Source organism: Cyprinus carpio, unplaced genomic scaffold (assembly GCF_018340385.1).
Source record: "Cyprinus carpio isolate SPL01 unplaced genomic scaffold, ASM1834038v1 S000006590, whole genome shotgun sequence".
Taxonomy (NCBI): domain Eukaryota; kingdom Metazoa; phylum Chordata; class Actinopteri; order Cypriniformes; family Cyprinidae; genus Cyprinus; species Cyprinus carpio.
This window is the reverse complement of record NW_024879241.1, coordinates 1179378-1251466: the sequence shown is the minus strand read 5'-3', so window position 1 is coordinate 1251466 and position 72089 is coordinate 1179378. Positions and strand designations below refer to the sequence as shown.

The window sequence follows — 72089 nt, the reverse complement described above, 5'->3', positions numbered from 1 at the left end:
CAGTTAGGGCCATGAGGTTGAGACTTGAATGAGTAGAAATAGATTACAGCAGACTGGCAGTTCCAGACACCAACTGGAATAGAGAGTCTTCTTAAACAATCTAGGGATTGCGAAGCGGAACATTTAAACAGCGCTTACGCCCCCCGCCGCCACTGTCAACCCCACCTACTTCACTGCAATTTATGAGGGGAAAAACAAAGGAGACAAAGTAGTCACATAAAGTGAATTTATTAAATTAACTATACCTAACCACTTTTACATCACGAAAAAACAATATTTACACAACAAAGATCATTTTTAGGAAACTGAGGAGGACTAAAGGGAAATCTGGATTGTGCCAAATAAAAATAATTTTCAAAAAGGAAACACTAACTAAGAACCATTTCCCATTCTACTCCTAAACGTAAAAACAAAAAGATCAACGGAAAACAAGTCTTCAACGTCCGCGACGTCGTCAACTAAACTACTCTAACTAATTCAAACAAAAACTGACAGAGAGTGCGCACAAATCCATAAGACCTAGTGTCCATAGACAAAATTCCATTACTAAATGTGTTTGTAAAATGTAGGTCACGTGACATGCTTACCTCTAACCCTTCCTCCTTCCAGCTTAACCCAGCTTTGAAGAAGCTGTTTAAAACTTTCAAAGCCTCACAACATAAGGAGTTCTTAGGGCCAATCCCAACAGGCAACATTCACATGACAAACTCACTTAACCAAAAACTAAGTCACAACAAAGCAAAACCAGGACACATTACAAACCAAAATCAAAGCAAAAAAAGTCTCTCTCCCGCACTGGCAGTAGCATCTCCCTTAAAATAGCAGCTTCCCCAGGTGTCAAGCCTCGGGATGATGAGTATCACGCCCTCAACAGGGCACACACCCAATCAACTCGTCACAGATGATGTGACAGGGCAAAAACAGCAAAATCCGCCAACGGGCCTGTTAGAGTGACAGTAAAAGAGAGGCAAAGACCACACCGAAAAGAGAAACAAAATACACATGAAACACTAACCGTCCCTAAGGACAGTAACACCCCCACATTTAAGATTTCGAAAGCTCATAGTTGATAAAGAAAAACAAAACACTAAACATAAGCGAAGCACTATTCTACCCACATACTAAAAATCAACCTCTAGAAAGAGCATCAGCAAAGGATGTTCTCAGAACCTTTTCTTGTGATGAATTTCCAAGTGATAATTCTGCACAAAACAGAGCCCAACGCCATCAATTCGTTGGCTCTGGCATTGTACATGCGAGACAGAGAAACAACAAGGGGGATGATGATCAGTAAAACACACATTGTAGGCAGCCAAAACTAGAAAAAACCCAAATAGACTTCACAAAGAACTGTAAGGCCAGTAGCCCAACGCCTAGGGTTCCTTTTCAATGGCATAGGAATAATTGCTTTTTTTTGAGTTATTGAATTTACGAGGGGAAAGAGAAAAAGAAAAAAAACAAAACTGGATGGTCCACAACCATCATACCCTCCTGAATCAGGACTGCCTCAGCGCCTACTGCGCTCGCGTCGCCCTCCAGCTTGAATGCACGATTTAAAATGCAGGAGCCGCCAGAACTGGACTCGGTACACATCAAAAAAGCATTAGCATTTTCAATAGGCCACCTGACACTCTTCAGACCCACATCAAAAGTCTGCTTATGGGCTGAGGAGGTTAGTAAGAGGAAGTCGACTACCGTGGCCAAAAATTCTTACACAAAAACACATGGGTAGTAACCAATCATACCCAAAAATCGTTCTTGAACTCTCGCCGTTGATTGTTGTTTTGTAACAGGGACAGGAAAACGTAGTAATAGCCACCCACTTTTTCTTCTACCGGCGTTACTTTGGACCATTTCCTACCTGCTTTCCTAAATAGCGTCACAGTGGGCTGACCGAACACACACTTAGCGAGCGTTTAAGTGTTAAAGATGCATGTTTTAAAAGGTTCAAACCCACCGTACGCAAACCCAATGACAGAATGCTCTTCCCAGTCATTAGAACAGATTCGCCAGGGTATCCAAATAGCCTGGCAGTTGGTACCCCAGCGGGACAATTGAAATCAATACGCTGACGTAGCAGGGGCGGTTTTCGTAACCCGAATGCAATAACCTGATATTGTTATAAATAAGCCAATCCGGAGTTAACGAATGCAGAATATGTCGGATGCCTGTGGGGGTTAATGCGAACCTGCCAATTAGCCTTTAAGCAAGTCAAGTGTGCTAACAAACATTGGCAGACCCAATAACTGTCGACACAATTCTCCGCGATTCTAGGGAGCGGATAACAATCAGGCACGGTGACCGCATTGACTTTTCGGTAATCGCTACAACAACGGAAAAAGAACCATAGGTTTCTTAACGGAGAAGAATGGGGAGCTCCACGGCTATAACTATGGCGAGCTACATCTATTCTGCTAAAGAAAGAGCACAGTTCTGTTCTTCATAGCAGAATCTCTTAATATCGTTAAACTCTATAGGATGTGTTTTATCGGTTTCGGCACCTCGAAAATCAAGACATGCTTGTAACAACCCTAGTCTGGGACACGGGGATCATCATAACAAATCGAAACGGGGAAAATGAATGTGATTAAGAGCTACGCGAAATCAATGTTCTTTGCCATATCAGTTTGGGAGAAGATGAACTGAGAAGTCAGAATTTGGATACGCACTAGCGGAGTTATCCACCTTGACTGCAGCTGTGTGAGGAGTATTTCTTAGCTACGCCGAAAAGTAGCCTAACCTCGAGCAGGCATTCATTTCAGGGCCTTCTACAGACAAGACAAAGCTTTGTAGGACGTTTATGCATCACAGCTTGCGATTGTGCATATGATCCTGCTCCTAACAGGTTCCGCTAACATCAAAGATCAGGGTATTGCTTTAAGCATTATTAAGTGTGGCAAACACTGCGTCTTTGCGACGTCCTTCGCGGAGTGCATCATAACTAATTCAGTATCATCACTCAGGTTCCATAACTAATGGTTATGACGGGATCACGGTAATGCTAGGCAGCACAATGCAGACGCCTGGTATTGGTAATAATATCCCGACCGACTCTTGTACATCAGGCTTGTTAAAAGGACCGAGTGCAACTACTGTGTCTGTCGAAATCGTCCATTCATCTCCGACTATTCCATTTTTCAGGAAGCGTACCGTGGGTAAGATCATCATCACTATGGGCAGTTTCTCCTCTCGAAATCGACTAATAACCGTAATCCGGAGGACGTTCGTCGTCGTTCTCTGTCCTTACATCTCTAATCATCTGTTCTTTCAAACGTGCGTTTAAGACGGTCCCCCCGAAGTAGTATTGTCCAACAAGACAGCATCTCGGCCCGCGACTAAAACACGAAGTGATTCATGCATCACTCTGCAACCCGTACAGGCAAGACGGAATAAATGAAGGGAATGTCCTTCATCGCTGCAATCTCTACGTTGTGTGCTTATACAGAATTTTCGAAGCATGGGCGGATTTCAAGGTCTGATGAAAAACCTTGCGATTGCACGCCTGGCTCTCTGGGATGTGACGCACTGAGAAACCCGATGATTCAATAGACAAAGACTTTCGTGGTTGGGTACAACTCGCGACCAAACATTTGTACCGCTTGTGGTGCTGTTGGAGTAACAACTTTGGTAAGTCCAAAGGTAAAAAGAAACTTAGTCAAAACTTTCAGAATAAACAGGGAGCCGGCACTCTTCCGCAATGGAACAGCTTCAGGGAAATATCTAGGGTCGCGCGGTCTACACATTAATCGCTACATATAGATTGATTAGTAACCTGCTTTCGTTTCGGTCAATGGTTCTCGACACAGTCAACCAGTAGCTCGTTTAACGTCGCTTCTCCTATAACCGGGATAGGAGACTAGTGGAGCGGAGTGCCGATAACCTGATTTCGGCTTTCCTGCATTTGAACACGATCTAACACGGAAGCGACTAAAATTATTTGCAAAACGTCACGCGACGTTCAACCCAAGCAAAATAAAAAAGAAATGCTGAAGGAGTACGCTGGTTAATTTTGTCGTTAAGCCCCCACTATGCACCAGAGAGACATATGAGTTCATTGGGCGGGGCCACTACACAATACATGAGGACACAGCTTATTTATTTGGAACTACCAAGACTTGGTGATAGCCACTTTCGTTCAGTTGCCAAATTCCTTCCTCATGCCTTAGTAGCAAAACCACTAGGGTGCGGGCGCATAAGTAAAAACATTGTCTATGAAGTATGGCAATTATTTTTCTTTCTTTTGTTCTTCTTTGCTGTTGCAGAGCCGATCGGGGTCGGGTAGCTAATCACAAAAAAGTGCTGATAGACCATTTAATACAAAGAGAGGATCATCATTCGTGTGCCATAATGTGAGCGTAGAGAACTAGTAGACCAGGCACGATTTAACGAACTAAAACTTCAAGTAAAATTGGTGCTGAATTTTATCACTCTTAAGGAAACGAAGTTTTCAATTTTCAACAAACCATCGTGATTCCTTTAAGGGTGGTCACAACAGGGTATCCCATCATCCGCTACCGACTATGTCCCAGTCACTTGAGCTCAGCCAAATCAACTTCGTCCAGCGTTTTACCTGACTGATTCACAAGGGGTCAGTGACGACTTACTGGCAAACCTGCTACAAGCCCGAAAACCCTTCAGGATGCAAATCAGCCCCATCAAACAAGTCCCATTGGACCAACACGCGGAAACAGTCCAGGATCACCGTATGGATGAGCTGGTCAAAAAACTGCTTACCTCCAGCTAAGCCAAATCGTTTCCTAAGATGAGTGGAATTCCTTTTACAGGAATGAATATATTCGCATTCCAAACTCGGCAGCGACAGCCTGAAACTGAGTGTTAACATTGTAAATTGAGCACTGACATGCTAAAGGTACAACCTACCTGCATTTCCTTTCTATCCCATCGAATCAGGAAATGTTTGATGCCACAATATGATGCATACGCAGATACTTGTAATACATCATTACAGGCATAAATTGACTGCATCGTCCCCTGTAAGTCTCGGGAGAATAGAATGCAGATTCAATTTCTGAGTCTCTCTTCGCATGGTTCCAGATAAAACGAATACAAATCCTTCCTGGACATATAACGAACTAAGGTGGGTATGTAGAAGAATTTGTATGTCACAACAACCGTCAGTACAACATGATGAATTGCAGACGGTAGTGAAAGTCTTCACTAATGCAAGCCCTCTTCGGGGGTTGCTAACTGTACTTACGTATAACAACCGGCAAAAATCAGACATCAAATGTCGCGGTTTTATATGGCGTAATAAAACAATCCCTTAGCGCTTCGCTTTCCGACTTCGGCATAAGGGGAGCCAGGGGAGCTTCTTCGTCTTTCCCCTTTCTCCTTCTCCGTTCTTTCCTATTCTTATTCTCCCTTATGTAACCCAGACTTCTCCCGAACACATACCTGTAGTTGATATCGGACTACCAGGTGCACGCTCTTTTCTGTGCGCCACACACGAAAAGACAACCCTTATGAGTGAGCATGAACTCATCTGCTAAAACAGGCAGCTTGCTATACAATGAAACAAACCTTCTGGTTCCTAAAGTCAAATAGCTGAACACAGCGCTCGGATTAAATATCCCTTAAATTCTCAGAGCAGTGGAACTCCATACTCTTAAGGGAATTTTAAAATCTATCTGCTTTTACAGGTTTGAATTACAACTAAACGCCCTACAGCTGAGCCACCATTTATCAAAGAGAGGGGCTTCTCTCGGGAGATTTCAAATAAAGGGTCGTGAGTAGTAATTCTTCTTAATGCCTTCTAAACTTCTACTATCTGCCGATGAGCTCTCTGGTCTTTCTTGAAGGCTGGAACTCAGAGAGGTCAAAGTAGAATTGCTAATTTTAGCGAGTGTCATATTTCAAACTGTCCTCCAAATGAAGGGTGAGGGAGAAAACCGTGAAACAGATGGCTCCAATGCTTTAACCACTAGGTAGGTTTAGGCGATGTAGCAATAACAAAGCCGCACATTCTTGTGGCTACACGAAAAGACATAGCAAATGCGCTCCCAAAGGTCACCAAGCATGACCCTTACCTTCTGTCTCCAAAAACGAAAATGTGGCACTTAGGGTGATATTCTTAGACCAATCATCGAAGGCTCTGTGTAAAACGGATTGAAGCAGATGGTTTTGGCACACAGTTAGTAGTAAGCACTACAATGGTATAAACGGTCGGGTGTGTCAGCGTATGATCGTGACTAACTCGAGAGGGAGATCTGGTATCACAGGAGGCGAGCCGCTCCCACAAGGGTTCTGGATTATGCGTCAGAGCTCCAGTTGTCGCATTTTTGACCTGCGTCTTCGTCTCGCCCGCCGGGTGACTACCTCGATTAGTTCAAATTTACTTACTTGTAACCGCAGAATTCATCTCTGCCTGCCTCTGCCTTCTCCTCCGCGTCAAGTTGCAAACTGCGCAAACGGACGCTTAAGTCCTCGCTTTCCTTCCTTCCTCTGTTAAGGCATTGAGAAATGGAGAATGGTTCAAATGGAGGCAACCCCTCTACTAGCCTCAGGCAGCTCCACCATAGGCTGCTAGGTCGCTCCTCACTCAAGAATTTCACTCCGGTACCAAAAATACAACACCTCCGAGCACGGACACTGTCCCTCCTCGTCAAGAGCGTAGCCTGATTCTCAGCGGGCAACACAAGCACATTCAACTCCAACTAATCGATTCACTATAAGCCACAGACTTAATCTCTTTGGGGGGGTTTTAGAGAGCATTTTTTATTGCCGAAATTGAAACAGACTTGCTATCATCACCAAATCATCCTTCCTGGCCAACAACCATTCTAATTCCTTCTTCAGCTGGTGGACTTTCAAGAACCTTTCCAAAACTAAACATAACCATTCTTGCTAGATGCTGTACAACCGCGAAATACAACTATCAATACACCCAGTGGATAAGAGACGGTGATGAAACCGTTCCTTTATTAATTCAGTTGATCCTTGACGAGCTCCCATTGTCGTTACGCCGACCTTCTAGTTTTGTTAACGAGGGGATTGAGAAGGAACATTAAACCAGTTCGGCACCCGCTCAACCATATCAATAAATTTACTGAAACCAAGAGACACAAGTATTCATTACAAGTTAATTTTACAATTAACTATACTAACCCTTGTACATCAAGAAAAACAAGTATTTAAACAAAGATAATTTGTAGGAACTGAGGTGGACAAAGGGGGAAATCGGGATTGTGCCAAAAGTAAACCCATGTAATCAAAAAGGAAAACTAAGACGTAAGACCATTTCCATCTACTCCTAAACTAAAAACAAAAGATCAAAGAAAAAAAGTCTTCAACGTACCGCGACGTCGAACCTAAATGCACTTAGTGTTTGTCAGGTCATGTGATCTCAACATCTGTCCACATGAGGCTCCATGTCAAATAAAAACACTTTAATTAGGACACTTCAGAAACATCATTAATTTCTGTAGAGCTGCACATTTAATAACCGGATCAAATGAGTGAGTTGAGCTTTGAGAAGGAAACCAACCTGTTTGTTCCTCAGTCTCTTCTTGTTTCAGACTGAACACTTCTTCAATCCTGAAGTCTTCACTCTCCTGTTTAATAAACGCCATCTTTATATCAGTGTGTCACGAGGATCTCTTCAGCAGGACTTTCTCTGTTTAAGATGAAGAGAACAATGATCAGAGAGCAAAATAAACCCATACGAAATGTCTCCATCCGCTCCCTAGTTCAGTAGTCAGCACACTAGTTCAGTATCAGTGTGTCACGAGGATCTCAGTCACTTCAGCAGGACTTTCTCTGTTTAAGATGAAGAGAACAATGAACAGAGAGCAAAATAAACCCAAAACTAAATCTCCATCACTCCCCGCGTTCAGTAGTCTCCGTCAGCTCCCTAGTACAGTACTCAGCACACTAGTTCAGTAGTCAGCACACTAGTTCAGTAGTCAGCACACTATTTCAGTATCAGTGTGTCATGAGGATCTCAGTCGCTTCAGCAGGACTTTCTCTGTTTAAGATGAAGAGAACAATGAACAGAGAGGAAAATAAACCCAAACTAAATCTCTCCATCAGCTCCCTAGTTCAGTAGTCAGCACACTAGTTCAGTAGTCAGGACACTAGTTCAGTAGTCAGGACACTAGTTCAGTAGTCAGCACACTAGTTGAGTAGTCAGCACACTAGTTGAGTAGTCAGCACACTAGTTGAGTAGTCAGGACACTAGTTCAGTAGTCAGGACACTAGTTCAGTAGTCAGCACACTAGTTGAGTAGTCAGCATACTAGTTCAGTAGTCAGCACACTAGTTCAGTAGTCAGCACACTAGTTCAGTATCAGTGTGTCACGAGGATCTCAGTCTCTTCAGCAGGACTTTCTCTGTTTAAGATGAAGAGAACGATGAACAGAGAGCAAAATAAACCCAAACTAAATCTCTCCGTCAGCTCCTCAGTAGTTAGGTAGTCTGGTTAAGTAGTTAGTTTGTCAGTGTGTCACAAGGTTATAAGTTTCTTAGTTGATTGAGTAAGGGAGTAATAGTTCAGTAGTTAGGTAGTCTGGTTCTATTGTTGTAGTAAGCACAGCACACTAGTTCTAGTTCAGTAGTCAGCACACTAGTTCAGTAGTCAGCACACTAGTTCTAGTTCAGTAGTCAGCACACTAGTTCAGTAGTCAGCACACTAATTCTAGTTCAGTAGTCAGCACACTAGTTCAGTAGTCAGCACACTAGTTCTAGTTCAGTAGTCAGCACACTAGTTCAGTAGTCAGTAGTAATGGGCGATATAAACGATATGCGATATAAACGATACAAAATTGGCCTACGATAGGGTTTTTGATATAGATAATACAAAATTGGCCTACAATAGAGATAGCGATAATGCATGTTGATGACGCAATCTACCACGAAATTTAGAGCCATGAGTTGAAGTGGCTGAAAGTGTCAGTGAAACAGAGGAGCTCATGAAAAAGACCGGTGCAACATCTATTATGTGGACTTGGTTTGGATTTAAGCTGTCCGACGAGCAGCAGAAAAATATACTCTGTAGAGTGTGTGGGCCAAAATTTCCAGCTAAGAGAGGTAACATGACTAATCTGTTCTACCACCTCAAAACTAAACATGTCGTTGAATACCAGCATTGCCAGGCAATGCAGCCAACCGCAAGATCCAGTACGAAGAACGCAGGACAGAAAAAACAGGAACTGATCCAAACCTCAATCCAACAGTCATTTTCAAAAGGTACTCCTTATATTAGGAAGAGCCCGCGATGGATTGAAATTACCAGGGCCATAACTGTTTACTTGTGTAAGGACATGGTCCCTTTTCAAACGGTAGAGAGACGTGGCTTTAAAGCCATGATCAGAGCTATTGATCCACGATATGAGGTGCCAAGCCGCAAATACTTCACAGAAACAGAGATGCCCCGAATTGACTGTGCTGTAGGCATATGCAAGAAGATTGTGAGTGCCTTTTCATACTCTTGGAAAAGAAGAAAAGAGTTGAAGAAAGCCCAGGCAGAGTACCATCTTCCCTTTCATCGGCTCATCACAGAAACACCAACAAGGTGGGGGTCACGCCAGATGATGATCCAGAGGGTGCTTGAACCAGAGAAGGTCCGATCACAGGTACTGAAAGCAGACAGGAAAACCAAACAACTGGTTCCCACTTGGCAAGATACAGATGTCTTGGAATCTATAAGCCGGACCCTCGGCCCACTGCTGGAATTCACAGACGCGCTGTCTGGAGAAGATTATGTCAGTGTGTCGTACATCAAACCTGTTCTCCATCTTTTTAACAACACTGTTCTGGCTGCAACTGATGATGACACAGAGCTGACCAAGGACATGAAAAAAGTAATCCTAGAGTACTTAAACAAGAAGTACTCAGACCCAAAAATGGTTGACCTGCTGGATATGGCCTCCTTGGTCGACCCACGGTTTAAAGATGCATATGCTGATGACCGCCAGGAGTTCATCAAGACCAGAGCGGTAGCAGAAATTCTGTCACTGTTGGAGGTGCAAGCTGCACCGGTCAGAGAGCCACTGCCACACACAAGCACAGAAGCTGCAGCTGATGGTGCTGAAGCTGCTGAAGTAGCTGTTCAGAGACAATCAAAGAAGGTAAAACGGAGCCTGGGAAGCTTTTTCAAAAAGGCCTCCTCGGATGGCACAGCTGCTCTCGCTGACAGAGAGGCCATCGAAGCGGAGCTAAAAAGTTACCTGCAGACAATGCAGGTTGATGAAGAGACTGACCCACTGGACTGGTGGCGGCTGTACCAAGCTAATTTTCCAAGGGTGGCTAGACTGGCCAAATATCTCTGTATCCCGGCCACAAGTGCTCCTTCGAAAAGGGCATTTATCTTTGGTGGCAACATTGTTACATGCCACCCGTCTCTGTTGAAGCCAGAGACTGTGGACAGGCTTGTGTTCCTGGCTAATAATCTTTAGGGCCTAACAAATGACAATTGTTGTGTATTAAACAAAATCTCAGTGAGTGCCTGAGTTTAGGATTCGTTGTTGTGTTGCTTTTTAACTAAGCACCAGAACAGTTTTTCTTGTTGGTCTTTGCATATTTTGTGTCCTTTAAGAAAATAACTAAAACTACATTTGCACTTTTTACTGTATATATGGCATGGCACTACTGTACTTTAAAAATTTTCTTTAGTTGACGTTTATGTCCCTTATACTGGAAGTATTTTATTTATTTATTTAGTGCTTTCATTTAGCACTTTATAATGTTTTAATTTGAAGTATATGTGTACTACACTTGGAAGAATTTTCTTTATTTAAAATAGCCATGCCTAATACTGGAAGTACATCCCTAATTCACAGTGTCCGTTCCTTTATTAACAAGACACCAGTTTTAATTTCATTAGGAGAACAAAATGTTTAAAACCAAATGTGTTACCTTAGGCTGCAGGTTTGAAATATGTTTTTATTTAAAGTATCTGTGCATTACACAAAATAATTATCTTTGCCTAATTAATGCTGGAAGTATTTTCAGTACAGTGTATGTTCCTTAACTAAAAAGACACCAGTTTTTCTGTTCTCTGCAACTTGAGTGGTATTTAAGAACCAAGGACTTAAACAAACTAAGTATAGTGCCTTTTAGAAGGAAAGACTTTTCTTTTATTTATCTGCAACATTGTGTTGTATAATTACAGTTTTGCTTTTGCACAATAAATGTTCAGTGTTCAGCTCCCTAGTTCAGTAGTCAGCACACTAGTTCAGTAGTCAACACACTAGTTCAGTGTTCAGCTCCCTAGTTCAGTAGTCAGCACACTAGTTCAGTGTTCAGCACACTAGTTCAGTGGTCAGCACACTAGTTCAGTGTTAAGCTCCCTAGTTCAGTAGTCAGCACACTAGTTCAGTGGTCAGCAAACTAGTTCAGTGGTCAGCACACTAGTTCAGTGGTCAACACACTAGTTCAGTAGTCAGCACACTAGTTCAGTGTTCAGCTCCCTAGTTCAGTAGTCAGCACACTAGTTCAGTTTTCAGCACACTAGTAAGGGAGTCAGCACACTAGTTCAGTGTTCAGCTCCCTAGTTCAGTGTTCAGCACACTAGTTCAGTAGTCAGCTCGCTAGTTCAGTAGTCAGCTCACTAGTTCAGTGTTCAGCACACTAGTTCAGTAGTCAGCACACTAGTTAAGTAGTCAGCACACTAGTTCAGTAGTCAGCTCCCTAGTTCAGTAGTCAGCTCCCTAGTTCAGTAGTCAGCTCCCTAGTTCAGTGTTCAGCACACTGGTTCAGTAGTCAGCACACTAGTTCAGTGTTCAGCACACTAGTTCAGTAGTCAGCACACTAGTTCAGTAGTCAGCTCACTAGTTCAGTAGTCAGCTCACTAGTTCAGTAGTCAGGTAGTCGGCTCAGCACAATTAGTGCAGTAGTCAGCACACTAGTTTCAGTAGTCAGCAGACTCAGTTCAGTGTTAAGACTACCCTAGTTCAGTGTTCAGCACACTAGTTCAGTAGTCAGCTCACTAGTTCAGTGTTCAGCACACTAGTTCAGTGTTTAGCTCACTAGTTCAGTAAGGGAGTGGGAGTTAAATCTACTTAGAAGTGTCACTCAATAATTTGAGAAGCAACCGATTCAGTCGAGTCTCAAGAGCTCCGTTTCTCCGTCACTACTCAGAAATGATCTAACTGTGTTCATGATGAACTGATTCAGACACAGCCAGCGGAACGAGATGCTCTTTTCTGTTACTCCTGTGCGCGTGCGTTTACTCACACAAAATAACGTCTATTAATGTTAGATATAGTTTTCAATAGCAAATAATTAATCTCGCATCGCTTAAAAACTATATAATTGACTGAACGCTTTCTATCAGTTTAAACACAGACCTTTTTGAGCCGAATCACAACAGACGCGGGAGCGCGCGCTGCCCTATGACGTCACGCCGCCAGAGCAAAATTAAAGTCACTCATATCTGCTTAATTATTTATTTTGTCAAATGTCACAATAATATAATAACCTGACGCACTCTCCACCAGATTTAATCTGACAGAATCAAATGTTAGTATATTCATTATTATCGTGATAAGATGAAACCTAACCTTTGAACACGTTTATAAGCTGCTTTGTGCTTTTTCTCGTGTAACATGACTGTTTCATTTTGTGTACACTTTTTAATTTTTTATTATAGATCTATATATAACACTTTTTTTTTTTGGACATTTAGAAGAAGTTGTAGTCAAGTTTGGTGAATCATGATGTGTTGGTGAAAATGATTTCACGTGTAGATTGTGTGTACCCCAAACTACACCCTGCTGTGAACACACTGAATATACCCATGGTTTTCTCACACGCAGGACGCAACACATAACAATGGAAACCAGTGAGAACCAACAGAGTGGGAATAAAAGTGTAAGTCCAGGATTTGTCATTTTATTTGTTGTTTTTGAAATAATAAATTAAAAAGTAGCTGGTGACCGTGTTGCACAACAGCTTTCAACTGAACGATTATCTCACTTAATGTTGCTAATGAACCCTGAAGTTGAGTTCACTGATAACTATTATTTATATTTATATACTGTAGATGAGTGAAACTCACCTTTAGATACGTCAGGGGAGAGTCTCAGGATGTAGATAAGATTTTTTTGTCCAGAAATTGATTGTTGCTAGGCTCTTTTTGAAAAAAAAAAAAGTCTCTAAAGGGATCAAGGAGGTCACTCACTAATCACTCTAAATATGAGCAACAGTGGCACAGACTGACTACAACATAAGTGATTAACATTTTGATTAGTCCTCTGTTTTTGCATGTGTTCATAATTCCTTTGTATGACAGCGTGTAGCTTAGCAAAAATATGACTGCTCACAAATAAAACAACTGACTCCTCCGCAACTGAATGCAATATGCTTATACTCCCTAATCGCATTACAATGTCCCCCCCCCCTATACCTAAATTAACACTTTTCATGAGAGTGGCTTAAATTAATAATGTCACCGTCCGGATTCCTAGGATGGTCACACCCCCATCCTTCTGCCCCAAGGATAGAGTCACGTCCGTTCCCTAGGCTAATCGTACGTCGACCCCACGGTTGGCCACTACGATATGGCAGCGTTTAGTAACTTCTTCCAACTGATTTCCGATGCACAACACAACCATGCTTGCAAAATACATATGCCAACTCTCAGTAGCTGAGGATTGTTGGCGGGCTCGCTTCGGAGTTGTTTGGAGTGCCCTGGATGGGAGCTCATGTTCCTACTGCTGCCCAACTGTAAACCAGGACAGACACAACCAATACAAAACAGAAGCAATCAGCCCAATCATTTGTGAGAATTTTGCACAATACAAAGCTTTTAAATAAAATTCATAAAAAGTTAAACAAAACAAGAAAAATGGTGAAAAGTAGGCATGTCAATGATTAATCGATGATCGATTAATTGTCGATAAGAGATGCAGTTGATTAAAGCTGTCGACTGGTCGGTTTAACTGATTTAATGTTGCCCTTTACGAAAAAGAATTTTATTCAAAGTGTGCTATTATGTATACTTCTTTTAAAACTAAAAATAGGAAAGTGTGCTTTTTTTAGGTTACTTTTATGTACTTCTCACGAAATGGGCTTTATGTACTCCTCAGAAATTATACTTAAAAAAAAAAATGACATTTTAAGTATACCTTGACTTCTAGTAGCTTACAAAAGTCAAAATATACTTGACTTTACTTAAGTCTACTTAAGAATATAAATAAACTTGTGAAGTATACTACTTTTTTGTACATCTCTGCGAGAGGCTCTGAGTGATGGTGAACGGTATATAACGCACTCATCATTCATTCACAATGTAAAATTAAGCTTTTAAGTGATTTAAACTTTAAAAGTATAATTAAAATAGAAAACAACACAAAAGTTCTTTCTACATGGAAAGCAACAGAAAATGTAGTAAATAAGTAATTTCATCAGATAATCATTTCATATTGTGCGCTTTGCAGGGCTGCGGGACACAGTGACAGAAAGGCTATCCTACAACTTGTTAATTAGTTCCTATGACTTATTAATTTGTGGCCACTGTCCATGTTTCATTAATTTTGTTCCTTAAATAACCCATGATTTAACTGAAATAAGGGAACAAATTAATAAATCGAACAAATTCTTAATTCATGAAATCTTTAATTTCCCATCCCATGTTTACCACGCACAGTAAGAAATGCGAAAACAGTTAAAAGTGAAAGATAATAAAATAAACCTGCGAATTAGAGGGTTAGACTCTTTTAGGAAAAGAAACAATGCCTAAATGTTATTGAATTTTTGGAAATTCGTGACCAACCGGCAAACCAGAACAAAGCCGTGTAAATGTAGGCTATGGGCTCGAACATTATCCAGAGGCATGGTCCCGATCTAACATTTTACAGTTAACCTATTATTCCTCTAATAAACAAAGCTTTTATACCACACTTGTCAAAATCAGAGCTTATAATTTGTAAATAAATAATTACTGGATTCACAACAGCAATTAACAGGCGCTGTGACACTGACGATATGTTTTCCCGGAGCATTCAATAGACGAATTAACATCCTACGTCACACAGACGTCACGCAGGTCCAACTGCACGTCACTTGCAAAAGACAACAGGAAAAATGTCGTGTTGTGCAGTGGGATGCCAGAATCGGAAATCGGTAAACAGTGGACTTACGTTTTACCGCATACCATCAACTCACACTCCTTTTAATGCCAACCGCAGATGTCTTTGGTTACAAGCACTCAGAAGAGCCGATTGGAACGAGGACCAAATTAAAAATGCCAGACTCTGCAGTTCACACTTCATTTCAGGAAAGGTAAGGTAACGTTACGATAAATCAGACACATCACTTGCTTTGGCTAACAACAAACTAATAATGGCACACACACAGTAATAAATAACGAGTTGTACGCTTATCTAACAATAGAACACCGAATAATGCAATGATGTAAAGTTTGAGTCTAACTAGCTTACTAGCTAACTCACCTTCAAATTTGTTACGTTGTCTTGCTAGGAGTCAGCTTGACGGCTAGGTAGTCTCGTAAGTTTGGGTAGTAACTTTATTACTTGGCTAATACGTCATAGCAAACTCAGGTTGAAGTTCGCTGTTAAACTCCATCGTACTGTCAATCACCAGAATACACTCTTTTGTACAGGAGAGGTGTCCATGGACTTCGATAGGCCCGACTTCGTCCCCTCTGTATTTTCCTACTCAACCCATCGTGAAATGAACAAAGCCGATGCAAAACTTGAGAGGTAAATATGGTCACTTTAGTTGCTAACTGGGATCATATTGCATGCATAAAAATTCAGAGAATATATATAATCTGTTAGACCACATAGAGACGATCTACCGAGCAACTAAACTGTTATGGGCTGACTGTTTTCTCTCATCACATTTTTGAGCGGTTGCTTCACAAACTTAAAGACAGTGTAGAGGTTGTGCGTGGCTCTATAAACCTGGAGGATCATCTATTAGTTGTCCTAATGAAACTAAGATTAGGGCTCAGCAACAAGGATACTGCTTTCAGATTTAATGTCCCAGAATGTGACATCTCTAACATTTTGAGAAGTTGGCTCCCTGTTATGTCTGTGACTTTAAAGCCTCTCATCAAGTGGCCAAGCAAGCAAACAATATTAAAGAATATGCCAAAATGTTTTAAACCTAAATATAAACATTGCAGGTGCATTATTGACTGCACAGAAATTTTGACCAACATACCCACAAATTTAACCTCCAGAGCTCAGACGTACTCAACTTATAAAAGCCACAACACTGTTAAATATTTGGTTGGCATGTCACCTGCAGGAGCCATTACCTTTCTCTCTGCAGGTTGGGCGTGTTTCAGATAAACAAATAACAGCTGGGTCTGGATTTTTTGACCTTCTAGAGCACAATGATGAGATACTAGCAGATCATGGTTTTACCATCAGAGATGAGCTTGCTGTTCGTGGTGCCACCCTTAAGATCCCTTACTTTACCAAAGAAAGAAAGCAGCTCTCTGCTCAAGAAGTGGACGTATCAAGGCGTTTGTCTAACGTTGAAAGAGTAATAGGTAGATGGAAAAAATTTCAAAATCCTGGCAACTGTTATTCCACTCACACAGGTTGACCTCTTGGATGATAAAGTGATTGTGTGTGGAGCGTTAACAAACCTTTGTACATGTACACTGTTATTTAAAAAAATTGACGTTACTGAGTGGGATACAGCTTACGGATCCGTTTGCCATAGCACCTTGTCAGGGGTTAAATGACAAAACGACTGAAGAAGAATCACAAATACTACCATCAAGTTCAGCTCCACATACTACTGCGACTTTGTGGTTTGGACAAAGCAAGATGTTATTATGAACCGCATCACCAGAGAGGGTTTTCTGTAACCATGATGCGCATGTATCCCGAATGTTTACAAACATTAAATAGGCCTATAGCCTCTTTCCCACAGTAATACCAGTAAATGCATATGGCTACACAGAGGTCTGTGCGACGGACATGGGCAATTCAATTCATGGGGAATACACCTGGTATTGTTAGACCACACTTGTGAGTTATTGACCACAGCAAACATATATCTCTGTCTAAAACATTATCTTTTAAAATCACGTTTTTCTGAAAAGTGGTACTTTCGCCCCTGCTCTTTTTTGATATTTGTTTATTACAGCAATGATATGGCTGCGTCATAGGATATCACATAATTGGCGACGAGGAATTAAGGAGTCGCGTGTCGGAGGAAATAGTTTCACGTGAGTGCTGGATGGTCATATGAACACCGGTGTTGTGCCTAACTCGGTGACCTAGCGAAAACTGTGACCAGGGTCACTGTTCAGCAAATGTTAGCACACATTAGATTAGAAACTGAACTGGAATGATCAGCTTCAGAAGAGCTGAGTGATGCTGTAAAAGATGTTTCATGTCTTAATACTAGAGAAAACATCCTTTGGACAAACTAGATATTGTCACGAGCATCTAAAAGCTTATATACGTAATAAATTAAATATTAATGCTGCTGCTGTCTGCTAATATGTTCTTTATGAGATTTTTGGCGCTTATTTTGTATAATAATGTAATATGTATATATATATATATATATATATAGATATATTTTTTTTTTTTTTTTTTAAGGTTTATCATTGTACATGTTTGTTTCTATTGCACATCTAACACTGCTGAATACAATTATCCACTGTAAAAAAAAAAATAATTCTCACGCCAAGAGTTGAAGAATGTTTAACTTTGGATAAAACACTGCGCCCATCACTGTCACTTTGTAGTCAGCTAACCAATCAGAGTTCAGGAGGGGCGGGGCAAATTTCAACTGCCACAACTGTCTTGTGTTACAATTACGTGTCAACAAGCACAACAACGGGAAAAATGGAGGAGGAAATTAATATTGTGGTTCTATTGCACATCTGTCTCTACAAATGAATACCAATTATACCACTGTAAAAAAAACAAAGTAATTTTCACGCCATGGAGTTGGAAGAATGTTTAATTCTTTGGATAAAACACTGCGCCCATCACTGTCACTTTTGTAGTCAGCTACAATCAGAGTGCAGGAGAGGCGGGGCAAATTCCACACCGATCAACTGCCACAACTGTCATTGTGTTACAACGACGTGTCAACAAGCACAACAACGGGAAAAATGGAGGAGAAATTAATATGCTGAGCATCCATGTCTCTACCGGATGACTTCCCCGGACTACCACAATGTAAATTTGAGAAATAATGCCTTGAGGTACATTTCCTTTGCCGTGGGTCTACCAGGTAAGCAGCATTACCTAGACAACTAGTTAGGAAATAAGGAAAAAGCTATGCAGCGTAGCTTGCAAAATGTATATACTTCAATGTTAAAGTGATGCTATATCTGTTTTGCTGCTATATCTGTTTAATAAATTGCAATTATTTATGTTTTTTTTTTCTGTCAAATGAATTATTAGGCTATTATTAATAGTAGTAATAGCAGCAGTGTATGTTGTCAATAAATTGCAATTCATTTTATTATTATTATTATTATTTTTTCATCACACCCAAGAGATGAGAATGCACAATCCCTGTCACTGACCCAAACCCAGGCCAACAGCACACAGCCTAGATCTCCTGACTCCCCTGATGTGAAAATCCTCATCACCCACAAATACATGGTAAAGGTGCATCCTCTGGCAGGTCAAGGGTCCCCTGGTGGAGGGCCTTACCAAAGTCAGAGGCACCATCACTGCTTTTCCCATATGTCCCCACATCCACCATCTGGAAAAGGTACCTGGCATCAACTACTGCTAGGAGGACGATGGAGAAGCTCCCTTTGTAATTGTAATACATGTACCCTGTTGATAATGGGGCCTTCTCCCAGGCAGTTGGGGAAGTTCCAATGCCTATGGAAGTCTTCAGCGATCCTCTTCCAGTGGTGTTGTTCAGGGAAAGGCATTTATTTGTTGATGGTGGGGGGTGGAAACAGCATTCTTCCATCTTAGAAACATTGCCAAGCTACGAAACATGTTACCTGTTCCTGATGCAGAAAAGCTAGTTCATGCATTCATGACCTCTAGACTGGACTGTTGTAATGCACTTCTAGGTGGTTGTCCTGCATCCTCAATAAACAAGCTACAGGTAGTCCAAAATGCAGCGGCTAGAGTCCTTACCAGGTCAAGAAAATATGATCATATTCCCCCAATACTACAGTCTCTGCACTGGCTACCTATTAAGTTCCGTATCAGTTACAAAATATTACTACTTATAAGGCCCTTAATGGCTTAGCTCCTGCATACCTAACTAGTCTTCTACCACGCTACAATCCTTCACGCTCCCTAAGGTCACAAAACGCTGGACTTTTGATAGTACCTAGGATAGCAAATCCACTAAAGGAGGTAGAGCTTTTTCGCATTTGGCTCCCAAACTCTGGAATAGCCTTCCTGATAATGTTCGGGGCTCAGACACACTCTCTCTGTTTAAATCTAGATTAAAAACACACCTCTTTGGCCAAGCATTCAAATAATGCATCTCATAATTTTGGACTGCAGTTATATCTGATCAAATGTGCATTATTATTCTTTAGCTTGGGTTAAACAAATTAATTTTACTTGGCTGGAACAGCAGCTACGCTAATTATGTCTCTATTTGTTTTTCTGCTTTGCCACGGGATGTAACTAGGATTTACACAAGCTCCAGTCTGGATCCAGAACACCTGAGAAGAGATGATGCCAACCCCTCAGAGGACCTCAGATGATGCTAACCCAGAGAAACATACAGAACTACCACATTTTGCTATAAGTTTGATTGCATAATTGCTGTTAATAGTGTTAATCGTCTGTTTGTTTACGTCTTTTTATTGATTTTTCTGAACATTTTTGCCATATGCACATGAACTGACAGTCACCACTGATAAGCTACTACTAAATATTGTAGAAACTTAATTTTTCTGTAAAGTTGCTTTGTAATGATTTGTATCGTAAAAAGCGCTATACAAATAAACTTGAATTGAATTGAATTGAATTTATTCCTGGACCATGCCAGACCATATTGCCTCACACACATCTTTTACTTTTACTGCCACTGTGCAGTAAACCACCCTGTAGCTGAAAGCTATTGATCGGAATGAGTTTCCTGTTGATAGATACCTGAAATAAAACAAAAAAGTTGCAATGGGTCATACACTTTATTTGTGTGTATATATAGCAGCTAGGCATTTTCAGCTGATTAAAATGCTTTGATGGACACAGGGCCTTAACACACCTCTAATGAGGGCAAGACATTTAGTGTTATTCCTCCTAACACAGAAAGTTTGATGAAATATTTTACACACTGTGGTATAGTTACATAATTTGTTAAGTATGTGTTATTTTTTATTAAATATTGTTATGCAATAAAACCACAGCAAACTCACAAATAGATTATTAAAGTGAGGATACTTTCTCTTGAGCAAATCAACAGCTCATGAAGTGATGCAAGCAGCATGTGATTGGCTGATAAATAACACGGGTTGGACGCACCGCATTGTATTATTCCATTTTTTTTTTAGTTTAACATAATTTAACACAAAACAACACACAAAAAATGTATAAAAAAAATTAACACATCCTTTTTTAAGAGTGCATGACTTATTGGTCAAACCATATTTTTATTTTACATTTATGTTTGCACATTACTAAGAATTTGTATTAAGAAAAATCATATTATACTGAGATTCTCTCATGAGGTTTTACTGCCTTCTAAGAGCATACCTTTTTTTAATTGAATCTGCACAAGCAATCAGGAAAAAACCTGTAAGCCTCAAAACAGGCATATAAATGTAATTTGATTCTGCTCTTTTTTTGATGCCACATAATACCTTCACGAATTAACATTTGTTTTTTATTAAGTGCAGATTCTGATATGAATAACAAAAATCTCATTTAAAAACAAGCTTATGCTCTTATTGGGTTTTTTTTTTTTTTTTTTTTTTTTTTGGAAATGATTAAGCCAATTAATGGTAGGTTCATGTCAAACAAATGTCATAATGGACTCTAGGACCTTGGTTTCCAAATGAAATACAAAACTTGCTCTCATCTGAAAAGAGGACTTTGGACCACTGGGCAACAGTGCAGATCTTCTTCTCCTTAGCCCAGGTAAGACGCCTCTGACGTATCTGTGGTTCAGGAGTGGCTTAACAAGAGGAATACGACAACTGTAGCCAAATTCCTTGACACGTCTGTATGCCTTGACCCCAGCCTCAGTCCATTCCTTGTGAAGTTCACTCAAATTCTGGAATCAGGATTGCTTGACAATCCTCATAAGGCTGTGGTTCTCTTGGTTTGTTGTGCATCTTTTTTTTCCACACTTTTTCCTTCCACTCAACTTTCTGTTAACATGCTTGGATACAGCACTCTGTGAACAGCCAGCTTATTTGGCAATGAATGTTTGTGTCTTACCCTCCTTGTGAAGGGTGTCAATGATTGTCTTCTGGACAACTGTTAGATCAGCAGTCTTCTCCATGATTGTGTAGCCTAGTGAACCAATCTGAGAGACCATTTTGAAGGTTCGGGAAACCTTTGGAGGTGTTTTGAGTTGAATAGCTGATTGGCATGTCACCGTATTCTAATTTGTTGAGATAGTGAATGGGTGGGTTTTTGTTAATTTGAGCCAAAATTTTCACAATTAAAAGAACCAAAGATTTAAACTTACTTCACTGTGTGTGTACTTAATTTATGTAATACATGAGTTTTACAATTTGAGTTGAATTACTGAAATAAATTAACTTTTCCACAACGTTATAATTTACTGAGATGCACCTGTATATTGTATCGGTCAAAATTATAGATTTTTCTTTTATGCCAAAAATCATTAGGATGTTAAATAAAGATCATGTTCCATGAAGATATTTAGTAAATTTCCTACCGTAAATATATCAAAATCTTAATTTTTGATTAGTAATATGCATTGCTAAGAACTTCATTTGGACAACTTTAAAGGTGATTTTCTCAGTATTTATCAGGATTTTTTTTGCACCATCAGATTCCAGATTTTCAAATAGTTGTATCTTTGCCAAATATTTTCTGATCCTAATAAACCATGCATCAATGGAAAGCTTATTTATTCATCTCAATTTTGAGATTGTAGTCCAGGGTCACATATGTCACGGTTAACATGCACAAGGGGCTATACACATACTTCAGACTCCCCTGTGGAGTGGTATAAAGTCCAGCCATTTTCCAATGCATCATAGAGGGAATTCTCCAAAATATGAAGCACGTTGTAGTGTACCTGGATGACATATTAGACACCGGGACAAATGAGGAGGAGCATCTGAGAAATCTGGAGGAGGTTCTGAGGATTAAGACTGAAAAGGAGCAAATGTGAGTTTCTAGGAGAGGAAGTGATATTCCTGGGCCACCGAATCAGTGCTGCAGGAGGGCAGCCGGTCACAGAAAAGGTGCAAGCAACTCAAGAAGCCCCCACTCTGCAGTCGGTGAGTGAACTGAAGGCTTATCTAGGCTTGCTAAACTATTACCATAAGTTTTTGCCCAGTCTTTCCACGGTGCTGGTGCCCTTGCACATGTTGTTGAAGAAGGAAAAAAAGTGGATGTGAGGGAATGAGCAGGAAGAAGCCTTTGCTTTCTGATCCTCCATTGAAAATGTATGTACGGTATACTGTCCACGTCCAGAAAGGTAATAAAAACATCTTCAAAGTAGTCCATGTGACATCAGAGGGTCAGTCAGAATTTGTTGAAGCATCGAAAATACATTTTGGTCCAAAAATTACGACTTTATTCAGCATTGTCTTCTCTTCCGGGTCTGTCGTACGTCAGCGGCGTCACTGCAGTGTTGTGAACGTGCTCACAACAGACCCGGGAGAGAAGACAATGCTGAATAAAGTCGTAATTTTTGTAATTTTTGGACCAAAATGTATTTTCAATGCTTCAACAAATTCTAACAGACCCTCTGACCCTTAATGTGGCACCATCACACGCACATTGATCAGGTGAGGACCAGATATGTGGTAATGCCTGCTGGAACAGCTGTGGGGTTGGAGACATCCCTGGAAGATGTGGAGGAGATGCCATTGCCTGAACCAGTTAGTCCTGCACCCTCAGAGGACAGTGTTGTACAGCAGACAACTGGAATTACACCGGAGGCCACCATATCATAGTCTTTAAAGGCAGAGGAGCAGCCTGAACTCATAAGGTCTACAGGAACAAGGAAGTTGCCCAGTTACTTGAAAGACTTTGCTTAGAGTAGTGCTGAGTTCCCCAGCCACTGGGCAAGAACGCGTCCTGGAACTCAGTGGGATGGAGGCAGTCTACCTGAATTCCCTAGCTTAGGATATGTGATAAAATGGAAAAGAAAAATTGTTCTAATGTTCATTTAATGCTGTTGATATATATGTGACCAAATTGTTGAATGACTAGTGTTGTCAGGGGTAAGGGAATGTAGTGAAGTCTTAAGCATTATGTCATTTGGGAGTGTGACCACTAGTGGGCATTCTCAGATAAAAGGTGGTTTACCACATTTAGAGTTCAGAAGAGTTGTTGTCCTAGCCAAAACCAGCTGTGGTTGCAGTGTTTGGCTTCTGTAAAAAATAAAGAAACATAAATTGCATCCTTCTGCCTCCGTATTCTGCTTTCTCATAGGATATCACAAAGTCTTTGTCGTATGTTATACTTGGCCCATGTTGTTGTGGATTTTGGTTCTTTTGCTATTTTAGACTATAAGGACCTTTGAAATAACTGAATTTAGTGAAGTGATATGTATGATATGTAAGTAATGCTGTGAAGACCTGCTTGGAACTACTTTAACCACGCATTTCCCTGAAAAATAACTGCACACCTTAGAATATTAACCAAACAATCAAAATGAAGCCCAGCCCAGTAGTATAACAATCTTTTCATTTTTAGCTGATGCTCTACCCCAACCAACTGATTTAACACATTATATGGTACACAGTTTATGAGTAAAAGAGTTCCCTGGACTCTTGTGTTGTTAGTGTCATGCAGTACTGATGGAGTCATGAGAACACATGAAAGTTTTCTAATTCTTTTCATAGTGTCTGATACACTGGAGGGGAAAGTTATTGGGAACTTCCATTCAGTGTCATCAGAAACAAGGTTTATCACAGATAGACTTCTATACTCTTCTTATTTCTGGAATATCCCTGGTCAGCTTTTGTTGGTCATAGCTCAGATATACAAGATGTCATTCCAGTCTGAGTCATGTAGTACCACAAAAAAGAAAAGCATCTTATATTTTTATGTGGCTGCACATTCTGGAAACAATCCAAGCCTCTTGTACCTGCTGTCACATGTTTTTCACGTTGCTGATTTTGAAAGTGAAACTAGGAGTGATAGGAGGAACTCAAATCAGCCACGGAGAATAACCAGACTTACTGAGAGGCCAGGAATGTCCCCTAACTCAATCTCGACCAATCAGCATCGAGAGTCTGGACCTGAAGGTGTGTCTAAGAAACATGGGTAGAATATCAAGAAGCTACAACATGAACACAACTCAGATTGAAATTGTACTGGAGTGAACTAAAACAAACAGGTAAGGGACATTCTTTCATTCAGATCATTATAGGACAACTGCAGTTGATAATGTGTGACCAGGGGGCTGTTTCATAAAACAAGTTTAACAAATAACCCAGGCTTATTTCAGTTAGTCTGACATATTTTCACTTGATTTGGCTTCATAAAACAAATTACTATAACTCAAGTTCAGTCACTGTGGCAACTTATGCTGGGAATCTAACAGACTAACTGTCAGGCTAAGATGAGCTCCTCTAACACTGACCAACAGGAACACATCAATATTACCTCTGACTCTCTCACATACAATTATTTGACGTTATCAGACCAAAATGCAACCTGGCCTACACTCCACCCCACAATGTCAGCTGCAGCAGTTTCTAGCCACGCACCCTTTCTCTCTGGTTTTATGTCAGCTGTATTTTATGGTTATTAGTAGAACATTAAAACATTACAATATAAAATCGCTCTTTAAAGCATTAAAAACACTAAATTAAAAGTTAAAATCACTAAAATAAAAAGAAATAATATAAAACTATATTTTATATGATGAGAGGAATACACATTAACTAATTTGAGCTAGTAATTAGGGCTGTGTTAGCTAGCGTACATTTAATTCACAGTTACTGCTATTATAAAAATACACTTATATGTAGGATCAAAATTCTACATGCGTCACATTTAATGTACAATAACAAATATTTTAGCAGAATGTCTATTTTATTCAGAATTATCATGCTTTTGTTCCACTGCACTCCATCTGTTTAGCACGCAGCAGCGCTCGTTCACTCACGTAAGCCTCGTCCACTCCTGACAGCAAAACTGATATATCTGCATGACTTTCTAACATTTAGAGATGAAGAATATACCTGTGAGGTGTCAGTTATGCACTGAGGAAAACACAATTTCTCAAATGCATTAAACAGTACAAATATGTGCTGTTGTATTTTACTTCTCTAGTAGAAAGCAGCATCAGCTAAACCCAGTCTGGTTATAGATTGTAGCTGGGCACAAACAAATCTGACAGCATTTCTATGTCTTACTCAGCCTGTTTGTGTAGTTTGTTATGAAAGTGTGTTGTTAAAGCAATATTTTACACAAAGTTCCCCGAACAGAAAGAGGAACTGCTCATGTAGGGAGTTACTGTACTGTGTAATGCAGGATTATTGGAGTATTTCTCAATGCAGTTGAATAAAGGAAGTGAAATGTGTTTGGGTCTCCAGTGGTCATGGACAAACCAGTGTGCTTGATTGACACGGCGTCCGATGGGAAGCTGTGTGTCCAGCAGTCAGCGCTGCAGGTTCTGGAGCAGATCCAGCAGCCCGTGGTGGTGGTGGCCGTGGTGGGTCTCTACCGCACCGGGAAGTCCTACCTGATGAATCGACTGGCAGGGAAGCAAACAGGTCAGCAGCACTGATGTCATCCAAACACTCGTGTCCTTCAGATGAATGCATGCAAGTCATGGTGGGGTTTCTGGTGTGTGGTTATCAGGGTTTGCACTGGGCAGCACAATCGAGTCCAAGACGAAGGGCATCTGGATGTGGTGTGTGCCTCACCCCACTAAACCAGGAACCACTCTGGTGCTGCTGGACACCGAGGGACTCGGGGACGTGGACAAGGTGACAAACTAAAGTAGTTCTGTGATATATTATCTATACGTCTTTCTGTCTGATGGTTGGTCAGTTGTCCAGGCCTAGTGGCCTGTTTGAATGGACAAAGTTATGTATGCTTGTTTACTTTTTGTAGTGACTGACCCAAACCAAACAAATATCACAATGTACAGTGTACACCAATCTCACAATCACAGATCATTCAATATCAGGAACTGTGTGTCTGTTATGGGCTGTGGTCTCATGTCGTCATGGCCCTGTCTGTCTCAGGGGGACTCAGTGCATGACACCAGGATCTTCTCTTTGGCTGTCCTTCTGAGCAGCACTCTAGTCCTGAACAGTCGAGGAACTATTGACAACAGGGCTATAGAGGAACTGCAGTATCCTTCTGATCACAATTTATATTTCATTTTCAGTTTGAAGTTTGTTTGATATGAGAGCTTGCAGAGTATTTAGGTAAATATGTTAGTAATATGTAAATTAGAAAGACTTTATGTAAAACAGCCTCCACATTATAGTTGTCTTTTGTCCATTTCGGAAATAAGCCATTAGCTAGAATTGCTCTGGTACAGCTCTTCTCAGTTTACATTATTGCAGCGAATGTTCAACAGTCCTTTGACTCACACTGAACAGATACGTCACTGAGCTAACTGAGTACATCAAGATCAAGTCACCTGATGAAGTTGTAGATGACGGAGAGTTTGTCAAGTTCTTCCCCAGTTTCATCTGGGCTGTGAGGGACTTCACTCTGCAGCTAAACATCGAAGGGAAAGACGCGACAGAGGATGAATACCTAGAGTTTGCTCTGAAGCTAAAACTAGGTAATATTTAAAGCATGAAAGTTTTATTACCAGCCTTGTTAAACTGTGCATCTGGATTATCAACATATGCTTTGCCATTCTGTTAGCAAACAAAACTTTTCTAGCCACTTCCAGTTAATGATTTCAGCTTTCTGTGTTTATCTACAGTGATACCCAAGTTCATTTATCATTAACAAGCTAGCAGTTTCTCTGATGTTAACGTTTTTATTATGTGCCCTTACCAAAAAGACGTATACTTCAAGTTTATGTTAAGTATACTTAGGTAAAGTTCAAATATATATTAAGTATACTTTATGTAGTAAGTTTACAAATATCAGTGTACTAGTAGTATACTTGTGAGTGTACTATTTTAATACTCCTTGGGACTAAATTGGCCCATTTTCTAGTATATAAAAGTATAATTTTAAGTATAATTTAAGTATAACAGTTGTAAACTTTGAGTACACAACTAGATTACCTCTATGTTTTAAGTTTGTACTGCAACTATACTAAACGTGAACTCATAGGTATACTGATAGTTTGCTAAATAAATACTTGCATTTTTAGTACACTTTAGTACAAGTATAGTCTCAGTAAACTACTAGTTTAGGAGTTTTATACTGCAAGTATACTCATAAGTTTTCTTTAAGTGAACTTTACATCATACTTTAAGTATACTATGTCCCTATTCATTAATGTGTATATATATTTTGTTATATGATTATCTGAACATACAAAACATCAAAAGAATGAACATGGTATCTGCTTGCAAACAAAAACGTTTTATTCTAGGTTCATGCATTATTTTTTATAAACACTTGAATGTGGGTAAGTTTCATAAATAAATAAACAGCATTTTAAACAAAAAGACTCGAGTCGATCAACACCCCAAACCTTGACAGTCATTATTACCTTTTCATTGGTCGACATTTTATTCTACAACGTTACAATTTTGATGCTGTTTTATGTGTGATGATCATGTTAGGTTATGTGTGGAAGCATCTGTTGTTTCGGTTTCTTCTTCACTGTTTCCCTGTTTTGGTAGTTTTGTAATTCTGTACAGAAGATTTGTAATAGCGCCCCCTACTGTATAACAATGAAAACATTTTCGGAGCACAAGTAGAGCTCAAATAAATCTACACTTTTTCTAAGGATACGTCAAGTATACTTAAATGTCATTTTAAGTATATTTCTGAGAAGTACATAAAAAGTAGACTGAAAGTATACTTTCCTATTTTTAGTTTAAAAGAGGTAGACTAATAGCACACTTGAATTAACTTCAAACTGTGTATTTAGACTGAATGCTGTCCTTTTGTTTTTGTTTTTTTGAAGGTAACTCAATTCAAGTGAACAATTACAACCTTCCAAGAGAGTGCATTCGCAAATACTTCCCATCTCGGAAATGTTTCACCTTCCCATTCCCAACCAATCCAGACAATGTCTCTTATCTGGAGACACTAGACCCAGCTGAGATTTCAAAACGATTCTTGGAGGTCACGAATCGTTTCTGCCAGTTTATCTTTGACCAGAGCCAAGTGAAAAATCTGAAAGATGGACACACGGTCACCGGCAGAGGTAAAGCATTGGTTCATTTAGACAGTGGCTAATCCAAGAGATCAAATTTATTTCTATAGCCCTCCCCATAATACACATACTGTAGTTGTTTTAAAGCAGCTTTCTACAAAGTAATACCGGTATGTCTGCAATGCCTTAATGCTTTAACTTTGAGCAGTTTGAGAGCTGGGGGATATGATTTATGTTGAGATTTGGCCATACTGTATTTATTACTTTGTCTAGCATATAAATCAGTGCCAGGACTAAATGAAAGTGCTGACATCAGAGAAAAATGGATAGAAGCTTTAATGGTATGGCGCTAAAATGCAGTGTTGTTTTGTGTTGAGAGATATTAATGCAAGAAGCTGTGTGAGTTATATGTGGCTTTAAGTAATGTCTTGATATAGAAAGAAAACTAATTTCAGCCATTACTGTGATGGGAAGTTACTCATGTCATGGTGTAAGATTTTGGTCACATCGCCCAACTCTAAACGGAAATTCACTTCAAAAGATGTGTTGGTGGTTAAACATACCGCATGGCTGGCTAATGCATTCAATATTGATAACAAGCACAGTTCAGGTACTACAAGCTTTTCAACAAATACTATATTGGTCACCATTCAATTTTAGTCGTTTCTGTAGCCACAACACTAGCAAGGCAGTCTCTTAAAGGTCACCCAATAATGACAATTCTGTCATCATTTACACACCCTCATTTCATTCCAAACCTGTCATTCTTTCGTAAAACATAATTTATTATGAGAGCTGTCTGTAGTTTTTTGGACATGCAAATGGAAGTCAATAGAAACCAAAATGGTTTAACCTAAAATAGTCATCAAATATTTGTTTTCGAGTGAATTATGCTTTTAATGTTTTGGACACCATCCATTTATTTGTTACTTTACTTGTGTTTGACTCCTCTGCTTTCCTACAGTTCTGGGTCATCTTGTAAAAACATACGTAGACACCATCGCCAGTGGAGCTGTGCCTTGTCTGGAGAATGCTGTGATCGCAATGGCACTGATTGAGAATGAGGCTGCTTTTCAGGAGGGGCTTGAGGTGTACCAGAGTGGAATGGAGAAGATGAAGAACTCCTTCCCTCTGGAACTGAATGAAATCACCTCGGAACACCAATGCTTCAGTCTCATGGCAACACAGACCTTCATGAAACGCTCCTTCAGGGACAGTGATGGGAAGTTCTTGACATCTTTAGAGGTAGGTGGGAGTGGACATCAGATTACAACAATAGATGGCTTTAAGTCACTTTATGGAAAACGACTTGAAACTCACAGCTAAGAGTCCAATAACAACATGGGAAACACAGTTAATTCAAAGACAGATTATTTAATAACATTCCAATAAACTTTAACAAATGCACACAATGGTTTTAAATGTCATGTGAGAAGTTAAAGAATGAGTAACAACGAGAGCTGCCCAATAAAGTTTCAAATCATGTCGAAGCAAATTTATCAGGGAACAAGCGGCTCAGAAAGACATTTACTTGAGCAAGAAAAATTACTTACATCTTTCAGAAAACAAGGACATACTGTTTCTTAATTCATATTGTAATAACTGTTTGTTAGTTTTTGCTTAAAACAAGAAAAAATATCTGCCAGTGGGTAAAAAAATAACATTGTTTTCCCTTTCAGTTAAGATTTTTTTTTTTTATCCCATTGGCAGATATTTTTTCTTGTTTTAAGCAAAAACGAACAAACTTTTAATGCTTTTTTTTTTCAGAAAACAAGAAGACAATATCTTGAGTCATTTTGTTTCTCAAGTAAAAGTATCTTGTTTCAAGAATGTCAAGAATTTGATATTCGTACTAGAAATCAAGACAAAAAGTGAAAGTGCAGTGTAGGGTAAAGCAAATAGATGTCACACCCACTTTAAAAACTGAGGACACCCAACAACTGTAAGATTGAGGCTTCTTGTCTTAGATTTTGTGGTAATTCCAGCAATAATCTCAGTTACATATTGAAAAATATGTCTTGTATTATGGTTTTTTTTATCCATTGGTTCTGCACTGGACTTGTTGTGGTATCCAGTAGAGATGTGCATCTCCATAACTGAGGCTGATGCGATACGCATCTTGATGTATAGCCAACGATACAATACATTAAAGATACATATGACGCAGCTACTGAATGCAATACAATACGATTCACCCCTGTTAAGCAGCAGTGCAATCTGATTTAGATTAGATTCAATTCAAATATGACCGCTTTTATTTCTTTGGTTCAGACAGAGAGCAAATCATAAATTGAACAATAGGAACCAATGATATTACCACTGACTCGCTCACAGAATATTATAGCCATGCAGCCTTTCTCTCTGGTTTTATGACAGCTGTACCTTTTATAGTTAGCAGAACAGATAGCAGAACATGTCAAAGTGACCTTGAGCAAGACTCTGAATCCCTTGTTCCCAATGGTTGGGATTGGATACAATGAATGATACTGCTTTGTAAGTTGCTTTGAAAAAAGCATCTGGTAAAAACTAGATAGATTGAAATAAAGTGTACAGAAAACTCAAACAATGAGCATTAAGAATCCTTCCTGTGTGGTTGTGCTGTTTTAGGAAGCCATCAATCAACAGTTTGACAGGTATCTCCAGGACAATGAGCAGGCCTCCGAGGCTAAATGTGAAAGTCTTCTATCAGTTCTCTCTGAACCAATGACGGAGAGGATCAATCAAGGGTTTTATGCCACAGCTGGTGGGTACGATCTCTTCTGCCAGGACCTGGAGGACATTGTGAATCAGTACAATACACTGGCCTGTCAAGAAGTCAAGGTGATAAATGTTACATTACATACATAGAACAATTCTGTTATTAATACCATAGTGTTGATGACATACAGGTAGATATGAGCAATATCACACTCGTAGCCACTAAATATGGCTGTGTATATCCTGTATATATATTAAAGCAATAACACTAAGCATCTTCAGATATTAATATTTTTTACCATCAAGCTTACTCTTTCTGTGTTTCTTCATAGATTGCTGAAGTGTTGGAGAAATTTCTACAGCAAAAGGCTGCAGTCACCACAGCCATTCTGCAGGCTGATGATAAACTAACTGAAAATGAAAGAAGGATTTGCGGTAAGAGCTTGGTGTTTTCAACAAAGTAGACACAGTAAGCCCTGCACATGAGAATATGAATAGAATCAACCCAGTGGTACAGTTAGGGTAAATGAAAGGGTGGTGTAAGGGAATTTAGAGTAAGGGGATGGATGCAATCTCATTCCACATCTTCAACCGTTTTGAACGCTTATCTTTTCAGTGTGTCAAACAAGAGGGATGATGTTGTTAGATTTTTCTCCTTCACTGAACTTACAACATGTCTGTTTCTTGAACTACTTGTTTTTTGGCTGACCAGAGGAGAGAGAGCGGGCAGTCCTTCTGGAACAGGAGATCAAGGCCCAGGAAGAGAGGCAGCGTCAGCTGGAGGAGAAGATGGAGATTGAAGAACAGAATAATGAGGAGAGGGTGAGACAGGTCATACAGAAGATGGAAGAGGAGATGTCTTTCCAACAGCAGGAGACACAGCGTGCCATGGACAGTAAACTGAGGGAACAGGCTGCTCTGATGGAGAAGGGCTTTCAAGAGAAGGCTAACAAAATGTCCAGCGAGATCGAGCAGTTGAGGAGGAATAATAAAGAGGTAGAGGACAGGAAGTCCAGAGAGTTCGCACAGATGATAGCGGATCAGGAGCGAAGAAACGCACAGAACTTGGAAGTGCTGAGGCAACAGCACAGACAGCAGATGGAAGCGATTAACAGCAGGCCGAGACCTTCATCTCGAGGCTGTTCTATACAGTGAATGTGCTTTTACACAATTCTGACTTCATAACTACTATAATCTCACTGAAAACAATTTCATGGTGTTTTTACAGACAACACTTACATAACTGACTAATTATGCATTTTTTTCTAAGTTACTGTAGCTGATTACAGTTACATTTATCTTGTAACTAGTTACACGTAACGCTGTTATGTGTAGCTAGTTACTCCCAAACACTGGCAATGTCTAAATGATTACATTAACTTAATGTTTAGCGTTGATAGTTTTTTATTTTATGTTAGATGTTTTAGATAAAAAATCTTGATGGGCTGAATGTTTCATTCATGAATGCTCACTGCAAAGGTCGTATGAAGCATTGTTGGTTGCAGCCAACTTGTTCCCCAGATCAGCCAAAGACAGCAGGTGTTTGTGTAGATCTTACCTGGATCCTCATGTCCTGTAAACATGGGATTTGTCAGGTTTGACCACTGGTGTTATTGTGAATGTGGCAGATCATTGTTAAGATGGGAAAGGTGGGAATTAGCTTGAAATGAAAAGTTAATTAACTTTCAATTCATACTGTACATGATCAGGCACTTTATAACAATATACAAATGATTTTAACATGTTATAATGAATGCTTGCAAATGTAATGTAAACTTGTTGCTTAAACTGATTAAAATAAATTCTATATCTTCTAATGCACTTTTTACATTTGCAAATATTGTATAAATGTCAGTAAATTTAAGCTCTTTTAGACACTACTCATGTTGACATGATTTATTAACTCATAACCACAGTCTGTAAAGTTGACACATTTGCCATTTTTGTGGTGTGCATGCACACGTCTACTACTTAAACATATTTGCAAATAGTTTATTAATTCTTTGTTCAACTTTTTGCTGTACCACATTGAAACTGTTCATCATTTGTAAATGTTGATGAACATTTACTATTAATCATTTAGTATCAAGTATTTTTTATAGTGCTCAATTTTTATGCTTTTTAGCTCTACTCTTTTTTTTTTAACTTCAAACGTTAAATTATTTTGATAAATTAACAAGTATTTTCTTTCTCTCTTGGAATTTGTTCATGTTGATGAATTATGAAAGGAATAACCTCTGTTTAAGGATATTGTCTACTATGAGTATTGAGGCAATAAAATATGTTTTGCACCAAAATTACTTTTATGTGGTCTTGGTTGTTGTTGTTTTTATGTCTTTAGCAAGAATATACTGTAAATACTCTTAATACTCTTTGATCAACCTTTACTCAAATTTTGTTACAGTAGTTAAAAGTTCATCTCTCATAAAAGGTCCTTAAACTAACATTTATTTTAAGGGTTCATAATCATGTGGTAGTTAAGCATTAACAGCATTTCCTGCAGTTTCCTACTTAGCTCCTAAACTCTGGAATAACCTACCTAACATTGTTCAGGAGGCAGACACACTCAGTTTAAATCTAGATTAAAGACCTATCTCTTTAATCTGGTTTACACAGCGCTTTTAATCCCGTACCAGTGCCAGGCAGTAACATCTATCTAGGCTCGGACAGGGTTTGCTTAAGAAGAGTGAGTCGGTTGAACAATTTACCGATTTATTGCCAGAAACAGCAGTGTAACAGACACAGCATTAACTGAGTATATAAACGATTCAATTAAACATAGAGCTTTTACAAATAAGAAATAAGAAATAAACAAAATCAAATAGAAACCCATTTAAATTGAGTTCTTTGTCCTTGAATATATGTGTCTGAGTCCAAAGAATAGTTCCTTAATCTAGTGTGTGCGTAGATTCCAAAAAGCGGTCAGTTCCTTAAATGAGTGTATGGTTTCCAAACAAAAGGGAAGTTCTGCTCCTCAAATGTGGGTGCATTGAGTGCACTAAGTATTCTTACCAGTTTGGATGAAACAAGGTTGATGCTCTTATCTGGTGTTTCGATGGACAAATCAAGCCAATCAGGCTCTCTCTGTGACGAATCTCGCGGCTGGCCACACCACTTTCATGATCGTCACACAGTCTCATTGGGTTGGGTTTGCCATCTCCAATTCTTCTGATTTAAATTAAAAAAAAAAAAAAACAATCTACACAAAGCGTAGAAGAAGTAAATGTTCTGTTCTTAACATGAGACCTCATTAACTTCTTTTCTATCATTCAAAGTACAGTTTGTGCAACCAGTTACTATAGATGCACTTAGATTACATAAGCAATTGTATTTTTTAATAAACGTGCTGTATTTATGTAAAATGGATTGCATAAATGAAAATATTAAAATAAAGATGTTAACATTGTTTTTCTCTAAAACATGTCTCTCTTTAATGTTTCACATTAACATGAAATGAAATTGCATTATTCCCTTTTAACTTATTCAAAATAGCATGTACAACTCAAAATAGATACACTTGTTATGCATCTGCATTATAACCCCTTTACAATCATTATATTGCTTAAAACGAGTCACTCAGACCCATTGTGTTGCGCCAGCAGGTTGCCTCTAACATTAAAACATGGCATGCATGAAAGTAAAAGTGTGAACATTGTCGTAACGACATTGTTTTTTCTCATAACTATGATAATACGTACCAAAGTTGGTTTAAAACATTGAATTCTCAGAAACTCAGATTGGTTTTGTAAGGAAAATGTATTTTTAAACAAACAGACACCACTACTCTACACCACTACAGAGGGCTCCTGTTCCTGAGTCCAGCACTGAAAGCCTAGAGGCTCACAAATAACCGCCCTCCCACCCACTCCTCCTCTGCTGTCGTCTGGCAGCCCCTCTGCTCGCCCTCAGCCCACCATCTATATGGTTTGAGCTCCGCGGGACTGCCATCCTCCAGCATCACTGTGGCTAGAGTATCCCTTGACTCTGCCTTCAGCCTTTAAGCTCCGGACTCCACCTCGGCCCGTTGACTCGTCGGCTCCACCATGTCTCCTAGCTCCCTCCTCTCCACCATGGCCCGGCAATCCACTAGCTCCGCTGGTGTGGTGTTCTGAGTTAGCCTCTAGAGGGAGCTCTCGGGTTGAGTGAAGGTGGAGAGAGCGATAAGAAAAGAAGTGAGATGTAAGTGGAAAAATAAAGAAGGTTACACACAGTTCGAGACGGAGTGCATTTGCTTTTAATTGAGACACTCAACATATTGACGACGAGGATGGCTTTGAGTCTGAGCCAACCTGCCCCGTTCCTGCAAACACCGGGTGAACCGCCCATTCCGTTCAAAGCGTGGATCAAACCTTTCGACAATTTTTTGCTGGCCCTGGGTGAGGAGCTGCCTAATGCGAGGAAGCGCGCTCTTCTAATACACTGCCTCGGAGCCGAGGGTCAAAGATTGTTCTACACCCTGACCGTGAGTGATCAGGGAGATGATACGTACGCTTCTGCTTTGAGTGCAACAAGGGAGTTTTTTGTTTCTAAAATTAATGTGGTTGCTGAACGTTACCGCTTCCGCCAACGAAGCCAACGCGCGGGCGAGACTACAGATCAGTATGTCGCTGCACTACGTGAACTGGCTGCCACCTGCGAATTCGGCGCGATGGAGGACGAGATGATTCGCGATCAGCTGGTCGAAAAGACTAATTCATCTCGCATTAGAGAACGGCTGTTGCTGGAAGTGCCACTCGACCTTAAGAAAGCTGTGACTGTCGCCCGGCAAATTGAAACTGCTACGGCAGAGGCAAAAGCAATGATTGCGTCATCCGACAGTACAGTACAAGCAGTGCAACAACATAACACGGTTCGAAGGAGCAAAAGTAAAATCAACGCCTCGCGGGGACCTCCGAAATTTACCCGTGCACGTAGTTGCTACCGTTGCGGATCTGAGCAGCACTCAGCTAATTTTCCCGGATGCCCGGCAAAGAATGCGGTGTGCAGGAACTGTAACAAAACAGGACATTTTGCAAAGATATGTCGCGGAAACAAACGGGTGAGTGAAATTACAGTACCTGAAGTGACTGTGTTAAATATTGAACATTCTGCTCGTGACTGTGGCAAAATAATGTGCACAGTACAGATATGTGCAAGCACAGGACAAACACGGGACATTCAGTTAATGGTGGACACGGGATCGGCAGTGTCCATATTACCGATGTCCATTTACTCTGGATCTTTCAGTCAAGCACCCCTTTCACCACCGAAACTCAGTCTAGTTAGTTTTGGGGGCGATGCAATTGAAGTGAAAGGATGCCTGCCAGCCAGCATCTCGTATGGAGGCCATTGCACTACCACAGACTTATACATTGTTCAACAGGGATCAGCTGTGCTAGGCAGAGACCTCTTTACTGGACTGTGCTTACAACTCTGTGATGGTCAGGTCACTACGGACCAGTGCACACATACTGCCTTAGCTATAGATGCAAAGTCAGAAAACAGGCTGGGATGTGCAAGAGGATTTGTGCACCGTGTTCACGTTCGGCCTGGTATTCAGCCTGTGCAGCAGAAACTGAGGCGGTTACCTTTCTCAATTCGCGACGAGGTGTCCAAGGAACTACAGAAGCTTGTACAACAGGATGTGATCGAGCCTGTTGATGCATCTGAGTGGGTTTCCCCAATAGTTGTCTCTAGAAAAAAAGATGGGGGGATTCGGCTCTGTGTCGACTTACGCGAGCCTAACAAGGCAGTGGTAGTAGACAGCTTTCCTCTTCCACATATGGAGGAGATGTTTGCAAACCTGTGTGGAGCAACAGTGTTTTCCTCATTAGACCTCCAAAGTGCATATCACCAGGTAATGTTGCATGAGGACAGTCAAAACCTTACAGCGTTTGTCACACATGATGGGCTATTTCGTTTCAAAAGGGTTCCATATGGACTGGCCTCAGCTCCAAGTTGCTTCCAGAGGATGATGTCTGAAATCCTTAAAGGTCAGTCTGGAGCTCATTGTTACTTGGATGACATCATGGTTACAGGAGCAACGCTCAAGGAACATGATGAAAATCTACAAGCCGTGCTGCAGCGAATTGATAAAGCAGGCCTCAAATTGAACATGGCAAAGTGCCATTTCAGAAAAGCAGAACTGTCATTCCTGGGTCACACCCTGTCTGAGAAGGGATTACAGCCTGATGCTTCCCATGTCTCTGCAGTGTCCGATGCACCACCTCCTGCTGATGGGGTTAGCCTTCGTTCATTTCTGGGTCTCACATCCTGGTATTCTAAATTCATACCAAATTATGCTACAGTAGTGGAGCCATTGCGTGTGCTTTTACGAGGCTCTACTCCATTCATCTGGTCACCTGAGGCTCAAGAAAGCTTTGAGACCGTTAAGAGACTGATCGTGCATAGTGCTGCCCTTGCGCTTTTCAATCCAGAACTGCCTACTATAGTCACCACAGATGCTTCAGACTATGGTATAGGAGGTGTTCTTACCCAGATACATTCAGATAACACGGAGAGAACAGTGGCTTTTGCTTCACGCACCCTTACCGTAGCAGAACGGAAGTACTCCACAGTAGAAAAGGAGGCACTAGCATGCGTTTGGGCCACAGAGCGATGGAGGACCTACTTGTGGGGACGACACTTCACACTGCGTACGGATCACAGCCCACTGACCACCCTTCTGTCATCCAAGGGTCAAGGCATAGCAGGTATGCGCATAGCAAGATGGTCAGCTAGGCTGATGGCATTTACCTACGATATTCAGTATAAGCCGGGGCATGAGAATGTGACTGCAGACTGTCTATCTCGCTTACCACTCCCTAGCACTGAACCTAGTTTGGAACATGATTTAGAAGTCATAGCTCTCACGTCTATGCTCACTGCAATAACCAGCACTGAGTTCAAAGCAGCATGTGATTCTTGCCCTATACAAGCTGAGCTACGCAGAATGCTCACCTCAAAATGGCCAAAGTGTGCAAAGGCACTGGATCATGCTTTTAAAGCCGTATTTTCAAGTGCGCCATGAACTTTCACTTCAGGATGGTTGTGTGGTGCGGGGAAACACACGCCTCCTGGTTCCAGAAGGTCTCCAGCCCAAGTTCATTGCACTCGCACATGATACACATCAGGGCATTGTGAGGACAAAAAGGAGGCTGAGAGAGCTCTACTGGTGGCCTGGCATAGACAAACAAGTAGAAACAGCTGTCAAGGCTTGTGTCACTTGTCAGTTACATGACAAATCAGCTGTCATACATACCACTCCTCTCCAACCTGTACCTTATCCTACTGACGCCTGGGAGAAAGTGGCCATAGACATCATGGGTCCTTTTGATGCAGCACCTGCTGATTGTCGTTTTCTGGTCACTTTGGTGGACTATTACAGTAAGTGGCCTGAGATAGCATTTGTCTCACATCATACCACCCAGGCCGTGATACAGTTTTTGTCTACAGTGTTTAGCAGGGAAGGGAATCCGAAAGAGCTGATTTCTGATAATGGAGTACAGTTCACTCCGCACGACTTCAGGCTGTTCTTGCAAAACAGAGGAATCTTACACAGGACATCATCTGTATATTATCCAAGAGCAAACGGGGAAGTTGAACGTTTTAATCGCAGCTTAAAGGATAGTTTACAAACTGCTTCACTGGAAGGAAGAGGGTGGAAGGAGTTCACCAAAGACTTTCTGCAGGCATACCGTGCAACGCCACATGCTACAACACAGTGCACACCAACTGAACTTTTGCATGGGAGAGCCATGTTAACCAAACTTAACGTCTCAGGTCTTTGCTTGCCACCTGCAGGCAAAAGGTCCACACCTCACCAGCTTGCCTCATACGTGAGAGATAAACAGAAAAAAAAATGAAACAGTACAGTGACAGAAAACGCAGCGCAAAGCATGTTTCATTTCAGTGTGGATCGTATGTCAGTGTAAAGAAACCCGGAATTGTGCCAAAGACCCAGTCTAAATTTGGAAAACCCCTAAAGGTTGTGGGTAAAAAATGGTTGTACACATACAAGTTATCAGATGGACGATGCTGGAATGCATCCCACCTGGCACCTGCACTTGCTCAATACAGAGCATACGAGTCCAGTGAACTGCCGTTGTTTGACTCTGGGGATACTAATCCTGCAGGGGGTGAACAACCTGTAGTAGTTACACGGCCTGTTCGGAGCAGGCATGCACCCGCATGGACTCAGGATTATGTAATGTGAAATGTGCTTTATGCATTACTAGTACACAATAGGTGTCTACACATTATAAGAAAAAGAATGTTCTTGCTATTTTGTGATTATTGTGTTTGAGCACTGTTATGTCATGCTTATACCAAGTGGTTGGAAACTGGATTACTGTACCACTATTCGTTCAGTAAGGGTTGTTTGCAAATCAATGTTGGGATTGAAAGGTTGCAAAGAAAAAAATCAATAGTAACTTGTACATTAATTGTTAACTAATTGCACTGTGCCTTTGTCCCTATAGTATTATTGTTCTTAAGAGAGAGGGATATGTGGTGTTCTGAGTTAGCCTCTAGAGGGAGCTCTCGGGTTGAGTGAAGGTGGAGAGAGCGATAAGAAAAGAAGTGAGATGTAAGTGGAAAAATAAAGAAGGTTACACACAGTTCGAGACGGAGTGCATTTGCTTTTAATTGAGACACTCAACAGCTGGGCTCCCTCGTTCCTCCGGCTCTGCCTTGGTCTGGCATCGACCATCCTGCAACTTGGGACTCCACTCCTCTGGCTTTGCCTCATCCCTTCATCTCTCCGGCTCCATCAGGCTCCTTCATCCCCTCGACTCCTCCTCAGTTCTCTATCGCTCCGGCTACACCATGGCCTCCCAGATCCATGCCTTCGCGTCGGTCGCCATGGCTCTATGTATGATCTCTGTATCCCTGGCTCATCGGCTCTCTGTCTCCGCCTCGGGCTCCTCCACTGCCTGCTCCGCTGCCGTTGGTCGGCCCCCTGGAGTTGGAGGTCGTTCCTCCTCCATGGCTCCTCCCTCCGTCGGCTCCACCATGGGTCAATATTATGGCTATGGCCTGGGTCCAGCTGGGCTCCTTCTGCTATTTCTATTCAGTTTGTGTTTGTCGGGTTAACTTGTTGGATGTCTTGTTTCTCATGTTCCTGATGTGTGTTTTCCCCTGTGATTCCAGTATTAAAGATAGTTAATATTTCTCCGCATCTCCATTGTTCCTCCCACAGCGAATCGTGACATAATTCAGCTTTTCCATAAGCGCCACCTGCTGTCAGTGAGTGGATTTTCAGTGAGTGGAGTTCTGTCTTATGGAATTTCAAAGTCTCAAATGACCTGTTTACAAGTGGTTCAGAATGCAGCAGCACAAGTTCTGAAAAGATGTAAGAAATTTCCGCATGTCACACCTCTTCAGAAAGACATTAGAACTGAGTTCTATTACTTTAAAATCCTATTACTTTTCTATAAACCTTTACATAATCAAACACCAAGTTGTCACATTTACTCCACCCCTAAAAACCCAGATAAAGCCTAAGATCATAAGATATATTAAAAAACAGAAAAACTTACTCCAAATTCCAAGAACTTGTTTTAGATTAGTTTTAGCTTTTTCTGTGGCTGGTCTTACTTTATGGAACAGTCCTCCAAACTATATTAGGGTTGCTTCTATTTTATCTGCATTCAATCTGCATTCAAACCTAGTCTTAAAACATACTTCTTTTCATTGACTTTTAATACAATGGAATGTCTTGTTTGCTTTTCTTTTCTTTTCTTTACTTTTTTTTGTTATCCTGTGGTCTTTTATTTTTGTGTTGTACAACCTTGTTGCTGTTTTAATTTTTTTTCAGAAATAAACTGAACTGAATTTATTTGGTGAAGTGGATTTGCTATATTACTGTGCATTTTAAAAGCATTTTGAGATTTGAGAAGTGAGTCTGCGTCTCCTGCGCTGCATTAAAGCTTTTCTTCATTCCCTTATGTATAAATCTCTCAGTGAGTAAATTCTGCTGTGTCTATTATTACACGATGCAGTGAGATCCAGTCAGACAAAGAAGTGATTGAAAGCGGACTTTCAATTTTAAATATGAAAATATGGAACAATAAATGAGTAATAAATTAAAGTAAAATGAGAATCAAACAAGTTAAAAAAAAAAAAAAAACATAATACTGAAAAAGATGTTTACAATAAATAAAAACAAATGCTATAAATTGCAATGAGCAAAAACAAATGGTAACACCCAAGCATATCTCAAATCTGTTGTCTGCAGACGTCAGCAAACTTTGAAGGAAAGGCATCTGTAGTATGTGTACCTAACATATTCAATGAAGATAACACAACACACCCTTGGATAAGATACAGACACTATCTAACACCACAGATATGGCACTAAGATATAGCACCTGAAACAGCTCACACAAACAAAGCATGTAAGCACATCTTAAGCAGAAGTACTAGTCAAACCTAAGAAAGAAGATTAGATAAATGAAGGGCTATTGAGGACTGTGAGCAGGGTTGGATATATGGTTGAGCAAAGGTAAGACTTAGATGATTTTAAATAAGATGTGAATAAGAAAGCCAGTTCATTTTTGGATTATTAGACACTGGTGTGCAGTGTATCTTAGAGCCATGCCAGAGTGATCCTCGTCCTCAGAATCATCACTGAACACTTTTCCCCAACCAGCTGATTTAACATAAACTGTGTACCATAGAATGTGAGTAGGGTGTTTTATGGTATATTGTGTTCCATAGAATGGTTGGTGTAATGTTTAGGGATTTTTTTGGAATTTTGTGTTGTTGTTGTGGAGTTTCCCAATTCTTTTCACAGTGTCTGGTAATCTGGAGGAAGGTTTATCACAGATAGACTTCTATACTCTTCTTATTTCTGGAATATCACTGGTCAGTTTTTGTTGTTCATAGCTCAGATATATAAGATGTCATTCTAATCTGTGTCATGTAGTACCACAAAAAAGAAAGCATCTTATATTTTTATGTGGCTGCACATTCTGAAAACAACCCAAGCTTCTTGTATCTGCTGTCACATGTTTTTCAGTTTGCAGTTGCTGATTTTGAAAGTAAAACCAAGATTTAAATTGCATGTTGTTGTTTGCTCAGTTAATAGGAGGAGCTCAAATCAGCCACAGAGAATAACCAGAGACATACTGAGAGACCGGGGGCCTCGTTTATCAACAGTGTGTAGAAAAGGTTCTATATTTTGTCCTTATATTTACACACATTACTACATATAAGTACAAGTTAGTAAATCACACACTTTAGGTGAAACTGTGCTCACGCACTCATTACGCACACATCTGTGTGTACACACTGTTGATAAATGAGGGCCCAGGAACGTCCCCTAACTCACTCTCGACCAATCAGCATCAAGAGTCTGGAGCTGAGGGTGTGTCTAAGAAACATGGGGTAGAATATCAGGAAGCTACAACATGAACACAACTCAGACTAGACTTGAGTGAACTAAAACAGGTAAGGGACGTTCCTTCATTCAGATCATTCTAGCACTTGTGCTGCTCTTATAACTGTAAACAATACAATGTCTAATGTTTTACAGTCAGCACCAGCACAGCAGCAGATTCTTCATGTTTGTTTTTGCTCCTGCAGTTGCTCATGTGGGACCGCGTGTCTTTGAGATTTCATGTTGGTTAATTAAATTTAGCACTTAATGAGTGTGTGTGTGTGTGTGTGTGTATGTTAGTGAACTCTGCAACCTGACAGTCCATGTTTTGTTAGAACACAAAGGTCTTTGTTCATGTGACATGATTAACTTGTATTTTACTTCTCTAGTAGAAAGCAGCATCAGCTAAACCCAGTCTGGTTATAGATTGTAGCTGGGCACAAACAAATCTGACAGCATTTCTATGTCTTACTCAGCCTGTTTGTGTAGTTTGTTATGAAAGTGTGTTGTTAAAGCAATATTTTACACATATTCCCCGGACAGAAAGAGGAACTGCTCATGTGGGGAGTTACTGTGTAATGCAGGATTATTGGAGTATTTCTCAATGCAGTTGAATAAAGGAAGTGAAATGTGTTTGGGTCTCCAGTGAGCATGGACAAACCAGTGTGCTTGATTGACACGGCGTCCGATGGGAAGCTGTGTGTCCAGCAGTCAGCGCTGCAGGTTCTGGAGCAGATCCAGCAGCCCGTGGTGGTGGTGGCCGTGGTGGGTCTCTACCGCACCGGGAAGTCCTACCTGATGAATCGACTGGCAGGGAAGCAAACAGGTCAGCAGCACTGATGTCATCAACACTCGTGTCCTTCAGATGAATGCATGCAAGTCATTGTGGGGTTTCTGGTGTGTCGTTATCAGGGTTTGCACTGGGCAGCACAATCGAGTCCAAGACGAAGGGCATCTGGATGTGGTGCGTGCCTCACCCCACTAAACCAGGAACCACTCTAGTGCTGCTGGACACCGAGGGACTCGGGGACGTGGACAAGGTGACGTAACAAATTTACCAAATTACTAGTGCCCAAGGGTCCAATAACACTTTTACTTCTGCAGCAGAGATAACCTTAAAGGTGACCTTTTATGCCCCTCTTTACAAGATGTAAAATTAGTCTCTAATGTCCCAAGAGTGTGTACATTAAGTTTTAGCTGAAAATACTCCACAGTAGCGCCCTGCACGTTTCTTTAGTTTTAAGTTTGTGTAAATTTAGTTCTAAGTGGATATAATAAGAATTGTTTACAATCTCACTCCCCCATGACAGCGCGAGGGCACAAGAAATCACAAGATGCATCTGTGAATATATAGCCAAAGACCTACAGCCATTCTCTGTGGTGGACAGTGAAGGTTTTAGGAGGTTAGTAAACACACTCGAGCCAAAATTTAAAATCCCATCATGGTCATACTTTAGTCAAACGATATGACCAGCTACCTACAAAGAGACAAGGGCTAAAGTTGTACAGAGCCTAAAACAAGTGGAGTGCATCTCACTCACCATAGATGGGTGGATTTTACAAGCTACTCAGAGTTATGTTACAGCATGTTATGACAAGTGAATGGGAGATTAAAAGTTTTGTCTGACAGACACAGGCTCTCTTTGAGTCACACACTGGACAGAACATAGGAAAGGTGTTAAAATCCGCTGTTTCAGAGTGGGAGCTAGACATGACGAAGTACAACAATCACCCGGGCATCGCTGTTGTTACTGACAATGCAAGAAACATGGGTGTAGCGGTGAAAGAGGCTGGTCTGTCCCCACACAATAAAGTGTTTCGTTCACAGCTTAAAACCTTGCGTCCCAGGCAGGTTTGAAGTTAAACCGCATGAGTCTTCTGCTTGGAAGAGTGAGGCCTGTCGCAGCGTTTTGCCACAGCTATGCTGACCTCCAAGCAGCGTATGTTAAACCTGCCAGTGCATAAACTAATAATGGATGTACTAACACAATGGAACAGCTCACAGCTGTGGGGGGTGTCTCTCTTCCATCTAAAAACACTGCTCTTGAAGATTTCCTTGGGGGTTCTTTTATTCAGGTGGACAGAAGAAGACAGCCAATGGCTGAGATAGAAGCAGACACTGACTTGTACCACAAAGAGACCTGTATCTCACTCTCCACTTGTCCTCTCAAGTGGCGGAGAAGCAACGCACATAGTTACCAAATGCTGTCAACATTGGCCAAGTCATATCTCTCTGTCCCAGCAAACTCAGTCCCAAGCGAGACCCTCTTGTCTTGATCCTTGATTCACAATCATTGCTTTCCTAGCACAACAAAGCAACAGCTTGTGATTGGAGGCAAAAGAAAAGAGGCCTTAAAATAGGTCAATTAATAATCCTCAAAACCTGGTTCATTTTTGTATTAGTTTTTAATAGTTGACAAACTAAACTGAAACTTTATTTTTAATTTTATTACTGGTTCTGAGTATTTTTTTTCCTTCTTATGAAAACTGAAAACACTATACTTGAAGTTCCGAAAATCTACGAGGTAGTTAGGTAGTAGCATAGAGAATGTTAGAAAAAATAATGATGTTACCTGTTACCTCATACTATATCTCATATCTCTAAGCAACCGTTATGATTAGAGGATAAAGAAAAGAGGACAGGATATGATGTGGTTAATTTCTTTATCATTGTAATGTTCAGTCACTGTTTAATAAACACTTATGGCACTTTTTTCCAAGTTTTCATTTGCCTTTTTTTAAAAATATTTAAATATTGCAATAAGTGTCATATCGCGGACATAATATTGTTATATTATCGTATTGTGAGTTTTTTGATATAGTTACATCCCTATTACATAGTATTACAGATAGTCAATCTAAAATGGTGACTGTGCAATAACAACCAGCTCGGTATGGAAATGAGTGTCCAAACTTATTTTCCAAGTGCATTTTTTTTATTTTGGTTGTGCATTCAACATGTTGTTAGCTTTTGAGAATGGACAGATGTATTCAGTCTAGTGCTAGCTTGCTAGTTTGCTGTAAAGTCCAGGCGGGGACATCTTGACCTGTTTAAATGGAACATTAAATGTTATAGCTGTGTGAGTACCTTTCATCGAGTTGAATGTGAATGCAAATTCAAGGCTATTTCCAGTTTATTATTCTAATTCCAACAATAATGAAGCCTCATACTTGTATGAGGTAGAGAAACTCACATTATGGTGCCAGGACAATTGTCTCTCTCTGAATGTGAGCAAAACTAAAGAGCTGATTGTGGACTTCAGGAAGAGACAGCAGCAGCCCTATATTCCTCTTATGATCAGCGGGACCCCTGTGGAGAGGGTGAGCAGCTTCAAGTACCTCTGTGTAAACATCTCAAAACACAGGTTAATAAAGCCAGGCAAAGACTGTACCATCTGTGACAGCTGAGAAAATTCAGGGTCCTCACCAGCAATCCTGAAAACGTTCTATTCAGGGGCCATAGAAAGTGTATTGACTCAGTGTATATCAGTGTGGTATGGGAACAGCTCCAGTCAAGACTGCAAAGCCCTGCAGAGAGTTTTGCGCTTAGCTGAGTGCATCTCAGGGTCTGCTCTCCCCTCTCTGCAGGACATCTACCTCAAACGCTGCAAAAGCAGAGCTGTTAAAATCATCAAGGACTCAATCCACCCCAGTAACCATCTTTTCACTTTGCTGCCATCTGGTAAGCGCTTCCCGTAGCCTGATGGCAAAAACTGAGAGACTTAGGAGGAGTTTCTTCCCCCAGGCCATCAGGCTCCTAAACTCAAAACCAGTCTCTTAACATCTTCATGTCCCCGCTTAATATTCACTTTATCAGTAAGATATTCATCATTTTCTACCTCATATTGACATACTGGCAGTGTCAACCTGTCTGCACATTCACCTCTTGTACACTCCTGTGTATCTTAATATTTAAGACTACAGTATATTTTCATGCACATTTTATTTTATTTTCTATTCTATATTTAATTCTACAGTATACATTTTTTGTGTTTTTTATTCTTATATTTTTTATTGTTTACTTTTATTTCCTTTTTTCATACTTATATTCATGTTATTTTGCTCTGTGTTGTATTCTTTAATAATTGCACTGTCCATGGAGCGGACCTATCTCAAATTTCACTGCTGGTTATATATTCTCTGTATAATCGTGTATGTGACGAATAAAAATCTTGAATCTTGAATCTAACTTCACAACTGTGGTTCTGTATCTTAGGGGGACTCGAAGCATGACACAAACATCTTCTGTCTGGCTGTGTTACTGAGCAGCACTCTGGTCTACAACAGTCGAGGGACGATCGACAACAGGGCTATAGAGGAGCTGCAGTATCCTTCTGAACATTTATCTAGATTTTAATTCATTAATTAATTAATTTGTTTATTTGCAAAAGAAAGAGATTGTTCAGATGTTTACCACCATTTTACACAGGAAAAACATGCAAATGTGCTTGCTTTGTGAATGCTTTATATCAAAAATATTTATAAGGTTACAAGTACTACAATGTAAAAACATGACTGGCAGAAGTTAGATATATAGTTCAGTCATGAAATTCTAGATGGCGCAGGCTGACGGGTTGTTAATGTAACTGATGATATTCAGAGAGTAAAACGGCTTGGCACAAGCTGATTGGTTCATGCTGCATATGCAGTCAATGAGCTTACTGCCTTGCATTTATATGGCTGGCTAGCATTCACTTGAGATTCCTGCAGCACATTTTCAGAGTTTCTCTGAAATCCTCCACCTTCCCCAGCTCCACCTGTATAGATCTGCAATGGGTTATGTTATATGCTATATGTGCAGCAGAAGTATGTCTTAAATACTCACGGCACCGTATCGCCGTATGCATTGGCAGTAGCAAGTTCCTGTAATTTCCTGAGTTGTGTAGACATGCAGCAACAGGGCAGAGTGTGTGCAGCACTCTGCTTCACTCCCTGCAGGCACACTGGCCATGCCAACTTTATACTGTATATAAACACACGCAGGACTGGCTTACAGTGTTGACAAGACAAGAAACATGCAGGAATAAAAAAAATAAAGCATGGGATGTGTTTGATGTTAAAAAGAGTTATTAAAGGTGCTGTATGTAAGATTTTGACTCCACTAAAGCATAAAACTACCATAATATGTTTGCAGATATTTAAGAAACATGCTAAGTTAACATACTTGTTTGTCTGAAAAACAATGCTACAGTCAGTTATTCTCTGTGATGAGTGGGGCGGGGCTGAGAGCCATGGGAATGGAGCGAGGCCGGTGGAGTAAATTTATGTTGAGTGTCATTTGCTTCATGCGGGTGTTGTGGATTGTGTGGGGAGGGTTTGTGACGACTGCGTTGCTAATGGTTTTGGGCCCGCGCGGCGGGTCTGAATTTTCTTTGAAAATGTGCGTTCTGGGCCAGAATGTCGATCTTCGTTTTGGTTTTTGAAACCCGCCCACTGCCAGTTTACTCAATTGTATCTCAGCAACCCGGGTTGCCAGTTGACAGAAAACACAGCGTATTTCATTTCATTCATCAAGTGTGCTCGTTCCTGTTTGTGTTGTCAATCTGGCAACCTGCGTGTGCATCAAGTCTGAGGAGGAGGGGCCCGGTGAAAAAACCCTCTCCAATATTTTGAATTTAGATTGAAGTTTGTAGTTCATAGTTTATGTATCAATCCTACATACATTACGTTTAAGCGCAATAAACCTTTGAAAAAAAAAAAAAAAATGTTATCACACAACTAAAGCCCACACACAGAAAGCTGCCTCTCTCAGGCAGCAACAGAATCGTGATTTCAGATCTTTTTCACTTCTTATAGTGCTTCAACAGTCAAATACACACAGTTAAAATTACATATACATACATTTCGGCTTATAACTTAAGTAAATTGTGAACAGCTGAGAAAATGTGTATCAAACAACAACAGAAAAAGAAAAATCACTCACTGATCTTGACTGACTAAATTTAGTAGCTTTATTAAGTATCAATGTATGAATGTTGAATTCATACAGTGAAGATATGCTGTTTGGTTATATTCCCCACCCTAAGCTCATGCCTATAAAATATAAGTCAAATGAGAGTGATTTATTATAGTCGCACCTCCTTGTTCATCCATAGCTTCTGATTAGGGTACGTTGTGATCTGTTTCTCTGTTGTAACACTGTCAATGGTGGTGTTGATGTAATCCAGTACAAAGGAGGTATAGATATCAATGTCAGTGTGAGAGCCACAGGCAGGTTGAGAAGCAATCATACTCCAATCAGTGTGTTGAAACCTGTCCTGAAGTAAAGAGTCTGCTCCAGATGGCCACACTTTGATGGTTCTCACTGATGGCTTCACACGGTTGATGAGGGGTGAATACTTAGGGGTGAGAAACAAAATAAGGTGTTTAGACTGTCCAAGATGGGGGAGGGGGGTCATGATGTAAGCTCCATCAATGTTTGTGTAAACATGATCCATAGTTCTGTCTAGTCTAATTTGGCAGGAAACATGTTGATGGAATTTGGGGAGCACTGTGTTTAAGTTGGAGTGATTAAAATCACCCGCAACAATAAAAGCAGCCTCCGGGTGAGCAGTCTGTTGTTTACTAATGGCTGCATGAAGTTCGTTCAAAGCAAGCTTTGCATTAACATAAGTGGTAACATGGTGGAGTATAGGCTGCAGTTATAATGGTGGAAGTGAACTCCCGCGGCAGATAAAAAGGTCTACATTTAACCATGAGAAACTCTAGGTTAGCTAAGCAGTGTCTTCCAACAATGACAGAGTTCATACACCAAGCTTTGTTAACATAAATGCACAGTCCTCCGCTCTGATCTTGCCAGAGTCATCAGCCGTCCTATCTGCTCGGAGCGTGTAGCATCCTGCTAGCTCAATAGCATTATTAGGTATGTCGCTGTTTATCCATATTTCTGTGAAAACCATGACATTGCATCACCCAGAGTAAGAGACTTTTGGAATGCAAAGTCGTATCTTGTCCATTGTGACCATCAATGACCGCATATTAGCGAGGAAAATGCTGGGCAAAGAGTGCCGGAGCAGTGTTAGCATTAGCTTAGTTCTTAGGCCTTCGCAATTCACCCTCCTTTGTTTATAATCTTGATGCTGCCTGCGAGCACTTCTGCCTGGCCGGGTATAGTGCGTAGCCTTGGGCGTTCTGGAGATCTCAGGGATGAGTCGAGGATTGGTGATAAAACTGTTGGAAAAGTGCACACCGATATCCAAAAGCCCCTGTCAGGTGTAAGATGTTAAAGCAAAGCTGTTCAGTGCAAGGTCCTAGATGAGCAGGAAAAATACTGCAAAATTGCAAAAACAGGAGAGATGCTGAGCTTTGCGATGTGTCAACCAAGAAATTCAAATTTCATAAATTTAGAAACTTAGAAACTAGAAACTTAGAAACATAAATTTAGCCACTGTATTGAATAAATGCCTGTGGCTGTGTTTGTTTTCTTCTAACAGAAATGAAAAGTCAGCAGATCTAGCAGTTTTTAAGGCTTTTCTGTAGGAGGAAGTACTTTCCCTCCATGCAATATGAAATGATTCTAGTTTTGTTTACTTGTTTATAACAACTCTTTTTAGGGCATGAGTGTGCTTGTTATACCAATGTGTCGGACTGTTTTCCTTAATCTTTTTTAAGCATAAAGAAACAACCGTGTCTAAAGTGCTATAAAAGAGAGAGTTCATAGTTTCATGCTGACGAGACAATAGAATATTATTTATAAAGTCGGGAATATTGTATACAATACCATATTTGTAACAAGGTGTTGAGTTTTTAGCTATATGGATTATGCAAAAGAATAGATAATGACCTGAGATATCAATGCTCTGCTGCAGAATTTCAATGCCATTAATATCAATTCCTTGTGACAGTATTAAATCTGTTAATATGATTACGACAGGTCCTCACACATGTTGTCATTAGAATGTTAGAGTTAATGTAAGATACATACAAATACTAATGGAATCATGTTGAACAGTCACTTTGTGTTCATACCTAAACAAAATGTCAGATATGTGACTGAACTTACAGAGTGCATCAAGGTCAAATCATCAGACGAGGATGTTGATGATTCAAATGAGTTTGTGAAGTTCTTCCCTAGTTTCATCTGGGCAGTGAGGGACTTTACCCTGGAGCGAAAGATTGATGGCAAAGATGCAACAGAGAATGATTATCTAGAGTTTGCTCTGAAGTTGAAACATGGTAATTTAAATATGGTACAAAAGATTATTTTAAGAGCCCTCACAATCTCTATCACAATGAGCTCTTGTAATAAGTTTTTTCCAAACTTAATGGTTTATCAACAGATCTTTCTTTTTTACACTTACATCGCTTATTCTGGTTCTATTTAAGATCCAAGTTTTGGGTGTACTGCAGTTTGTTTAAATTGACTTATTTTAAAAAAGAGAAAGATATAAGTTTCAAATCAGTTTTTCTACTACTGAAAATTATAGCATAGGATGCAACTTTGCAATATGTCTAAAGAAAAAAAAAAAGAAAAGAAAAAAAGATGTCCTAACTGTATGTTTCACATATTGGTGAAATGTCAAAAAAAAGAGAATCCAATATCACCCTTCCAAGATCAAAATCATTCAGTTTTATTTGAAACTCTAATACAGAGATATTACAATATACAATATTAAGAGGTATTGAGCCAGTGTTGCCCAAAGACACTTCATCAATTGGGCAGGTGAAACTGGGATTCAAGCTGGGAATCCTAGTCAACATATCTATCAACATAACTCCAGGTCAATATATCTACTCCCTGAACCAGTGTTGTTCATCCACAGCAGATTGTGTTCTCCCTGTTCCAACTCTAGATCAGTGGTTCTCAATTCCAGTCCTTGCAACCCCCTGCTCTGCACATTTTGTATGCATCTCTTACACTTCAGATATTTGTTCTAAGCGGTTTGCAAAGTGGAAATCAGAGGATATTTCACCATGATTCTAGTTGGAAGGGAGCGTATATGTTCCGTAAATGTGTAAATATGTTGTTATTTGGGGTACGTATATGTAATTTTGATCTGTTTTTATCAATATCAGGTTTGCTTTGCTTTTTTTAAGTAAAATTGTTTTTTTCTTCTTAAGAAATAATAAAACAAAATGTTTTTCATTTAAAATAAATTAGTATTATTTTTAATTAAATTATTTTTTATTTTCGTTTTTTTGCCACATTACTTTGGGGTTTTCTTACAGTTTTCTATGAAAACCCGTTGTAAATTGAATCGCTTGCCGATTTCCAGACCGCAAACACAAATGCGCACAGAAGCCTTTACCAAATCTTTTTCACCAATATCCTATTATTACAGTTTTAACTGAAGGTGTTTTGACTGTGTGAGAAAATGGATGTGAGGCATGAGAGCGTGAGAAAAGTGTCAATTGCGTGAGTCTCACGCTGAATGCATGAGAGTTGGCAGCCCTGGACATGCAATATATGCAGAGCAGGGGTGTTCGAGAATTGGAATTAGGAACCACTGCTGTAGATCAGGGGTGACCAAAACTCGTGGAGGGCCACTGTCTTAAAAAGTTTAGCTCCAACTAACACCTAGATCAGTGGTTTTCAAACCGGTCCTGCAAGCACTCCTAGCACCTCACATTTTGTATGTCTCCCTATATCTGAAACACCCATTTCAGGAATTGCAATCTCTACTAATGAGTTGATGAATTGAATCAGGTGTGATAGATAAGGGAGACACAGAAAATGTGCAGTGAAGGGGGTGCTCGAAGGACAGGTTTGAAAATCACTGCCCTAGATAATAGCATAAATTTATAATACACTGTTGATGGAAAGGGTTAAATGTGGAGGGAAAAAAAATCCAGTGACAATGTGGCCCAGAAGAGTAGCTGAATTGACTACACTCTGTTCAAAAGACAGACACTCTTTTTTAACTTTACAAATTTCTAGAACTTAGAAAAGCTATAGCTTGTTCATCTCTTCTAGGAACATCAAAAAAAGTGATGGAGTACAACCTTCCCAGGGAGTGCATCCAAAAATTCTTCCCCTCCAGGACGTGCTTCACTTTCCCATTTCCAACCGCCCCAGAGAATGTGTCTTGTCTGGAGAAATTGGATCCTGCTGACCTATCCACTGAGTTCCTGGTGGTTACAGGACGTTTCTGCAAGTTTGTCTTTGACAAGAGTGATGTGAAGAAGCTGAAAGATGGATACACAGTCACTGGCAGAGGTGATACAGAAGGACTTTTGAAGAGTTTGCATATGTGCTTTCAGTGGAATATCTATTGCTCAATCACTTTTTTTTACTTCTTTCCTTCTTTTTTAAAAGTTCTGGGTCATCTAGCAAAAACATACGTAGACACCATCGCCAGTGGAGCTGTGCCGTGTCTGGAGAATGCTGTGATCGCCATGGCAATGATTGAGAATCAAGCTGCGGTGAAAGAAGGCCTTGAGGTGTACCAGAGTGGAATGGAGAAGCTGAAGAACTCCTTCCCTCTGGAACTGAAGGAGGTCTCATCAGAACACCAACGTCTCAGCGGCATGGCAACACAAACCTTCATGACTCGATCTTTCAGGGACACTGACGGGAAGCACCTGAAATCTCTAGAGGTAGGCTGGATATCTTGTTGAGGAGGTGCTTTTAGCTTACTGATAGAGAGATGTTCTTTCAGAGTAGTGAATGAGATCTGGACATTCTCACTGATTCAATCTTCTCATGTACAGTTGCATCTCAATAAATTAGAATGTCATGGAAAAGTTCATTTATTTCAGTAATTCAACTCAATTTGTGAAACTTGTGTATTAAATAAATTCAGTGAAAACAGGCTAAAGTAGTTTAAGTCTTTGCTTCTTTTAATTGTGATGATTGCGGCTCACATTTAACAAAAACCCAACAAATTCAACAAAAACCCAACAGATCTCAACAAATTAGAATATTGTGACAAGCCAATCAGCTAATCAACTTAAAACACCCGCAAAGCATCCTGAGCCTTCAAAATTGTCTCTTAGTTTGGTTCACTAGGCTACACAATCATGGGGAAGACTGCTGATCTGACAGTTGTCCAGAAGACAATCATTGACACCCTTCACAAGGAGGGTAAGCCACAAACATTCATTGCCAAAGAAGCTGGCTGTCCAGAGAGTGCTGTATCCAAGCATGTTAACAGAAAGTTGAGTGGAAGGAAAAAGTGTGGAAGAAAAAGATGCACAACCAACCGAGAGAACCGCAGCCTTATGAGGATTGTCAAGCAAAATCGATTCAAGAAATTGAGTGAACTTAACAGGGGATGTACTGAGGCTGGGGTCAAGGCATCAAGAGCCACCACACACAGACGTGTCAAGGAATTTGGCTACATTTGTCATATTCGTCTTGTTAAGCCACTCCTGAACCACAAACCTGGCCTAAGAAGAAGAACTGGACTGTTGCCCAGTGGTCTAAAGTCCTCTTTTCAGATGAGAGCAAGTTTTGTATTTCATTTGGAAACCAAGGTCCTAGAGTCTGGAGGAAGGGTGGAGAAGCTCATAGCCCAAGTTGCTTGAAGTCCGGTGTTAAGTTTCCACAGTCTGTGATGATTTGGGGCGCAATGTCATCTGCTGGTGTTGGTCCATTGTGTTTTTTGAAAACCAAAGTCACTGCACCCGTTTATCAAGAAATTTTGGAGCACTTCATGTTTCCTTCTGCTGACCAGCTTTTTGAAGATGCTGATTTCATTTTCCAGCAGGATTTGGCACCTGCCCACACTGCCAAAAGCACCAAAGGCTGGTTAAATGACCATGGTGTTGGTGTGCTTGACTGGCCAGCAAACTCTCCAGACCTGTAACCCAGATAGAATCTATGGGGTATTGTCAAGAGGAAAATGAGAAACAAGAGACCAAAAAATGCAGATGAGCTGAAGGCCACTGTCATAGAAACCTGGGCTTCCATACCACCTCAGCAGTGTCACAAACTGATCACCTCCATGCCACGCTGAATTGAGGCAGTAATTAAAGCAAAAGGAGCCCCTTCAAATTATTGAGTACATGTACAGTAAATGAACATACTTTCTAGAAGGCCAACAATTCACTAAAATGATTTTTTTTTTTTTATTGGTCTTATGAAGTATTCTAATTTGTTGAGATAGTGTATTGGTGGGCTTTTGTTAAATATGAGCCAAAATCATCACAATTAAAAGAACCAAAGACTTAAACTATGTAAGGGAAACAGGTCAATTTAGCTCAAAGGGAATCATTTAAGATTTTAAAGGGAATTTGAACAGAATCACTGTTTCACGGCTGATCACTGAAACGGCCAGCGATTCACTAAACGAGCCGTTTAACATCACAATCTGCGCTGGATATTAATATCCAAAGTATAGTGAAAACACTATTAATTAGCACAGTAACAAGATCGGCAGTTTAAGACATTAACTTGTGAGCACAAAACACAAGATACTTCTCCTTTCAATATAAATAAGGCTTTATTAGATAAATCTAAGACATATAAACTAATCTAACACATAAGCACACGCACTCACACATTCACACAAGTTGCAGGAGGATAGAACGTTAGGAAAGAGTGAGTTTAAGAGAATGAAAATGTGAAATCCCAGTTTACAGCAATACGTGAAATTGCATAGACATGAACAACCATTTAATCACTTAATTAACCCTGCACTGAGTTCCTCAATGAGGTTAAAAAGATATTAGATAACACCAGTACAGATGTGAGTCTGGAGGTTACTTGCGTTGCCTGTTTAAAACGGACTTGCGTTTGTTGTCGCTGAAAAGGGGGTTTCCCGAAGTTGCTGATTGGCTAGAAGTTCAGTAGTCGTTGAAGTGACGTCTTGGGAAGTCCGTGGTTGGGCGTAGGCTGAAGATGCGGAGTTGTGGGCTGGTTGACGTTTTAGTCGGGCACGTGAGGTCAGACTCAGACACGGCGTTACAAAACTTAAACTCAGAACACGAACTCTCAAACGGAAAATAAAAGAAGTAAAGTTTGACGAGACTAGGTGGTGTTTCTTCTCATCGTGGCTAAGTAGCAGCAGGCGTGCAGGCCGAAGCACGCTGGAAACGGCGCTCGAAGAACGCAAAAAGTGATGACAAAGCATGACTAAAAGCTAAAGCTAAAAGCCGGCATGACTGATAGCAAAAGCTAAACGAAAGCTAAACGCTAAAAGCATGACTAAAAGCTTAAACTACAAGCAAAGCTAAAAAGCCGGCATGACTGATAGCAAAAGCTTGACAAAAGCTAAAAGCTAAAAGCAAAATTTAATGGTGTCCTGAGTATTTAAACTGGCATTTTGGCCACACCTCAAATGTTGTCTTGACCAATTAGATACTGTCTTTTCTCAGGGTGTTGCATTGTCTGTCCCACCCATTCATAAATCATATGTATCTTATCAAGCTCGTGGTCCGAATTTTCCCGCTCTTGCAGGGTGTAATTTGGACATGATTCCTATAACAAGAATATGATACATTTGACAAATAACTGATGGTCAGAAACGTTTCAAGCAAGAATATTCGAACACACACATACTAAACATGAATATGATCCCTTAAGCTATTCAAGAGTTATTTAAAAAGACAAACACAATAAGTGATTAGAAACATTAAAATCAAATGTTTGGGTTACAGGTATAAAATGGAGTTAAGCAATGGACTGATATCCATTTAGAAGTCTTTTTTGGAGTTCATTTTGGTGCATATATGCATTGGAAGGCATTCTCTGTGCCATTCTGGGATTTAAGGATACGTCCTGTGAAGACCAGAGGGTTAACAGGTCTCCTTAGGAATTTCAGTCTGGTTCTGCTAGGTGGGGGGAAGTCAATCCAACGATCTTGTTTACTCTCATGGCTTTACATGTGAGGGTCAGACTGTCCAGTTTCTTCGATTACTTGCCCCAAATTAGACAATCTCTTCTTCGAATTGAAATTGTCACATAATTGTTCTAATGGTGTTAATGTTGAAAGCTGTTCTGTGAAAGAGTCGGTTATCAGACTGTGGTGCTGGGAGTTGATTTACAACATCCTGCCTTTCTGTGGAATTCGGCTCATGTTTCAACCAGGCTCCCGATCGAATCTTTAATTTGTCTGGTTCACGCTACAACTACTTCAGTCTGTGTGCACTGAATTTATTTAAGACACGAGTTTCACAATTTGAGTTAAATTACTGAAATAAATGAACTTTTCCACGACATTCTAATTTATTAAAAATGCACCTGTATGTATTCTGTGCTGACAAGTCACCAAAAGAACTGAAACACTGTCTGTATGTTTTTTAGGAAAAAGTTACTAAACTCTTTGATGGATACCTGTGCCAAAATGAGCAAGCTTCAAAGAAAAGATGCGAGGATCTCCTGTCATCCCTCTCAGCAACAATGAATGAAAACCTCAAACAGGGCATCTATGCTAAATCTGGTGGCTATGATCTCTTCTGCAAGGATCTGGAGGACATTGTGAAGAAATACAACAGCCAGACCAATAAAGAAGTCAAGGTCTTGTCTATATTGCACAACTTAATTTTAATTTTAAAACAATGAAAGTCTATGAGATGTTCTGATATAGCTTGTGTGTGTCAACAGGCTGAAGCGGTCTTAGAGGTGTTTCTGAAGCAGAAGTCTGTGGATTCTAAAGCTATTCTGCAGGCCGACAAAAAACTGACTGAGAAGGAAAAAAAGATTAAAGGTAAGAGTTCCCCATTCTTAAACTCTGACCAGGTTACTTGTGAAAGAAGGGATCAAAGGTTTAGGTACTTGTTTAGGTGATAAGCTTCAAATGCAATAAATAGCGCTAACAAGTAGCAATAAATAAAACAAAGTCTTTCACAGAAGTGTCATGAATAATTTAAAATATTTTATTTTTCAGATTACAGTATATCTATCTCAGTAAAATAGACTGTTAATCTCATGGTTTGAGTCTTTTCTCTATCTGTAAAGCATCTCTTTCCTTTCTCTTCTTTTTGTCAATGGCCAGAGGAAACAGAGAAAGCCATACTCCTGGAGCAGGAAATCAAAGCTAAAGAGGAGGAGCAGCGACAGTTACAAGAGAAAATGGAAGCAGAAAAACAGAGTAATGAAGAGAGGATGAGACAGATGAAGGAGAAGATGGATGAGGAGATCAGGCTTCAGAGAGAGGAGGCCGAGCGTGCCATGGACAGCAAACTGAGGGAGCAGGCCGCTCTGATGGAGAAGGGCTTTAAGGAGAAGGCTGACAGGATGAGCCAGGAAATGGAAGAGTTCAAGCGACAGAACGCTGAAGCTGAGAGTAACAGAGCTCGAGAGTTTGCAGAGCTGTTGGAAAACTCCAACAAGAGACATGAGGAGTCTATGGCTATGATGATGCAGCAGCACAGTGAACAGATGAAGGCTTTACAGCAGCAGATGAGTGCGCGCCCTAAGGGTGGATGTTGCATCTTGTGAAATGCATTATGAGCCATGTAATTGTACAATGCGGTTTGCTTACTTTAAAATGATTTTGTACCTCTAAATACAACAGCATTGAAAGTATTGTTTCCATATACAGTTAATTAAACTGAGTGCTATCATTATTCAGACAAGTGATTGACCCTTCTCAAAGACCTGCCCCCTTAGTTACTGTTTTGTGGCTCTTTAATGTGTTGTGACGTATCACTGTAGTGTCTCAGATCAAGCAGCATATGAACTGACCATATCTTCCTTTTCACTAGTTATAACACAAAATAAACATGAATGAACATCAGAAGGTATTTTGTATCTCATTTCAACCACAGAGAGACAATACACACCATTTTTGAAGTTCAAGTCCACTGAAGTTAATCTACTCTCCTTTCTGGTTTGTTTGACAGACAAAATGGCAGATTCTGCCTTATGATTGGTCAGATCTCCTGTCGATCAAACTCCCGGGGAAGGGTGAATTGAGACAAATTAGTTAATTACACATTTAGATTCTCATTTTCATTGTTCCTCTTTTCACTGAATCTGCCGTCTGTATACTCCACTGAACTACAAAAATAAAAATAATGATGTCAAGGGAGACTGTCAAAATATATAACATAAGTTAGATTTAAAACGTAGGAAAGAGGCTAATGTGCATAGGCTGATTAACTATGGGCTAGTTTTCAGGGGGACACAATGCAAACTGTTTCTCCAAAACAAGCGATACATTTACAAAGATCTTTCTTTGAATGATTTCCCAAAAGTTCCCTCCCACTCCACGTAATATCTGTTCTATCCCCGGATCAATGCATTCTGTGCAAGCAGAGCATTTTCATTTTGAACAGATTTAAAGCATTCACACTGGGAGAATGCTGGGCTGTGACGTCCCATTCAGAGAAACACCACGCTCATGGATGTGTGAATCCACTAGAGCATCGGCAGTGAACTTTAACATAGCCAGTGGCACACGAGAAAGTGGCAGAGAGAACGTAGTATGTTTTTACCTTAAAGGTGCCATGTGTAAAAATTGAGGTAAAAATATCCAAAAAATGACCTACACGCATCAAAAGAATGAGAAGAAATAAGGGCGATGATGTCATTAAAAAAATGTCAAGTTATAGTGCTGCAGAGATATCAACCTTAATTAGCATTAGCATTACTAGCCACGGCCCGACAGGTGTCGTATTACCAGTTTCGGCCATGGGAGGCGGTATGCGGGCAACATAACCACCAGCCAACCTGCAATACATGAATAACTTGCACGGCTTGTGGGCGTACTTGAACTTGATGTCAATCGTGTGGAAAGTACAGCCCACTACTTCATTTCAGTTCAGGAAAGAGAGCAGAAGGATGGCTGAAGCCCTTGGCAAGAGACATCCACCACCACCACCCGCTACAGGGAAACAACCGCGCTCGGAATCACAAATCAAATCCGATAAGAAAAGGAGCCGAAACAGAGTAAACATCGGCACTGCTTTCCATCGCTGAAGACAACTGATGGACTTGAAAGAAATGAGGTTCGACTCCGAACTTGCAACTTTTCTTTTGAATTGGTAAGTAAGATGCTGTTAGTATTTCGCTAGAAGTTTGTTTTATATGTTTGCGTATTTTTTCGGGAAGTTATAACATAGAAATGTATCGAAGGCTGTTCGATAAACGTGCTAATGTTAGCGATGGTTAACCGTAGCTGCGTTTGATAATTAGCTAGCTATAACTTACCCACAGATCCGATCCGGTTTTTCACCTGTTATCTACCAAAAGCCCGTCTCTACCAAGCTGATGCTAAAATGTAACATTACCTAAGAAGCTTGAAATGTCTTCGATGATAATGAACCCGAGAGAGAGAGAGAGCACCCCGGCCGCGCACGCACTCACTCACTATATTCAGAGCGGTCAAGTTTTTGCTAATGAAAATCAAACTTGATATATGCTGCTAAATTAGCATCAGGCGTATTTGGTACTAAAGGTAGGTGTTATGTTTTCTAAAAAAAAAAACATACAGAGAGTCCTATCAGCCCTATTGACCTCTTAACGTTGATAAAAAAAAACACTGATTGATCGATATTATGTATGAGGAATACATTTTGGTCATTTGTAGCCTACTGTATCTTTCAACAGTGTTCGTGTTTTTTTTACTAGAGTAGAGATGATCGGTTCACGTGCGCTAGGGATCTGCCGTGTAACATTTACAAGTGCCAAAATGGTATTGTTTGAATTGCGTCATAAAATTGACAGAATCTGATATTTTTTTATATCATAACTAACCTGCTCTGTCTTAGTCTGTTGGTCTCCGTGTCCTCTTTGTTTCGTGGGTTTTCTGTGCATGAGAAAATTGATGTGTGGCGTGAAAGCGTGTGAAAAGAGTCAATTGCGTGTGTCTCAAGGTGAATGCTTGAGAGTTGTCAGCTCTGGTTATGTTGGTGGGCGCTAGCTTGGTCAACATCAGCTGTCTGATGTTGACCAATGATGTTGACAGAATGCTGTCTGTCAAATTAATTTAATTTAAGTAATGTGTATATACAACTCAAAATGTAATATGAACAAAACGATTATGAACATATTCACTGGTAAAGGTGAAGGGGAGTAGCTTGAAGATGTCATGTTTCAAAATCACTTGACATCACCCAACGTTCCTTTGGAGGCAAAACGTCCTTTAGGCTTCGGCTATGGCTCTAGGGTTGTTGTGAAGGTAGAGGCGGAGCATAGAGACTATGCCGTTTCTCGTTTGTTACTCTAGAGTAGACCAATTCACTTTATTGAGGCATACTGCCCCCATCTGGTATGGAATGTGGAGTATGACTTGATTGTTTTGCCAGACATGACACATGGCACCTTTAATGCTCAGTTCAAAACATCTCAAAATTACATAGCTATCCACCTTTTTTTGCAACACAGAAGCTCTTTGCTCTCTTGTTGGCCACAGATCTGAAATGGTTAACAGTTTGGATTTTCAGGATGTGATGTGAATAACCCATTATAACTGCAATATTAAATGGGACCTATTTTGCCACTTTTTACAAGATGTTATAAAACACTCAGGTGTCCATAGAATTTGTCTGTGAAGTTTCACCTCAAAATACCCCACAGATCATTTATTACAGTGCCCTCTACTAATATTGGCACCCTTGGTAAACATGGGTAAAGGTGGCTGTGAAAATAAATCTGCATTGTTTATCTTTTTGATCTTTCATAAAAAAAAATGCACAAAATTCTAACCTTTCATTGACGTAAAACAGTTGAAAGTAGGGGGAAACTTACATTATGAAATAAATGTTTTTCCCCAATGCATGTTGGCCACAAGTATTGGCACCCCTAGAAATTCTTGTGTAAAATATCTCTGGAGCATATTCCCATTCATATTTAATTTTTTTAGCACACCAGGGTGACTAGGAGCATGTCCAGCCATGACTTCCTGTTCTACTGGATTATAAATATCAGAAGCACAAAGGTCAAATTCCCTTAATCCTCCATCAGAAGGAGTAAAACCAAAGAATATAGATCTGATGTGTGAAACAAGATTGTTGAACTTCACAAAATAAAAATGTTGCTGTAAGAAACTCAGCCTTATCTGAGTGAACTGCTATTCGAGGATAGCTGTTTCCAGCCCTCTAGTGTTATGGCCTCAGCTTACATCAGGCTTTGGTGGCTGACTTTGATGTTTATGTGTTCGCTCTTTAGCGAATCATTTACTGAGGGTCCAGATCTCCCTCTTGTGAGCTCCTGGTCAATAAAACAGTGCTTCGCTAGCCTACTGTGGGACTGACATGGATTGGGGACCTCCTTAGTATAACCATCTAAGGGTGGTCATATTCCAGCCACAGTTATGGCAGGATGGGCTTACCTGAAGACAGCTATCTGAGGCTAGCTGTCTTCTACTGCAGTTGTGGTGAGCCCTCTTATGGAGTGGTCCCCTTTACTAGAGCCTAGCTATCTGAGGATAGCTATGTGCTAGCTCAGTGATCGCTCCCCTGCTTAGGGTTTTAAAAAACGCTCTCTCGAGCCCTTACCTAGACAGTGCTATCTCCCCTCATGGGTCGTAAGTAGAGAGCCCACTCTTTGTGGTCTGGGTAGTTTCAGTTGGTCCCCCTTCCGGTAGCCCCTAGGTACATAGCTATCTGAGTATATCTATGTGCTAGCTCAGTGACTGCTCCCCTTCTTAGGGTCTTTAAGTAGTGTTCTCCTTGAGCCCTTGCCTAGACAGTGCTATCTCCCCTGCTAGGGTTGTAAGTAGATAGCCCACTCTCTGTGGTCTGGGCAGCTTTGCAGAATGGTCTTACCTGAATACAGCTATCTGAGGCTAGCTGTGTTCTTCTGCAGTTTCGGTGAGCCATCTTATGGTGTGGTCTCCTTTCCTAAAGCCTAGGTATCTGAGGATAGCTATGTGCTAGCTCAGCGAAACCCTGCTTAGGGTTTTAAGTAGTGGTCTCATGAGCCCTTACTTAGACAGTGCTATCTCCCCTGCTAGGGTTGTAAGTAGATGGTCCACTCTCTGTGGTCTGGGTAGCTCTGTAGGAAGGCTATCTTGGCTATGTTATTCTGGTCCACAAGCCTGAAGATAGCCTTTTGTTCTAGCTCAGCAGCTACTCTCTTTACCTGGTATTTAAGTAGCGATCTCTTGAGCTCCTCTAGAGGCTTTCTAGTTAGTCTCTTCAGTGGTCTTGTGTATCCAGGCTAGTTCTGCTCACATAGCATAGCTATCTGAGGATAGCTGTGCTCTTAAAGTTGGTGGGATGTTCCCCTTGATCTATTCAAGCTCCCCCGTTTCTGCCAAGTTGTGTGAGTGACCCATGGCATCAGTGGTATGTATGTCAGGCTTAGGTGTATGTATGTTGATTACTTGGTGCTCTCCCACCAGGTGGACAGGCATGCACCTCTGCACGGCATGGTTGGATTTCGTTCCCCATAGGGGGTGCAGTGTGGAGTTCCCTAGAAGGGGAACGTCTCAGGTTACTTATGTAACCATGGTTCCTCAAGAGGGAACGAGACGCTTTGCCCCCTTGCCATGCCTTGCCGTCTCCTTCAGACAGCAAAGTGGATAATGTATTCAGCAGGTGCCCTTTTATACTTATGGGCACCCTGCCTATGACGTCATGGGTCATGTGGGCCAATAGATTGCCATTGTTTCACATGTGCTTCAGACACCGGTCATGCAGGGTGCATTCCCCATAGTGCCCCCTAGGGGTGCAGCGTCTCGTTCCCTCTCGGGGAACCATGGTTACATCATAACACAAGATGTTTTCGTGCATGTCTCTTTAAATGCAAATGAGCTGCTACTCCCCGCCCCCTTTTCCAGTCACTCAAATACTCTGCCAAAACAAAACATTTGTTTGGTTTTGAGTATCATGTCTGTCACGGTAACGGTTACGTGACTTTGCTGGACATCATGGAAGTTTATTATTTGCATGTGTTTTAAAACCATGTAACTTCTGATATAGGGTTTTCTCAGTGCACACATCTGAAGCACGTGCACAGAAAGCTGGCTGTCAGACTGTCAGTACTAAACTGTTTTCTTTCATGTCTTATTGTGCTTAAACCTATTGAGCTTAAATACACACAAGGCTGTCAAAAAACACACCAATATCACATAACCACATCTGTTTTAAATTTCTGCCATGTTGCATGTGAGCTCTTGTGATGGGATGTACAAAAGGTCTTTTGTAGTTACAGCCACCTTCTACTATACATCTTCTGTCACAGTCTCTATCTGTTTAGTTTCTTTGCAGTTTGGTTTTCCTTGTTCCCGTTTTTTCTGTGCTCTTAGTCATCTTTAGTTTCCATAGATTCTGATTACTCATTAGTTCTCACCTGTTCTGATTCAGTTAATCATCTGTCTATTTAAACTCAGAGCTCTGTCAGTTTCTTTGTCCATATTGTATTTGAGTTGGAAGTGTATGATTGCCATTTCTGTCTCCTATTAATTCTTATTCTCCTAGTTTGTTTGTGATTGCTGATAATCAGACCACCTGACATCTCCTGTAGGGTAGCCATTTATTGGTCACAATGCCTGTGCCTTTCCTAACATGCCAAATCACTGTGGGCATCAGGTAATTTCTGAGCACCCTCTTACAATCTAAAGGATTGGTCTTCTTATAGTTTGGTTAATTTCCAGGATACCCAGGACCCCTGTCTTGCTTTTCTGCCATGATTGTTGACATGTAAAGCCTGTAAGGACGGACATTGTTTCTCATGGGCACATAAGTGATTTTCAACATTTACGGGGATTAGTCAGTTATTTCATTGGCATCCGAATCCAGAATGCTGGTGTTTTTCTCTCACCACCCCCGTAAAAATTCCTGGCCGAACTACCTACTGTTTTTTGTACGGGGATTATTTTTTTTTTTCACTGCGGAGCATATTTATTAATGTAATGATGGAAGTTATTTTTAATGGTAGTATTTCATAATGTTTTTTGAACACTGCGGGGGGTATTTTTTGATCAGAAAGGAAATAAAAGAGAAGCATGTAAACGTGAAATGGCTCATTATTATGGCAGCAACAGATATGCAATAAAAATGTAAAATATGTATATAGGCCTACAATTACATATATAAAAATATAAACCAAGCAGCTTTATGTTGTCCTTATGTAAATAACTTAATTTCTGCATATTTTTAATGACATCCATCCATGAGAGATAAAATGCAAAACAGAAAACAGTTTCAGTTGCGCCTATTTTCCTATTTTTAAACAGGAGATTTAAATAATCAAATAAAGAAATAAGATATTATAAAAAATGATTTTTTTTCTTATGATTGTCTGATGTAAATATATTAAATGTCAAATGCTTGGAAGAATGTGACCATGATCATGTGAGCAGTGTGTTCATTTTTATATGTGGCAAAAGACTAGGGCTGTACAATAAGAATGAGCATATAATTTACTTTTCCTAGCCCTTATATATGTATACAAGTTAATAATTTACTTTTATACATTTATTTTACCTTGACTATCAAGAGTGTACAATTTAGTAGAGATGCTATGACATGTCCCTACCAATAACGACTACCAAATTGTCCCTAGCAATAATTTTGATCAAATAATTAAAACCAGAGAAGTTAAAGAAATACGCGAGAAAACTGTGCACTTTCAAGGACACACATTTAATACACGTATGGAGTAATAACATATAAGAGCCAGAGTGTTTCAAACATATGAGCACAGATCAGCTGAATGATAAAGTTTACCATGTTTAACTTTATGTTATTAAAGTTAAAGGGGTTGGTTGCTTTGATGTCCCCACTAATGTCAAATCAAACATACACCCTTGTTTATCATTGTGAATGCTATTATAATTACTGTTAATGCTACTTTTAGTTAACTAATAACTTTTAGTTATTAACTATTGCTTATAATGAATGCCACTATAGCCTAATTTAATATATAATTTTATAGCTGCTTATTTTTTTTATTCTTGTTCTGTTCTGAATACCGTTAAATTTAAAGGACTTGTTGTCGAGTGAGAGGAATTATAGTGTTTATAATGTTTTGTTATATTTAATGATATTTAATATACGTATAAATTAATGTAAATGTTTGCAATAACAAGTTGAATGGGTGTTTTTGGAGTAAGATCAATTTCTCTTTCATGAGATTACTTCCTCTTTTTGGCCAGGTTTTTTTTTCTCTGTTTCGTAAACTCTAGGGCGAGGTTTCTAACCCTGGTATTTTTAGGGGCGTGATATTCAAATGACGATTGTTTTGTGCCGCCACTTTTATCAATGTACAATAGGATTGTGGGCATACAAATGTTTCATGAATCACACGTGAACTCTGTCGTTGATTGATGTGCATGGATCTGGGCTCGTTGTTACGTTACATCGATAAATGAGACCCAATGAAACTAAGTAGAATAAAACATAATCCTGACAGTGGGATGGATAAAAATGTTTTATTGTAGGCCTATATTATTTTATGTTCTTACATATCTTTTAAAAATTATTTATAATGTAAAACTATTTTAATACTGTATTTTTTATCATTCTTAATTCAAAATAAAATGTAAAATGTTAATGTGTTAATATCTATTTCTGATTATCACAGGTTGCATGAAAAGAAGATAAATTACCACATTACTTGAGTTCACATTACTTGACTGCAACATTAAGGATGTTACTTCGACAAAATGATCTTGTGTACAGAAGTTAAAATGTCATGCCCTCCACATGCTACGACATTCCAACAAATGATTATGTCGTGGTCACATATTTTCACCTTCTCACCAGTTAATGTGCTGTGGCCATAACAAAACTAAGTAGATCAAATATGTTTATGTTCACCATAATTTAAAGTCACTGATGCATTTATACAGCTTTGTAACTGTATTATCAATCACAATATATATTTATAAGGCAACAACATGGCTAAAAACAACAATACAAAATAATTCACTTACTTGACATTGAAATAAACCTGCATTCCTAATAAATAATTGTAACTATAATATAGTAACATTGCAGACTAATAAAATCTTGTTTTTTTTTTTTTTTTAGTGAGTTAGCCGGGCTGCAATCAGCCAAATCTGAAAGTAATATTTAGATATTGATTTTTATAGTGTGCTTAAATAAAAAAATAAAATAAATAAAACTTAGCTAGCTAGCAAACATGAGCAAACAACCAAGCCAATACTTATCAAACTTTCAATTAGCAAAATATCTAGCCTTGGCTAACAAAGCATAAACTTTCCTCTATTATTGGTGTTGTTGGACCTAAGGGTCATTTATTCTTCTACATGATGTTATCATCAGACCATCATATGAATGTTGACCCTATGTCGTCTGAAGACAGTGAGAGAATAAATCAATGATGACCTGTGGTCAACGTTCATATGATGGTCTGAAGAAAACATTTAAGAGAATAATCAATAAGGACTTGAGTTCAGCAGTCATATGATGGATTTTAGTGTGATGGTCTGAAGAAAACATTTAAGAGAATAATCAATAAGCATTAAAACACTGAACGTGTACTGAAAAAAAACATCAACAAACACAACCTGAAATTCGGCAAAGTGTCTATTATTACAGTGATCAGGCGAAACATTAACCCAGAATATTATTTACATAACTTTTACAAATTATATACACTTTATAATCAAACAAAATGGAGGTTACAAAAGAACAGGGAAAAGGGGAGAAGAACAAGACCGTGCCAAAACAAAGAAAAAAACAAAACATAATAGTACTACAAACAAAAACTTTCTAATTAACTCAACCGTCAATATAAAGAAAAATCTTCAGCAGCCCAAATAAACTACGTACCAGCCAATCAAGCGGCACGAGTCACTAAACTAGTGTTCTATACACAATTGACAACCTCAGTGTGGCACATGTATATCACGTGATATCTTACCTGTTCTTTTCCCTTTCCCCGTGGCACATGATTGGTTTGACAACCAGGTAACAGAAACGGTGAACACCTTAGAGAGAAGAAAGATCGAATGGGCCATTTAATCACTGAGTTATCAAAGAACACACTTTATCACAAGTAATTCCGAACAACAAGATAGTACAGGACAAACATAACCAAGCCCGCAAGTGCTGTCGCGACCGAATGAGTGCTCTAGCGAGCGAGAGAACTCCCGCTTCCCGCACAGGTGCAGCCTTTAATCATATGGCGCGTCCTCATTAGTGAAGCCGCGCGTTATCGTCACTTAACATTTTCCTTGATTGACAGAATTCGACAACTCCCGTTCCCGCGTCACCCTGCTGAAATAGAAAGTAAAGATGGAGAGAGAAAGAAGGGGAGGGAGAGAAACAACATCGTACCCAAAACACAATTATAACCTGGGACGTAAAATAATCAATAAGGACTTGAGTTCAGCAGTCATATGATGGTCTGATGACAATGTCATAGAAAAACATCAATAATGACAGCAAACTTTCAGTGTGTCACTATCACTCACAAGGCCTGTTCAAAATTCATTTTGAATATAAGAGAATAGCAGAGTCCAAAACAATTTTAGACCTATTTCAGAACTTCATTTTTTCTTAGAGATCTTAGAGAAGATTGTTCTAACTCAATTGCAATGCTTTTTGGATCAGAATGCTGTTTATGAGGTTTTTCAATCAGGTTTTAAGGCCTACCATAGTACAGAGTCTGCACTGTTAAGAGTACTAAATTATATATTATTATCAAGGGACTTAGGACACTGTGATTTGTATGCTTTTAGACCTAAATGCATCATTCAACACAACAGACCAGGGGATTCTTATCTCCCAACTTGAGGAGGTGGTTGGCATTCAGGGTTCTGCTCTCGATTGGTTTGGATCATTCTTATCAAATAGGAGTTTTTCTGTCAACATTGGTCAGTCTTTTTCATCCTCTGTACCACTGATATGCAGGGTTCCTCAAGGGTCTATTCTTGTCCCTATTTTATTCTCATTATATATTTTACCTTTATGGCCGATTTTTTGTTAATATGGAATTGCTTTCCATTTTTATGCTGATGACACACAAATTTATATGCCCTTTAAGAACAATGATGGAAATGCCCTTGATTCTTTATTAAATGTTTAATTGAGGTTAAGACCTGGTTGTCCTGTTTGTTGTCAATTTTTTTTATTATTATTTTAATGGGAGTAAAACAGGGCTTGTCTGGTTTGGGGATCCTTCACTTCTTGATCTGTTAAATTTAGTTGATCTGAAATTTGATAAAAAGGTTAACTCAATTGTTAAATCAAGTTTCTTTCACTTACGTCTGTTGGCAAAGGTTAAGTCGTTTCTATCTTTCAGTGATCTTGAGAAGGCAATTCATGCGTTTATCATGGTGAGACAATACTTTTGCAAATTATTGCAATTCTTTGTATGTGGGTGTCTGCCAAACTGCTTTAAACAGATTACAATTAGTTGTAGAATGTGGCTGCGAGGCTCTTGTCAGGGACTCGTAAGCGGGAGAATATGTCTCCTATACTGTCTTCACTGGGCTGGTTGCCAGTCAAGTTTAGGATTGATTTATTAGTTTTTGTTTATAAGTCTCTAAATGGGTTGGCACCATCTTATTTGTCAGATCTTTTACAGGTGTATAAGCCCTTTAGGTCTTTAAGATCTTCTGATCAATCTGCTTTAATTGCACAGATTTTTAGTTATAACAATTTTAATGATCGGGCCTTTGCAGTTGCCTCTCCAAAGCGTTGGAATAGGCTTCCGCTTCATATTAGACATGCTCCAACTCTAAATGTTTTTAAGAATCACCCGAAGTCTCATCTTCTTTCTTTAGCACCCTTACGAAAAAGAAGTTTATTCAAGTGTGCTATTAGTATACTTATTTTAAACTAAAAAATAGGAAAGTATACTTTTAGTTTACTTTTTATGTACTTCTCAGAACTGGGCTTTATGTACTTCTAAGATATATACTTATAATGACAATTAAGTATACTTGACTTATACTTACAAAAACTCAAAATATACTTGAAATTTACTTAAGTATACTTAATAAAATAAACTTGAAGTATACTACTTTTTGGTAAGGGCATTTGAGCCAACAGAGTGTTGAAGTATTGTTTTTGTTCTGTTTTAGTTGTCCTGTGTTGTGGTGTGGATATGTTTAAACTGTGTTGATTTTGTACAGCACTTTGGTCAATGCTCTGTTGTATTAAACCTCCTTGCGACAGCATATATGGAAGTGCCATCCTGGCCATGACTGTGCAACCTGAAATGTCTTATGCTACCCAACAAAACACAATGCTAGAGACAAATCAGTCAAAAGAGACAATGAGAGAGCGATTGTCTGTGGCCACAACCTGCAAAACCATTCTAGTTTTTGGGGGTTGTCTTGTTGTTGTCTCTCCAGTGCTTCTATTGTCTCTTTAGACAAATTGATTGGTAATCACTTAAGAATTTTAACTGGAAAGAGTGGTTTCCCTAAGGTTTAAGAGACTTGGTGTGAGGATCAAGTTTTCCATTTATTTGAGCAGTCTGTAATCATCAAATAAATAATCTCAATATATACTCATACACAATGGTTTGTCAGTTTCTGAAAGGCATCATAACAGGGAAGTAAGTAGGGTTGGGTATTGTTCGAATTTTATCAATTCCGATTCCGTTTCTGCTTATTGATTCTGATTCTTTTCGATTCCCAGTTTCGATTCCAATGTGATTAAATTATGATATCAAACATTTATCCTGTGTCTCTTTTTTTGAAAACCATTTATTGGAGCTGAATAGCATAAACAAAAATCAGCAGGCTACATAAAAACTATAAGAGCTGCTTGTGTGCAAAATAGAACTGCTTGATTCTTGATAAACTGAGTTCCCCTCCCCAATGAAAGTTGTGGTTCTCTTATGATTCTGAAGAAAAAACATTAAATAACTAAACAAAATCACGTCATTTTTGAATGAATGATTCAATGACTCACTCAAGATGTCCTCGTTTCATTACTGGATGAATCAGCATTCTTGAACAAATATCATGTATGATTCAGAGACAAATACATTTTAACAGCCCCTTTTTTGCCACCTACTGGCATAATGATGTAATCGATAAATCTTCATTTGAAGTATCAATTAGCTTTCAAAATGTGATTTACTCTATTTAAATCGCTACCGTACACATCAGAGTTTATATCAGAACTATGAACTTTTATCCAAGTACTTCTGTGATTTAAATGTTTGTAACACAGAAATAATGATACTGTGTGGTTGAAAAAAACTGTGAATCTGTTTCATTCATGACAGACAGCTGCCCTCTTCAGGTCAACAGCAGCACAAACGCAGATTTAAATGTTCAGATCACTCAGGTGTAATCGTACGCTGCACAGATGAAACAAGTGATCACAACATTTTAATCGCACACGTCAAAGGTTGAGGAATGAAACAGACGAATCACGTTGGTGTTTGAATCGTGTTCGCGATCTTTAACGATCTATTAAATTAAAGTGCTTTGTTATGTTGGTGGTGACACCTCTCTTGCAACATGTTTAGCTATCACAGATATTATACTTAGCTTTAGGCTTCTGATCGCAAATGTAGCCAAACTTTGGTGTGCTTAGATTAGCGAACAAGGTCCTGGCAGATCACTGGGTCCGGTCCTCACAGATGAAGAAAAAAGCACATAGGAATCGATAGGCAGATTCAAATTTTTAATCTGACAACAAGTATCTGATTCCTGACCTTAAGTATCCGATTCTGGGATCAGAATCAATTTTCGATTCCCAACCCTAGAAGTGAGGCAGCGGTGCTGCAAAATATTACAACGGTCGTGTCTGTTGCCGTCTTCCCGGAAAGCAGATGACACCTTAGACAAGATGTCAAATAAAAACAACCAGTAATGTGTACATGTATGAAAGTTTTAGCACAACCTCAAATCTTTTGTCAAATCAGCTTATCTTTGTAATCTCTGTGAACCTGGACCACAAAACCATTCAACCGGTCAATTTTTTGAAATTGAGATTTCTACATCATCTGAAAGCTGAATAAAGCTTCCCATTGATGTTTGGTTTAATAGGACAATATTTGGCGAGATACAACTATTTCAAAATTAAATTTTCATCGATTCATTTTTAAATTTTCATTAAATTATCATATGAAAACAACTGTAGTGTGATAAGGGGTGAAAGCAGCAAAAACTTTGCTCCTCCTGTATTGCTCCTGCATCACAAAACTTCATTTATGATGAAGATCCAGGCGTAGATATTGTAACAGTCTATCGATAAATGCACACACCTTGTCCTCTGTTTCTGCCGCTGCGGACTGAAGAACAAGCTGAATGATGGGGACGAGCCAAAGCTTGCTGCAGTTTTAAATGGGACTGAGGCGATCACAAATCTGTGAACAGATTACAAAGCTAGAAACAGTTTTTTAGAGGTACAAAGTACAAATTTAGGGGGGCTGAAACGCCCCTGAATAGGGCCTACCGACACCCCTTTGACTCATGTTGCTACAGCTCTTATCACGCACTTCACTGCTCACTGAACAAGCAGAAATGCTTAACAGTTGCTCAAGAGTTTAAATAGTTTTGAATTCAGTGTTTTTTTCCCCAATCAATAATATTTCTGTTTGGGGTACCCATTCCACCAGCAGCAGCCTGGTCATGTGTTTTCCAGTTGTTGATTTTTAAAGTGAAACTAAGAGTGAAACTGCACATTGTTGTTTGCTCAGTCAATAAGGAAAAGTTCTTAGGAATTTCCATTCAGTGTCATCAGAAACAAGGTTTATCACAGGTTAAACAGACAGGTCAGCTTTTGTTGTTCATAGCTCAGATATATAAAATGTCATTCCAGTCTGTCTCATGTAGTACCACAAAAAAGAAAAGCATCTTATCTTCTTATGTGGCTGCACATTCTGGAAACAATCCAAGCTTCTTGTATCTGCTGTCACATGTTTTTCAGTTTGCAGTTGCTGATTTTAAAAAAGGGAAACTAAGAGTGAAAGCGTG

At 39.8% G+C, this 72089-nt stretch overlaps 3 protein-coding genes across 3 annotated transcripts in view; 2 read left to right on the top strand and 1 right to left on the bottom strand.

Annotated features, from left to right (window-relative positions):
- The window catches only part of LOC109077647 (gastrula zinc finger protein xFG20-1-like), an 11929-nt gene extending 4111 nt beyond the window's left edge, over nucleotides 1-7818 (bottom strand). The window contains exon 1 of the mRNA XM_042754761.1: nucleotides 7505-7818. Within this exon, the coding sequence (XP_042610695.1) occupies nucleotides 7505-7589 (85 nt within the window). The 5' untranslated portion in view covers nucleotides 7590-7818. The remainder of the gene's footprint in view (nucleotides 1-7504) is intronic.
- Nucleotides 7819-25389: 17571 nt separating this feature from the next.
- LOC109054357 (guanylate-binding protein 1-like) lies at nucleotides 25390-33346 on the top strand. Its single transcript, XM_042754773.1, has 9 exons — nucleotides 25390-25818; nucleotides 25907-26034; nucleotides 26296-26405; nucleotides 26659-26846; nucleotides 28158-28400; nucleotides 29314-29594; nucleotides 30957-31169; nucleotides 31379-31481; nucleotides 31759-33346. The coding sequence occupies exons 1-9, from the start codon at nucleotides 25644-25646 to the stop codon at nucleotides 32199-32201; spliced, it is 1884 nt and encodes a 627-aa protein (XP_042610707.1). The 5' UTR covers nucleotides 25390-25643; the 3' UTR covers nucleotides 32202-33346.
- Nucleotides 33347-42319: 8973 nt separating this feature from the next.
- Nucleotides 42320-58025, top strand: LOC109061559 (guanylate-binding protein 1-like). The gene is made up of 10 exons (XM_042754772.1): nucleotides 42320-42476; nucleotides 43052-43231; nucleotides 43318-43445; nucleotides 46622-46731; nucleotides 50390-50580; nucleotides 52319-52561; nucleotides 52661-52941; nucleotides 56591-56803; nucleotides 56891-56993; nucleotides 57282-58025. Exons 2-10 carry the CDS (start codon nucleotides 43057-43059, stop codon nucleotides 57725-57727), a joined length of 1890 nt encoding a protein of 629 aa, XP_042610706.1. The 5' UTR covers nucleotides 42320-42476; nucleotides 43052-43056; the 3' UTR covers nucleotides 57728-58025.
- Nucleotides 58026-72089: the final 14064 nt, after the last annotated feature.

Bases quoted from the DNA above. Each gene is read 5' to 3' on its own strand.
- LOC109054357 (XM_042754773.1), top strand. From the start codon at position 25,644: ATGGACAAACCAGTGTGCTTGATTGACACGGCGTCCGATGGGAAGCTG. The intron at 25,819-25,906 runs GTCAGCAGCACT...TGTGGTTATCAG, and splicing joins ACTGGCAGGGAAGCAAACAG to GGTTTGCACTGGGCAGCACA. The intron at 26,035-26,295 runs GTGACAAACTAA...TGTCTGTCTCAG, and splicing joins GACTCGGGGACGTGGACAAG to GGGGACTCAGTGCATGACAC.
- LOC109061559 (XM_042754772.1), top strand. From the start codon at position 43,057: ATGGACAAACCAGTGTGCTTGATTGACACGGCGTCCGATGGGAAGCTG. The intron at 43,446-46,621 runs GTGACGTAACAA...TCTGTATCTTAG, and splicing joins GACTCGGGGACGTGGACAAG to GGGGACTCGAAGCATGACAC. The intron at 50,581-52,318 runs GTAATTTAAATA...CATCTCTTCTAG, and splicing joins TGCTCTGAAGTTGAAACATG to GAACATCAAAAAAAGTGATG.